Genomic DNA, 72089 nt, shown 5'->3' on the forward strand with positions numbered 1-72089 from the left:
CACCAAAAAATGAGAAACGGACAAAGCATAACACAGATACAATAAAATGTGTGTTTCGAGGCAGCAAAACATCAATTTGTTGTAAATAGCAAGAAAGCCTACCCCAGTCTTTAACATCAAATTATGATTTTCTTGTGTTTGGATAAAAATTATAATTTGATTCTAATCAGCTGATTGAAATCAAATTATTATCTTGTTTTTTAAACACAATAAAATCATAATTTTTGTTTACTGGAAACACCATAATGTGTGATGCTAGGTTGAAATTATCTTATTTGTTGAAATGCCGAATTACAGTTATTCCAATCAAGAACTATCTGATGTTCATTTTACTTATGGCTTAGCTGATGGAAATTCACATGAGGCATGTCACCTCTAAGCAGAAAGGTTTCCCCAATCAATGAATTCCGAGTAAAAAAGTGTTTTGTGAATGTTCACAGGAATTTGAGGGAAGGAGGATCATTAAAATCCACTCAGAAGACCGGACGGGCTCATTTTAAAAATACATTGGATAATCAAGAAAGAGTTTTGACCACCGTGGAAGCAGATCCAAGTATCAGTGTTAGAAAAATATCATGTGAAAAGGGTATTTCAAAAAGTTCAGTGACACGCATTCTATGTGATCAGCAGTTGTACCCTTACCATATCCAAAGGGTGCAATGCCTTAGTGATGAGGACTTTCCAGCATGTCTTAACTTTTGTCAATGGCTATTGCAACAGATCGTATTAGTTCGTCTGTCTCTCTCCAACATTTTGTTTACTGATGAGGCTGAGTTTTCTAAAGAAGGTATTTTCAATTTTCATAACAATCACCTCTGGGCCGATGAAAACTCTCACGGGATATCTCAAAGAAGGCTTCAAGTGCAATTTTCTCTTAATGTTTGGATAGGCATTGTTGGGGACTATATCATAGTACCATGGTTTTTACTCAACCGACTTGATGTTGCATCGAACTTGAACTTTTTAACAGAAGACCTTCCAGGATTGCAAGAAGAATTTCCCCTTAATTTGACAATGAATATGTGGTTCATGCAAGATGGTGCACCACCTCGCTTTTCATTGGATGTGAGGCATCATTTGACCTAGTGTTTGAAAATAAATGGATAGAGCGTGGGGGGCCCATCCCATAACCTGGCAGGTCTCCTGACCTTAATCCCCTAGGGCATGGAGTATGGTTTTTTTTTAATCTTTAGCACTATAATGCCCCTTGTTACAGATCTCTAACATCGGTTATTAGTGGATTTATAACTGCATAAGCTTGATTTTGTCTCCAATGCCTGATGTTACAGTTCTATAACAGTGTTTGTAATGCCATCTAGTGGTTTTTTTATTGACTGCGTTCCTCCAAGCTGCACAACAGCTGTTTGGAATCGGTAATTTTTGCAGATGGAAGTCATGGCTAACAAGGTGACCTTAATCCCCTAGGGCATGGAGTATGGTTTTTTTAATCTTTAGCACTATAATGCCCCTTGTTACATATCTCTAACATCGGGTATTAATGGATTTATAACTGCATAAGCTTGATTTTGTTTCCAATGCCTGATGTTACAGTTCTATAACAGTGTTTGTAATGCCAACTGGTTTTTTTAATCAACTGCGTTTCTCCAAGCCGCACAACAGCTGTTTGAAATCGGTAATTTTTGCAGATGGAAGTCATGGCTAACAAGGTGGGTAAACTTCAACAAGGTGTTACATATTTGTAACATTATGCATTCATTGTTTATGCTTGTTGGCATTTTTATAGAAGCTGGTTGGTTATTACATTTATATCTTGTATAGCATTGCAATTCTAGTTCATTTCTTGTTTTATTTCAGTGATTGAACGATATATAGATAGATATTCTTCAAGATTATGATAATATGTAACAAAAAATAGCATATTTTGCAATATTCCTATATCATTAATTCAATTCTAAACTAATAAAATTCGCAATTATAGCCACATTTTTGTTTCTTTTCAGCTGAATGAACGAGACATAATCAATATTCTTGAAGATATCGACGCAAATATGTCTGAACTTTCTGATCTAGATGAAGAAGAGGAGAATGAAGACTACATTCAAGCTCAGCAAGAGGTTGTTTCTGATGAACAGGTAGGCCTACCCATATTGGAAGACATTGCTCCAGATAAACTTCCTAACAGTAATTATTCTTGCTTGACAAGGAAGAAAGATATCTACAATCCAATTGTCCCAGCTTTTGTGGAAATCTCCAAGGATATTCCAGACCAATTTTCAACCCCTTTGTGAATGAATATTTTAGAAAATTTATAAGTGATGAAATACTTGATATGATTGCTGAAGGAACAAATGTTTATAGTACCAGTACACAGAATAAAGGTATTAGTATCAATACTGGTAGGGCAGAAATTGAAAAAATGTTGGGTTTATATTTGAGAATGGGGTTGTGCCAAATGCCTAGTATCCACTGCTATTGGGAAACAAATTTAGCATACTCTTGAGTTTCTGAAGTATTGCCTACCTAGGAATAGGTTTGAAAAACTTGTGTCATGTCTTCATTTTGTGAATAATCTTACAGTAACGGATGCAGACAAAGTAGATAAACTATGAAAATAAGACCATTTTTGAAGAAAATCAGGAATAGCTGTCTTCTTGAAACTCCAGAAGAAAACAACAGTGCAGATGAGAAGATGATAATTTTTAAGGGTAGAAGTCATCTATGGCAATTCAAGCAAAATAAGCCAACTCCTTGGGGATTCAAAGTGTGGGGCGGAGCAGGATCTAGTGGTTATATATAAATGTCTATCAAGGAGCAGCTGGAAACAAAGCAGGAAAGAGGAGATTGGTAAAGGTGTTGGTTATGAGGTAGTGATGAAACTCACCAATTCTTTGCTTGAAGGGCACAGTTTCAAAGTATTTGCTGACAATTTCTTTACTACTGATATTCTGGTACAGTCATTGTTGGAGAGAAATATTTATTTCTTGGGTATTGTTCATGTGAGCAGACTAAAGGACTGTCCCTTTACCATTACAGTAGGAAATGAAGAAACAAGGACGTGGTTCAGTAGCTTCATTAGTGGAAACCACTAAACAGTTTATTGTGGTTAGATGGTATGACAAGAAAGATCTTCTACAAATGCTACAATTTTTGGACAAAAAATATCATAAATTTTATAAAGACATTTGCAAATAGTACTCAATAAATGCAATAAACTTGATTTCAAGTTCAAAATGTTCATTTTTATCATTTAATAAACCCACAGAAACGTATTTTGCTCCTCCTGAAAAATTTCAGTTTTGGCACTTACCTCCTTTTCAATGTCAGGGCCTCAAATATTTCTTTTCCAACTAGTTTTTAACATCAATAGCTCAACTCTTTTACAGCCAACGTCCGATGAATGGACGTTAGTGGTTCATGCCATAAGACCCGACTTCCAATTCATCCAATGCTCGGGAAATGTTTATGACATCATAACTCCATATGAATTGATTGTCAAAAAGACAAACTATCGATTCCCAGTAGTATCGATTCTCTGTGATATTTAGCCATTGACAACACTGAGTACGGTATTTCTCTACAGCTGTGCACAGAGAAGGAAGTTTTCCTACTCTGTTTTTTTAATAAATCAATGACGTTTTTACTTGCTTTTAAAAATAAAAATGTTTCTGACAGTACAAATATTTTTATTTAGTCCCCTTTTCCAGGTCCAAAGTCAAAATTTAATATTGAAGGCATCTGACACTTTAAAATTAATAACATGAAAATTGCCTGTGATTATGTAAAAACTTCATGGTTTCAACCAATCAAAGTAAATGGTGAAATGATAAATTTCAAAATGGATACAGATGCAGAAATAAATTTGGCACCTTTGCACATTTTGAGAAACTGTAATGTTGATGAGCTGGGCTTGAAAAAGTATTATATTTTGCATGAGTCACATGGTGAATTCAAAATCGTTGCTATCAGAAAATAAAATTTAAATTGTAATGTATATAATGTTGAAATTAATGAAGAGTTTACTGTCATAGATAATGAGAAGTGTATCCTTATTCTGGGTCTTGAGTGTTATGTTGATCTAGGTTTGATTAATAGGTCATAATTTACAATTCGAGTCTAAGGAATAGTTTCTTGAAACAAACAAATATGCATTTACTGGAATAGGTTTTTTCCAACAGAATATAAAATAAAATTGAAAGATGGAGCAGCACCTGTAGTGAGGCCACCACGAACTTTTATCCTTTATCACTTATGCCAAATAAGAAATTGATTTAGAACAAAAAGGAATTATTTCAAAAAATGAAAAGCCCAGTAGTTATGTAAGTAATCTTGTAATTGTTGAAAAACCTGAGAAATATTTGAGATTATGTCTCGACCCTCAAAGTTTAAACAAAGATTTAATGCCAAAGCCATACTTAATTCAATGCTGGAGGAGATAAAAACGGAATTGGCTGGAAAAAGTTGCTACTCAGTATTGGACTGTAGTGCAGGGTTCTACCATGTCAAATTGGACAAATAGTCAGCCGAGATTAGCACATTCAGTTCTCCTTAAGAATGATATTCTTTTAATAGACTGCCATTTGGAATCTTAACAGCTCCTCAGATGCTTCATAAATTAAATTCTGATATTGTTCATCATATTTATTTGATATTGAATGAGTAACTGTGTATTTTTATAACATAGCAGCACCCAATGATGGAGATGCAAGGGCATGTCAGGTCATGCTACAGGTGTACAGACCAGGATTTGAGAAAAATATAAGTTAATAAGTTTAAGCGACTAATGTTCTAAAGTGCTGAAAAACACTTGTGCTGTTAACACTTCATCTGTAGTTCAACTTTAAACCTTACACGGACCAGCAGTTTAGCAGCTCAACTCCAATCACATCCTGGCAAGTGGACATGACTCTACCCGGCACGATGCCTGCAGAACTTTTCACAGCCCAGCATCAGAAAAAGAAGAAGACTCGCATCAGGACACTACTCCAGCTGGTGTAAGTCCTTCCATCAACAGGAAGAACATCCTCTAACAATCAACGTTAGATACTTTATCTAATAATATCAATGACAACAATCACAAAACCAATTCCACATGAACTTATGAGATACCTCATTACAATGGTACTTTTCACAAATTGTATCAATTCATATCTACCCTCGAAGATCTTTCAAATGCCTACTATGCTGAAAAAGTTCACGAAAAAGAAGCTAATCACTGGATTCTTTTCAAAGCTTCTATGTGCAAACTTGAAATACCAGCCGAAGCAGTAGCATTCAACAACAGTTGCTCTTCAGTAAAAGACTTGATAAAATCATTGGAACAAAATTTTGCAGATAACAAATCTGTACCTGAACTCATTGCTGAGTTAACTGTGATGAAATCTTATCAAAGATAGCATCCCATTGAGTTTTTGAATAGAATTAATGAGAAACGTTCAAATGTAATCACTGTACAAAGTATACCATAAGCTAGATGGTGTTACAGGTTTATTGTTAGAAAATTTGATTTGTCAATTGAATGTCACACTTGTGAATACTTTTGTGCATGGTGCTTTTGTCCATCCAACATTAGGTTCACATTCATTTGCAAGTACTACAAGTACAAGACTTAGATGATGCTAGGAACAAGTTGATGAAAGATTGTAGTATTGTATTACAGCAACTATGCTACAAAACCACAGTTGAAACAATGAACAGGATGGATAGTAGGAAACTTTCCAACAACACAACACCATTTAGAAATCCTAAGTTACAGATCAAAATGTGATTTCCAGTAGCTTCCAATACAAGGATACAGTTACTTTAAAAAAAAATACATTCAGTGGCATATAGGTAGACACCCTTTTACGGAACCTGTAAATGACAAGGAAGCTTATGTATGTGCTTCATGAGTCTCTGGAAGGGTGAATACAGTCAGTTGCCAGTTGACATCGAGTAGCACTAGCAATAAGTGGGTACGGTATTTATATTGCAATAGAAACGGTTCTTTCAACAAGCTTTGAATTTGAAAGTTTCGAGAGTTTTTAAGTTAAAGTGCTGTGTGCAATCTATTTTCTAGTTTAGTAATTTAGTTTCATTCTTCTGTGAATATGAACTTTATTAATCTAGTAGAGAGAATTCCGAGTGAGGAACATGTAGTAATTTTTTTTCAAGAGAAGGGCGCAAAGAAGAGAACTGCAAATCAAGAGGAATGGGCTCGAAATATACGAAAACGGCAGAGATTGTGTGGGAAAGCAAAAGACTTCATTGCGGTATGTAACTGTTGCAGTAAGAACTGTTATGCAAAAGTTTCCAACAAAGATCAAAGAATCTTGTATGATACATTTTGGACCTGTGAGGCAAAATCCAACCAAGATGCATTGCTTGCAAGTTTTTTGAGCTCCAGCAGCTCAACGAGGAAAAGTGCATTAGTCGATCCTAAAGTGAACCGAACTAACATTTGGAAGTATGCCATTAAAACTGAAGGAAAAAACATTGATGTGTGCCGAGGATTTATAATATCATTATTACAAGTTTCTGTGAAAAGATTGAGATGTGTTCAGGATAAAGTTATGACAGGACAAAGTTCTGTAAGTATGTTCAAAGTAAAGTTCAAAGTATGACAGAAGAAAAGAGGGGCCATCATGTCAATAGACCGAACAAGCTTCATGAAAACGTATGGGAGTTGGCTATGAAACATTTGAATACCATTCCTCATCGTGGCAGTCAAAATTGTCAACGTAAAACAAACCTTATTTATTTTGATAACCCAGATATTACTGTGAAAGGTTTGTATGAGAGCTTCAAAGGATATTTTCTTGAGCAAACTGGATCCCCTTTGAAGATGGCCTACAAAACCTATTTTAAGTTTTACAGAGGGACAAACTTCACAGTGCAGCAACCCAAAACTGATGTGTGTGATTTTTGCACAACCTGTACAAAAAAATTGGAAGTGAACTCTGGAGATGAATGTATTCTCCAGTATAATCTTCATAAGAAACGTGCTGAGAAGTATTTGAATTTGAAAAGGGACATCATCAAAACCTCGAAAGAGGATGACTCAATACTAGTGGTAGAGTTTGATTATGGGCAGAATCTGCCCTTGCCTAAACTGAATGTGACCAAACAATTCTATTCAAGACTAATTTGGTTATTTATTTTTAACATCCATGTACACAATGGTGACTCTTCATTTATTTACACATTTATTGAATCTCAAGCTAAAAAGGGTAGCAATTCTGTTGTTTCATTCCTTTTTGACTGTATTATGAAAGTTATGGCTAGCTATCCAAATACAAAACAAATAGTCATTTTGTCAGATGCAGCTGGAGGGCAGAATAAAAATATCACAGTGCTTCAGTTTTGTTCTTGGCTGGCTAAGACTCATAATGTGACAGTGACACAAATGTTCCCTGTTAGGGGTCACTCCTTTGGTCAATGTGACCGAAATTTTGGTCTAATTAAATCATTCCTAAAGAAGAAACCTGTCATTGAAACTCCTGAGGTTTACTATGAAGCTATCCGTTATTGCCGTAGAAATCCATCACCTTTTCAACTTGTGCAGGATGTTATTGTTTTTGATTGGCAAAATACTTTTGAAAATTACTTTTTAAAAAAACCTACTGCTAGGAATAATAAGTTTGGAATACAAAAATATGTGATAATCAAGTGTGTTTCGAGTGGAGACTTGGCTTGTTCAACCACATACAATGAAAATGTGCAACCTTTCAAATTTATGAAGACATATTATCCGAATGAGTTTACCCTTGTTCCTGCACCAAGAGCCCCGCTAAATCCCTGCAAAGTGGCAGATGTCAAGTCACTGTTGTCTTTTATCAGTGAGGAAAACAGGACATTTTACATGAGTTTGTTTGAAGAAGGAGAAGATGTTTAATATGTTTAATATTAATAAAATGTTTAAAATTAATGTACAATAATGTTTATCAATATAATACCATGATGATAATATTAATAAGTTTCAATAATTAAACATTTTCAATGCTCAACATGACTAATGTTCTATTGTGTAGATTACCAAAACAAGCTTTTTCTCATAGACTACTCCATGATTTTATTATATCGTAAATCATTATTTATATGATCTGGAAAAATATGAATGTTTATCAGGATCTTTGTAGAACAATAGGAGCTAATACTAAGTGCTTAATAAACATTTATGCTTGAACAGACCATATAAATGATGATCTATGCAAGAAAGGCATGCAAAAATATTGACTATGCAAAAAGGGCCCATGCACCACCTCACATAAACTAAAAATGTATATAAGGCTCTCAACGTTTCTATGAAACAATGGTACTGATATGTTCTTGAAATTCCAAGGAATAAGAAGAAAGACTTCAACTTCGATTTACATAGATGGCAATATCTGTAAGAAGATTGGAAGTTTTCAAACTCGTTTTTCTCAAAACTGTGTACGGCGTATGGGCCCTTATTGCAGCTATCGCCTCATTTTATTTTTACTTTTGACAGTGACTGTACAAAAGTAAACAAACAATTCTCAGCCGCCATTTTTTTCTTCATTCTATCAAAATATTTGTATACATGAGTCATATAATTGATTTAAAATGTATTTTTGAAACGATGAAATAATTTTTAGACATTACTGTATGAGAAACACAAATTAGAATACCTGAAATGACATTTTAAAAGTTAATAACCAACCATCCTAGACTTCATCCATGCTTCAGTTAGCCTACACGTATAGGTTATACCTACTCATACTAGTATAAATAATATTGAAATGTATTTCAGAATTATTTCCATTTAAATTACTTATTTTGAATAGGATTTTTCTATTTTTCTATTATTTTTAAAAGAAATTGGAAAAGAATACCTACCAAATAACTTAATTTATGTTGATTTGAAATTCAGATTGTTGTATCACAGCTTTTTAAATTAGCTGCCATTTCAGGTTTGTATAAAAATAAAAATCTGATCTCAAATATGAAAGTAAATTTTCAAATCAAATTATGAAAAAATATATTTTCTTGATTATTTTGACATAAAATTGATTATTTTATCAAGGAAATGATAATTATTATCGGATCAAATTTAATGGGATGAATTGAGTAACAGCTGTAGACACTCAGTGGCAAAATGGAGAGACTTGGCAACATTTTTCTCCTATCTTTCTTCACTGCCATTATAACGTGTACCTCACTATAGGATAAATATTGATTACAAGCCACCAGACAAGGTAAGATTGAGTTTGACTATTTCATAACCTACATTGAACATATTATTTTTGTAACAATGAAATAACTTATCTCTGTGAGATCAAGTTATATTATGAAACAATATAATTTATTATGTTGTTTCAGGCCCACTGCAAATGCCATTACAAGTGTCTATCATTGTCAAGCAATGATATAAAGAAGCTGTATTCGGAGTTTTCTGATCTACCTTATGGATCTCAAGGGACTTACATGATGAGTCGCATTAATATATCCAAAATATCTAGAAGACGTCATGGAAAATATGAAGAACCTGCTTTGAGTAAACGGCAAGTTTCGGCAACCTATAATGTACCATCCAGTTAGGGGAACTTACAGGTGTGCAATAACACCTTTCGAGCAATATTTGGTATTTCCAAAAAACGAGATAAGAACCTTTTAAACTGTGTTAGAATGAGGGAAATTGTCTATAAAGATGGAGGTGGAAAAAACCCTGCATCTCGTCATATCAAGTACACAGAGTATGAAATTCAGAAAATAAAAAGATCACATACTCTCATTGCAAGGGAAGAAAGCAACTATTCGTGTAATAAAACACATAAAGAATATTTGAGTCCTGATATGAATATTTACAGTTTATACAGTTTATACATAGCCTTTGAGGAAGAATACCCTGATGCTCATGTGGATGGAAAGTATTACCGTCGAGTATTCAAGACGGAATTTCCTAAATTGAGTATTAAACGGCCAAGGACAGATGCATGCCGATTTTATGATAAGTTTAAGACTGCAATAAGGGCATCGAGTGGGGCAGCAATGTTTTCATCAATATCAAAGAGAGACATTCATCACAGGAAAGCAGAAAAGGCATTGAAACTTTTGTCTTCTTTCATGCTGGAAAGTCAATACCCAGCAAGTTCTTTAACAACTATAGCCATAGATATGCAGCGGGTTCTCTTTACGCCTACACTAACCCATTCTAATATGTTTTATTCACGTCAACTATCTAATTACAATCTATGCATACATGTGGGGGACACTGCTAAGAGCTTCATGTGTATATGGCATGAAGGGGTTGCAGGTCGCAAAGGAAATGGAGTTGCTTCTTGTCTGTTTAAAGTTCTATCTAGAGGCTTCACACAGCAGAAAAATTTAGTGATCTGGTGTGACAACTGCGCTGGACAAAATAAAAATTGTATGTTATTGATGATTATTATTTTTCTAGTCGGAAAAGGGTACTTTGACAGCATTGATTTCAAATTCCTTGTTTCTGGACATTCCTACATGCCATGTGACAGGGAGTTTGGCGTGATAGAGAAGAGGAAAAGAGTTTCTTCTTGCATGGTACCAGAAGAGGTGCAAGAAATAGTTCGAACAGCTAAGTTGGAAAATGCATTCAACGTTGTAAATATGGAGCAAGGGTATTTTCTTGATGTAACAAGTGCTAGTGACATCTACTTGAATACAACTTCGTTGCAAATTTCAAATAAATCGTGGATCCAAGTTTCTTCTTCAGAATTACCATTTATAAAAGCTCGAACTACATCCAATGAGTCTCAACTTATTTTACACAGACTATAGTATCACTTACGTTATAAATTCATCCTTATGTATTTCTCTATCACTTCAACATAGTTCCATTTTCATCAGTTGCGGTTGAAACTGGTACAAAAATATCCTGGTTCAAAAATTGAACGTGAAAAATATCTTCAAACAGAGAAAGTTCAATGCATTCTCGTTTATGGAGGAGTTTGAAGTGGACACAAAAATCCCAACCATAAATGAAGAAAAGAATAAAGATCTTCTACAAATGCTACAATTTTTGGACAAAAAATATCATAAATTTTATAGACATTTGCAAATAGTACCGTACTCAATAAATGCAATAAATTTGATTTCAAGTTCAAAATGTTCATTTTTATCATTTAATAAACCCACCGAAACGTATTTTGCTCCTCCTGAAAAATTTCAGTTTTGGCACTTACCTCCTTTTCAATGTCAGGGCCTCAAATATTTCTTTTCCAACTAGTTCTTAACATCAATAGCTCAACTCTTTTACAGCCAACGTCCGATGAATGGACGTTAGTGGTTCATGCCAAAAGACCCGACTTCCAATTCATCCAACGCTCGGGAAATGTTTATGACGTCATAACTCCATATGAATTGATTGTCAAAAAGACAAACTATCGATTCCCAGTAGTATCGATTCTCTGTGATATTTAGCCATTGACAACACTGAGTACGGTATTTCTCTACAGCTGTGCACAGAGAAGGAAGTTTTCCTACACTGTTTTTTTAATAAATCAATGACGTTTTTACTTGCTTTTAAAAATAAAAATGTTTCTGGCAGTACAAATATTTTTATTTAGTCCCCTTTTCCAGGTCCAAAGTGAAAATTTAATATTGATGGCATCTGACACTTTAAAATTAATAACATGAAAATTGCCTGTGATTATGTAAAAACTTCATGGTTTCAACCAATCAAAGTAAATGGTGAAATGATAAATTTCAAAATGGATACAGATGCAGAAATAAATGTGGTACCTTTGCACATTTTGAGAAATTGTAATGTTGATGAGCTGGGCTTGAAAAAGTATGATATTTTGCATGAGTCACATGGTGAATTCAAAATCGTTGCTATCAGAAAATAAAATTTATATTGTAATGTAAATAATGTTGAAATTAATGAAGAGTTTACTGTCATAGATAATGAGAAGTGTATTCTTATTCTGGGTCTTGAGTGTTCTGTTGATCTGGGTTTGATTAATAGGTCATAATTTACAATTCGAGTCTAAGGAAAAGTTTCTTGAAACAAACAAATATGCATTCACTGGAATAGGTTTTTTCCAACAGAATATAAAATAAAATTGAAAGATGGAGCAGCACCTGTAGTGAGGCCTCCACGAACTTTTATCCTTTATCACTCATGCCAAAATAAGAAATTGATTTAGAACAAAAAGGAATTATTTCAAAAAATGAAAAGCCCAGTAGTTATGTAAGTAATCTTGTAATTGTTGAAAAACCTGAGAAATCTTTGAGATTATGTCTCGACCCTCAAAGTTTAAACAAAGATTTAATGCCAGAGCCATACTTAATTCAATGCTAGAGGAGATAAAAACGGAATTGGCTGGAAAAAATTGCTACTCAGTATTGGACTGTAGTGCAGGGTTCTACCATGTCAAATTGGACAAATAGTCAGCCGAGATTAGCACATTCAGTTCTCCTTAAGGATGATATTCTTTTAATAGACTGCCATTTGGAATCTTAACAGCTCCTCAGATGCTTCATAAATTAAATTCTGATATTGTTCATCATATTTATTTGATATTGAATGAGTAACTGTGTATTTTTATGACATGTTAATAGCAGCACCCAATGATGGAGCTGCAAGGGCATGTCAGGTCATGCTACAGGTGTACAGACCAGGATTTGAGAAAAATATAAGTTAATAAGTTTAAGCGACTAATGTTCTAAAGTGCTGAAAAACGTGAGTGTTAACACTTCATCTGTGGTTCAACTTTAAACCTTACACGGACCAGCAGTTCAGCAGCTCAACTCCAATCACATCCTGGCAAGTGGACATGACTCTACCCGGCACGATGCCTGCAGAACTTTCCACAACCCAGCATCAGAAAAAGAAGAAGACTCGCATCAGGACACTACTCCAGCTGGTGTAAGTCCTTCCGTCAACAGGTAGAACATCCTCTAACAATCAACGTTAGATACTTTATCTAATAATATCAATGACAACAATCACAAAACCAATTCCACATGAACTTATAAGATACCTCATTACAATGGTACTTCTCACAAATTGTATCAATTCATATCTACCCTCGAAGATCTTTCAAATGCCTACTATGCTGAAAAAGTTCACGAAAAAGAAGCTAATCACTGGATTCTTCTCAAAGCTTCTATGTGCAAACTTGAAATACCAACCGAAGCAGTAGCATTCAACAACAGTTGCTCTTCAGTAAAAGACTTAATAAAATCATTGGAACAAAATTTTGCAGATAACAAATCTGTACCTGAACTCATTGCTGAGTTAACTGTGATGAAATCTTATCAAAGATAGCATCCCATTGAGTTTTTGAATAGAATTAATGAGAAACGTTCAAATGTAATCACTGTACAAAGTATACCATAAGCTAGATGGTATTACAGGTTTATTGTTAGAAAATTTGATTTGTGAATTGAATGCCACACTTGTGAATACTTTTGTGCATGGTGCTTTTGTCCATCCAACATTAGGTTCACATTCATTTGCAAGTAGTACAAGTACAAGACTTAGATGATGCTGAACAAGTTGATGAAAGATTGTAGTATTGTATTACAGCAACTATGCTACAAAACTACAGTTGAAACAATGAACAGGATGGATAGTAGGAAACTTTCCAACAACACAACACCATTTAGAAATCAATCCTAAGTTACAGATCAAAATGTGATTTCCAGTAGCTTCCAATACAAGGATACAGTTACTTTAAAAAAAAAAAAAATACATTCAGTGGCATATAGGTAGACACCCTTTTACGGAACCTGTTGTGATATGGGAGGAAGAAATGACAGGACCCAAAACAGATCTTGAATCTCCATTAACTTATTTAAAAATAAAAAATATTTTACCGATATATATATATATATATATATATCATTCTCAAATTATTGAGAAATGAGAACCGTATTTCATAAACGATGAAAAAATACTTCTCATTCAAATAATTGAGAAACATTTCAAAGTCATCAATTGCAAAAAAAACGGATGCCACTTCGATACAGATACAGATAAAAAATAAAAAGGATATTAATAATACTCTTAAATATAGATAAAACAGTTAACTATAGCACCTCTGGGGTTCCTCAGGGAAGTAACTTAGGACCGCTCCTTCTTGCTGGTAATCAATGAACTTCCACTTCAGTTGTCATCTAAGTGTCTGATTTTTGCTGATGACATGTTTGCTGGTGACATTTTTGGATGATATTCCGAGAGGTTGGTAGCCAGGATGATAGCTGTCAATTACAGTGGATATTGATCGCATAGTTGCATGGTGTCATGCTAATAGTTGGAAATTAAGGTTCTAAATGTAAGTGTCTACATTTACTACACCTACTCTAGAAAACGATGTCCTTCTGCTTACACGTACAGGATTGGTGAAGCGGTTCTTAACAGAGTCAACACTTGCAAGGACCTGGGAATCATATTTGATAGTTCACTTACTTTCTCCTCTCACATTGAATTTGTGTCTTCCAAGGCTAACAGATTACTGGGGTTGTCTGAGAATTGCAGCTGACTTCAGCAATGTTGTGGCAATACTGAGTGTCTATTATGCCTTGGTAAGAAGCACTTTGGAGTATGGATCCATGGTTTGGAGTCCTCACTCAGACCAAAACATTCGGGTCATTGAAAGGGTACAGAACAGCTGATGAGGTTCTTATACTTCAGAAGGTTTGGTGGGTCGTGTCCCCTGGGTTCCAGACTCAGCAATTGAGGGATCTTTTCCTATTGGAGTCTCTACGTCAGCGTCGAGATAAAACATCTGTCTTGTTTGTTTGGGCATTGTTGGATGGTGCTGTAAATTCTCCTACCTTGCTTGCAATGCTGAATATCAGTGTTCCAGCATTCAATAGGTGGAATGCTAACTTGTTTGCGGCTCCAAGGTGCAGAACGGTGCACCATTTTTCTCACCTTTCATAAGAGTGCAGAGATTGATGAACAAATTGAGTTTGAATGTTCAGCTTGCTGGGTCAGAGAGAGAGGTGAGGAGTGGGTTGCTGAGGTCAATCCCTCGTTGATGGTTGGAGTTTGATTGGAGAAAGTCTTCTGTGACAGTGATCTCTTTGCTTTTTACTACTCCTCAAGTTGTGTGTTTAATTATTTCCTCTTGTTACTATTTTTTCTCTCTCTTCCTAGAATGACTTCTGTTTAATCATAGAGACTTTTTTCATTTCATTTCATTTTCATATTTCCATTTTATTATTTGCTGTGTTTATTTTTTCTGCTATCTAAAATTGTGTTTAAATTTTCTGTTATGTATATTTTTCAGAAATACTTTTCGTAAAAATTCATAAACTTTTCATTTCTTTCAATATTTGTATTAAATATTCATTTTTAATTGTTTTACTTGTATTATGTGTTAAGAGAGCAATTATGGGATATTATCCTTGTGCTCTCATATGTATCTCAAATAAATAATGTTGAAATTAATGAAGAGTTTACTGTCATAGAAAATGAGAAGTGTATTCTTATTCTGGGTCTTGAGTGTTCTGTTGATCTAGTTTGATTAATAGGTCATAATTTACAATTCGAGTCTAAGGAAAAGTTTCTTGAAACAAACAAATATGCATTTACTGGAATAGGTTTTTTCCAACAGAATATAAAATAAAATTGAAAGATGGAGCAGCACCTGTAGTGAGGCCTCCACGAACTTTTATCCTTTATCACTTATGCCAAATAAGAAATTGATTAGAACAAAAAGGAATTATTTCAAAAAATGAAAAGCCCAGTAGTTATGTAAGTAATCTTGTAATTGTTGAAAAGCCTGAGAAATTTTTGAAAGTCATCAATTGCAAAAAAAACGGATGCCACTTCGATACAGATACAGATAAAAAATAAAAAGGATATTAATAATACTCTTAAATATAGATAAAACAGTTAACTTCATTCAATCTGAAAATCTATCAGTATAGGAAAAGTTTTTCTCTGAGCTTGTCGTCCATGCTATATCCATTCATATCATGCTTCGCTTCACTACTCATTCTACAATATTGAAAAATTCAAAATTAGGGTTATTGAGAATTCCAAAATGAGGGTTGCGATTGTCTCCTTCACTAAGCTTAGAAGACTTGTTGGTTGCAGACTAATGATTTACGTGGAACCGACTTTAAAAATAACTATGAATACGTTACCTTTCCAACTAGAATACAATGGACCACCACCTTTCACCAGGTCAATTACCCTCTCCCACTACCATCCCTTAACGACACCAAAATGACAAGGAAGCTTATATATGTGCTTCATGAGTCTCTGGAAGGGGTGAATACAGTCAGTTGCCAGTTGCCATCGAGTAGCACTAGCAATAAGTGGGTACGGTATTTATATTGCAAAAGAAACGGTTCTTTCAACAAGCTTTGAATTTGAAAGTTTCGAGAGTTTTTAAGTTAAAGTGCTGTGTGCAATCTATTTTCTAGTTTAGTAATTTAGTTTCATTCTTCTGTGAATATGAACTTTATTAATCTAGTGGAGAGAATTCCGAGTGAGGAACATGCAGTAATTTTTCTTCAAGAGAAGGGCGTTCTGCATCCACAAAGAAAATATCAACGCGGTCTTCATGACATGAAGTTGAGACTCAGACAGCGCGATCGGTGGACATGTACAAAAGACGGGTGTCAAGAACAAACATCAATTAGAAAAGGAACTTTTTTGGAAGGCACCAAGCTGAACTTCGGAAAAATTGTATTTTTCATCTATTGGGGTTCGAAAGAGATGGCCAGTGTGAAGTTCTGTGAGGATGAACTGGACATTAACCACAACACGAGGGTTAAATGGTGCATTCTTATGAGAGAGGTTTGTACTGTTAACCTTATGCGAAATCCTCTCTAAATAGGTGGTCATGGGTCTACAGTTGAAATTGATGAAAATCTTTTTTCTAGAAGAAAAAATCATGTTGGGCGTGTGTTGCCTCAGCAGTGGGTGTTTGGGGGGCTGTGTTGGGAGACAGGGGAGTGCTTCCTAGTTCCGGTGGCAGATAGAAGTGCGCAAACACTTCTACCGATAATACAACACGTGAGGGCAGGATCCACAATAATTAGTGATGAATGGAGAGCCTATCGTGGTATTCAAGGGCTTCCAGAACAATACAACCACGAAACTGTGAATCACAGCTTACATTTTGTGAACCCACAGACTGGAGCACACACACACGGGATAGAGAGAACTTGGCGGCTAGCAAAGCATCGTAGTAAGATTCAATGCGGTACAAATCGTAATAAGCTGGAATCGTACCTAGCAGAATGCATGTGGCGAAGAAAGTTTGCTGGTCATGTAAAACAGACTCCAGCTTCACAAATTGATCCATTCAATGAACAAAATCACCTTCCCTGCAATTTGATCTATGTGGGGGTCAATGCCAGTGAAACGATTACACATTTGAGTGAGGAGTCAAAAGCAACGTTTCTTTCAACATACAAACATTTTTATATCACAATCGTTTCAGAACTTCAAAGTGTTTACTTTTGAAGATGAGGTGTACTTCCTCCTAGAAGTACTGGAGCCTCAAAATGTGAGAGAACTAAAAACTCCATCACTTTCACCACCATTTAACGCTTCAGTAGCTATTTGAGTGGAGAAAATTAGGCAATTGTTGACCAGGAGTGGAGGGCCCTTAGCCTTATTCCAGATGAGAAATTAAGTCAATCAAACTCATCAAGATTTTGGGAAGAAGTTTTTTCTATGGAGAATGAGGCAGGTACACCAATATTTAAAAATTTGGAAAAATTAATTTTAATACTCCTTTGCCTGCCTAGTTCCAATGCTGCTGTCGAGAGAATTTCCAGCCATTACATCTGATAAAAACGAGTCATAGAAACAAGCTTCTAACAGATTGTTGAAGCCCTCATGCTGACAAAAGAGGGAACAGAAGGTTTGAGCATAAATTTTGAACCTTCCAGTACTCTTTTGAAACAAAATTGAAGTAGATCTGCATTCAAAAAGTATTAAAAACAGTTTTTCCATAATATAGGTAATTTTTTGAAATTTTATTCACACTCTCTGTCTCGGTTTTAACAGATGATGGAAAACTTTATTAGCTGCTGCTCAAAGGAAAAGGACGGATAAATCCTTTTATGCACGTTCAAGGAGTTTTTCCAGAGCTGAGACCCATTTCAAGGAATTTTTGTATCAGGAATCGACTAAAAGATCAATAGTATTAGAGCAAAATGTACTGTACTTCATGTCTAATAGAGTGTATTGAGTTTATTGTAGGTATATGGTATATTGTATAATTATAGTGTTTATTGTATATATTTCTACTCTGTAATATTACATTTTTTCTCACATTTGAATCGAATCTTCAATTCGAGATCTATGGAACTTTATAGTAATGTCAGAGTCATCAATAGACGGACAAACTTTTTGACGGAGATTTATTATCGTAAATGTTTGTTGCATTGTTCCATGGTGTCACCGAGGCAGGGTTAACAAATTACTAGATAAATAGTTATTTAAATAGAATATATATATATAAATTTAAAATAACAGTTTCAAAATAAAGTTTTATTGAGAACAGATGTAGAATGTGAATTCTAAACTTGTAAGTTATAATATTTTGGTGACGTGTCTGTAATGTTGGAGGCGTTGGCTTCGTGACTTGCAACTTAGGTTTTTTCCTGTTCAGCCCTCTTCTAAAAACATGGCTGGCTGTTGTGTGTGTAATTTTGTGCTCTGAATTATTGTCTGTTTAAGTGAATTTATTAATGTTTTAAATTGAGTTTTATACAAGTTTATTGTGTACTAGTTTGTTATTAAATAGCTGTTTGTATTTTCAAGCCAATAGCCACTGTGTTTCAACTGTAAACTAGATAAGTATTTTAGTTCGTAATAACTCTGAAATAATTAGGCTTAAGATATATTTTTCTTTGTGTATTTGTGTAAATTCATCTGAAGATTATAAGTTAATTTGCTCTGAAAACTGGATTTCTCATTCATAGGCAATAGATCCATTCACAGTTTATCAAGAATCTATTTCATTGGAGCCGACAACTATCCTTAGGTTGATAGGTGTTAAATGCTATTCCAACCGTTTAAGGAAAAATTGGTAGCACAGCAACTCTTATAGTGAATATCAATTATATTGTATGTAGTATGTCTTATATTGTGTTTCTCTGCCTTGTTTGATGTTATGATCTCTGCAGTCTTATGTGTTCGCGAATGAGGAACATGCAGTAATTTTTCTTCAAGAGAAGGGCATTCTGCATCCACAAAGAAAATATCAATGCGGTCTTCAGACATGAAGTTGAGACTCAGACAGCGCGATCGGTGGACATGTACAAAAGACGGGTGTCAAGAACAAACATCAATTAGAAAAGGAACTTTTTGGAAGGCACCAAGCTGAACTTCGGAAAAATTGTATTTTTCATCTATGGTGGTCGAAAGAGATGGCCAGTGTGAAGTTCTGTGAGGATGAACTGGACATTAACCACAACATGAGGGTTAAATGATGCATTCTTATGAGAGAGGTTTGTACTGTTAACCTTATGCGAAATCCTCTCTAAATAGGTGGTCCTGGGTCTACAGTTGAAATTGATGAAGTCTTTTTTCTAGAAGAAAAAATCATGTTGGGCGGGTGTTGCCTCAGCAGTGGGTGTTTGGGGGGTGTGTTGGGAGACAGGGGAGTGCTTCCTAGTTCCGGTGGCAGATAGAAGTGCGCAAACACTTCTACTGATAATACAACACGTGAGGGCAGGATCCACAATAATTAGTGATGAATGGAGAGCTATCGTGGTATTCAAGGGCTTCCAGAACAATACAACCACGAAACTGTGAATCACAGCTTACATTTTGTGATCCACAGACTGGAGCACACACACACGGGATGAGAGAGTACTTGGCGGACTAGCAAAGCATCGTAATAAGATTCAATGCGGTACGAATCGTAATAAGCTGGAATCGTACCTAGCAGAATGCATGTAGCGAAGAAAGTTTGCTGGCCATGTAAAACAGACTCCAGCTTCACAAATTGATCCATTCAATGAACAAAATCACCTTCCCTGCAATTTGATCTATGTGGGGGTCAATGCCAGTGAAACGATTACACATTTGAGTGAGGAGTCAAAAGCAACGTTTCTTTCAACTTACAAAATTTTTATATCACATCGTTTCAGAACTTCAAAAGTGTTTTACTTTTGAAGATGAGGTGTACTTCCTCCTAGAAGTACTGGAGCTCAAAATGTGAGAGAACTAAAAACTCCATCACTTCACCACCATTTAAACGCTCAGTAGCTATTTGAGTGGAGAAAATTAGGCAATTGTTGACCAGGAGTGGAGGGCCTTAGCCTATTCCAGATGAGAAATTAAGTCAATCAAACTCATCAGATTTTGGGAAGAAGTTTTTCTTTGGAGAATGAGGCAGGTACACCAATATTTAAAATTTGGAAAAATTAATTTTAATACTCCTTTGCCTGCCTAGGTCCAATGCTGCTGTCGAGAGAATTTCCAGCCAATTACATCTGATAAAACGATTCATAGAAACAAGCTTCTAACAGATTGTTGAAGCCCTCATGCTGACAAAGAGGGAACAGGAGGTTTGAGCATAAATTTTGAACCTTCCAGTACTCTTTTGAAACAAAAATTGAAGTAGATCTGCATTCAAAAAATTAAAAAACCAGTTTTTCCATAATATGGGTAAATTTTGAAATTTATTCACACTCTCTGTCTCGGTTTTAACAGATGATGGAAAACGTGATTAGCTGCTTGTAAAATCTGACAAGCATTTATTGTAACGGTTCCACTTGTTACTCATTCCGCTACTACGTAGACATCATGTCATCATTTTCCATCTGCGCTGTCCGATGACGTCACAGTCACGGTTCTACGGCACTGCCATAATCAAGTTGGTTTTCTATATTATTCGTCGTGTTATTTGTCGTTCAATTTAATATTTGTACTATTCGATTTTTTGGAATTTATTTTGTCTTTAGGCATCTTACTTTCTAGATATTTGCTACTTTTTCACCAAACGTTTGTGAACGTTTTACGTATGTGGCGACATTTCCGCCTTCCTTTTGTTGCTAGCACGTCTAGCTAGCCTCTTGTCTTTCAATGGATCCTAGTCGGTGAGTGCACTTTCGCTCCCGGTCTAAACTTTTCCATCCAAATTCATCTAGTTTACAGAACGTTTTTAAAAAGTGAATTATTCTTTCAAATAATTTCGTTTATTCTATTCTTCAATTGTGATCCAATTATTCATCGATTTCTTCACTTATTACGCTGATAAACTTTTGATCAAGTGCAGTCGGAGAGTGCATTTCGCTCCCGGTCTAAACTTTTCATCCACATTCATCTGATCTACGGAACGTTTTTAAAAAGTGAATTATTCTTTCTATTAATTAGTTTATTCTATTCTTCAATTGTGATTCAATTATTCATCGATTTCTTCACTTATTTATGCTGATAAACTTTGTCAAGATCATAACCTCGTGTGGGCGTCTATCACCATTTTTCTAACAATTGGCTTCACCTCTTGAAACTCAAACTTACAAGTTCATCATCTCTACCATTTGGAAATCAATCTAAAAATTCCACAACTTGAAATTCGGATAATTCGTTTGGAATTCTACATGTTCCTGCTCACATTTCCACTGGGGGATTTGGCCTACTGTTGGATGCTTCCATTCTGTCATCGCATGGCCAGATCACATCGTCGCTTGCTGATGTCCTGTTCTTTTGGTACCGTGGATTCCTTGCCTGTCTGCCTGGCTGCATCTCTTCTTCAAAATTCTATTCAGGTTACGTAAATCGTTTTAATCAACTTTCATTTACGCATGTATTACATAGTTGTTCATAAAATGCTACAGCGTTTCGATAATGAACCACGCTCTCTATTTCTAAGTCAAACAGTTTATGTGCATTTATATAATTTTTGTAGCTATCATTCAACTTTTTCGGCAATTGAAAACAGTCAGTTGCCAGTTGACATCGAGTAGCACTAGCAATAAGTGGGTACGGTATTTATATTGCAATAGAAACGGTTCTTTCAACAAGCTTTGAATTTGAAAGTTTCGAGAGTTTTTAAGTTAAAGTGCTGTGTGCAATCTATTTTCTAGTTTAGTAATTTAGTTTCATTCTTCTGTGAATATGAACTTTATTAATCTAGTAGAGAGAATTCCGAGTGAGGAACATGTAGTAATTTTTTTTCAAGAGAAGGGCGTTCTGCATCCACAAAGAAAATATCAACGCGGTCTTCATGACATGAAGTTGAGACTCAGACAGCGCGATCGGTGGACATGTACAAAAGACGGGTGTCAAGAACAAACATCAATTAGAAAAGGAACTTTTTTGGAAGGCACCAAGCTGAACTTCGGAAAAATTGTAATTTTCATCTATTGGTGGTCGAAAGAGATGTCCAGTGTGAAGTTCTGTGAGGATGAACTGGACATTAACCACAACACGAGGGTTAAATGGTGCATTCTTATGAGAGAGGTTTGTACTGTTAACCTTATGCGAAATCCTCTCTAAATAGGTGGTCCTGGGTCTACAGTTGAAATTGATGAAAGTCTTTTTTCTAGAAGAAAAAATCATGTTGGGCGTGTGTTGCCTCAGCAGTGGGTGTTTGGGGGGCTGTGTTGGGAGACAGGGGAGTGCTTCCTAGTTCCGGTGGCAGATAGAAGTGCGCAAACACTTCTACCGATAATACAACACGTGAGGGCAGGATCCACAATAATTAGTGATGAATGAAGAGCCTATCGTGGTATTCAAGGGCTTCCAGAACAATACAACCACGAAACTGTGAATCACAGCTTACATTTTGTGATCCCACAGACTGGAGCACACACACACGGGATAGAGAGTACTTGGCGGCTAGCAAAGCATTGTAGTAAGATTCAATGCGTTACGAATCGTAATAAGCTGGAATCGTACCTAGCAGAATGCATGTGGCGAATAAAGTTTGCTGGCCATGTAAAACAGACTCCAGCTTCACAAATTGATCCATTCAATGAACAAAATCACCTTCCCTGCAATTTGATCTATGTGGGGGTCAATGCCAGTGAAACGATTACACATTTGAGTGAGGAGTCAAAAGCAACGTTTCTTTCAACTTACAAACATGTTTATATCACAATCGTTTCAGAACTTCAAAAGTGTTTTACTTTTGAAGATGAGGTGTACTTCCTCCTAGAAGTACTGGAGCTCAAAATGTGAGAGAACTAAAAACTCCATCACTTTCACCACCATTTAAACGCGTCAGTAGCTATTTGAGTGGAGAAAATTAGGCAATTGTTGACCAGGAGTGGAGGGCCCTTAGCCTTATTCCAGATGAGAAATTAAGTCAATCAAACTCATCAAGATTTTGGGAAGAAGTTTTTTCTATGGAGAATGAGGCAGGTACACCAATATTTAAAAATTTGGAAAAATTAATTTTAATACTCCTTTGCCTGCCTAGTTCCAATGCTGCTGTCGAGAGAATTTCCAGCCAATTACATCTGATAAAAACGAGTCATAGAAACAAGCTTCTAACAGATTGTTGAAGCCCTCATGCTGACAAAAGAGGGAACAGGAGGTTTGAGCATAAATTTTGAACCTTCCAGTACTCTTTTGAAACAAAAATTGAAGTAGATCTGCATTCAAAAAATATTAAAAAACAGTTTTTCCATAATATAGGTAAATTTTTGAAATTTTATTCACACTCTCTGTCTCGGTTTTAACAGATGATGGAAAACTTGATTAGCTGCTGCTCAAAGGAAAAAGGACGGATAAATCCTTTTATGCACGTTCAAGGAGTTTTTCCAGAGCTGAGACCCATTTCAAAGGAATTTTTGTATCAGGAATCGACTAAAAGATCAATAGTATTAGAGCGAAATGTACTGTACTTCATGTCTAATAGAGTGTATTGAGTTTATTGTAGGTATATGGTATATTGTATAATTATAGTGTTTATTGTATATATTTCTACTCTTATAGTGAATATCAATTATATTGTATGTAGTATGTCTTATATTGTGTTTCTCTGCCTTGTTTGATAGTTATGGTCTGCCAGTCTTATGTGTTCGCGAATGAGGAGAAACAACGAACACATAAGACTGGCAGATCATAACCATCAAACAAGGCAGAGAAACAAGAATTTAATAGTACCAAGGATGAACTCTACATTTGGACAAAGAAACTACATATATTTGGGACCAAAAATTTACAATTCAATATCAAATGACATTGGGGAATAATTCAATAGACACAAGTTCAAGAAAAGTTTATTTTCCTGGTTAGTTGATATTGAAGTAGAAAATCGTGAACATTTTTCGTAAAATCTATATGTTACAAGAATTGAAGTGAAACTGAGAACAGGAAAGCCCAAGTTGCTCCCAGTTTTACAATTGACCTTAAAGTCTTGTAACATATTCTTGTATTCTTGTGTTTTACAAGACTTTGGAGATTTTCTTACAAGAGTTGGTTTGGTCCAGTGAGTAAAGAACGAGAGCAAAGCAGCACCAGCTTCATTCAATTTCTTCATCATTTTTGAGACTGATTCCTTCTTTCGTTTCAATTGTAAGTTTAATATTATTTTACTGCATGGCATCATTCAAATTTAATGCAGATTATTCTTTCTTTCGCGAACTAATCGAGGGTTGAAATAGTTTGAATTAACATATTTGCTCTCAAACCACGTGCAAGCAATAATGGCTACTGGTTGCTCCATTATCTTTGTGCCGGTTTGGGCTCGTGTCATCCGAGTGAATCTCTTTTACTCTATTACTACGGATTCTTCACTAAATTAAACTGATTAAAATGGATAATTCCATCGAAAGTGAACAGTTTTTCAAAAGTGTGCTCAATAAAGTTAATTCTTTGTTAGATGCGAAGTTCCAAGAACTAAAAAGTGATATTTGTGAATCGATACTAGAACTGAAAAACATTTTTCAGTCAATATGTGGTGAATTAGATCAAGTGACTGAAATGTGCAAATTTTTAGAAAAAGAAAATGAACGTCTCTCATCAGAATTAGTTTGTTTGGAAAATTATTCTAGGAGAAACAATTTGCTGTTTTTCAACTTGCGTGATGAGGACAGTGAAGACTGGAATAAAACCGAACTTATTGATAAAGAATTTATCGAGAATGTTATGAAAGTCAAACTGGGAACCTACGATATAGAGAGGGCACACCGCTTGGGGAGAAGGGGACGGGAAACTAGGCCTAAAATCGTGAAATTTAACAACTGGAAAAAGAAGATGGAGGTACTAGGGGCTTTAAATAATCTGAAAGGCATCCCAGTGGGTGTTTCTGAGGACTATGCTGAGTTTACAAGACGCACCAGAGACTAATTAAAACCGTTCTTGAATCAAGCCAAAGTACGCGGTCTGAAGGCTTTCCTTAAATTGGACAAGCTGATTGTCAACGGAAAACCCTATTCCAAACACAAACTGGATCGAGATGGCTTACCGAATCAGAGCGCTCAACAGCGGAGTCAACGGATGAATAGTCCCCCGCCAACGGGTGGGAAAAATCCTGAGAGGCAGAGATTCACAACGAGGAAGTTGTGGACCCCATTACGACAACCTGTTCGAGGAGGAGCTGAGTGTCCGGAAGTAATCAACAATCCCCCAGCGGTAACCAATAACTCTCCAGAGGAGCGAGAATATCTCCAAACAGCATCGGCCGCTTCCAGGTCTCCGGATCCCGGGACCATCGAGAGGTGACGCGCTGACGACCGGAAAACCGACGGAGCTGGAGCAGTGGCTGAGCCAGGGCGCCATCACAAGAAGCAAAGGACGGTAAACGCAGGGCAGCAACCCAGGGAAAAGTGCATAGCAGGAAAAGGCGAACGGTAGGATTGTTAATAATTCATCCCATGGCGAAAAAGGTAATTCACAATTTCTAAATATTATTTTCTGGAATTGCCATGGAATGTTTCTAACATAGGCGCTGAACAATCTGAAATATTTAACAATTGTAATGTAGTAGGAATAAGCGGAACTTGGGCCCACAAAGACATACATTTATCAAATAACTTCTCCGATTATAAATTTATTCAGAAAAATTTTATAAAGGACAATGCTTTTGGTAGAGCTAGGGGTGGGCTCCTGTTTTTGTTTAAAAAAAGGGTTCAATGTCAGATAATAGAGAGTAATGATACATTTATTTTTATTCAAATCAGAACTGTGAGTCCTTCTCTAACAATAATAATAGGACTTGTTTACTTGAGATTAGAAAATATGATTACTGACTTACTGATTACTGACTATTAGAATTAAGACTATCTTGTGATAAAATGGTAAATGGATTAGGTAGAAAACTATTTAATGTAATGCAAAAAAACTTATTCTGTTTGCTGAATGGTAGAACTAGAAATGATTCACCAGGAAACTTTACTTTTGTTAATAGAAATGGTAAAAGCACTATAGACTTGGTTTGGGTGAACATGAACTAATTACAGATAATAAAAGATATAACCGTATCAGACTTCATACTGTCATCCGACCACTTTCCACTTCTGGTTGAAACTAGATTAGGCGTCAGTAGGATTCAGGATGGGGAGGGGGGGTTACAAAACAATTCGAGCAGATTGGTGTGGTTAGCCGAAAAAGAAGACTTGTACAAAATGTCAATGCAGTTGTCAATCCGATTAGATAACCCTTGTCATAATATCAATGATTGTTATGATAACCTAGTAACAGCTGTCAAAGAGGAGGCTGAGAATTTAGGTATGATAAGGATTTCTAACAGTTCTACTAATTTCAAAAACAAAGCATGGTACGATAAGCAGTGCATTGATGCAATGAGAGGCCTCCGGAAAATATACAGAATTATGAGAAATAACAATAATTTTAGTGAGGAAAATTTGAATACATATTTGATGCAAAAGAAATCGTATAAACTGCTATTGAAGAACAAGAAAAATGATCATTTCATTGAAATGAGAGATAAAATTTCAAAAATAGACAATTCAAAGGAGTTTTGGGCAGCTGTCAGATTTTTTAATAGTAGGCCATTCGCACAGAATAACATAAGCGACCAGATGTGGATAGATTTTTTAAAAAGAAAGTACTCGGCTGAATTGATTTCTCAATTGCATGAATTATTCAACTCAAAGATTTGACTCGTTTTATACAGTCCACATCAGAACATTTGAAGCTTGTATTTCGAGCTATTTAAATCTTATGAACCAGTATTTACGTTCCATTCTGGTTCCATATAGAAAATAAGAATCTACTTGAAAATAATCTGATTCAATCATCTAAGCGTAGAAGCATGGTAAAAAACGATAGTGCTAGAGAGTGGCTGGAAATGTTACCTACGCTTCCATCACACTATGCAAGGAAAGACACAAACAAATTGTACCTTGAGCCAATTTGAGAGTCCAAATCTTCATTGTACAGAGAGTATCAAAAGCACTCATTAGAAAATAACAAGCCTTGTGCATCTTTAGCACTATTCTCTGACTTATTTGAAGAAATTAATCTACCAATTTTTTCCCCTCGCAAAGATCAGTGTGACTTGTGCTGCTCCTATAAAGTTGGCAATGTTCCCAAAGAAGTTTGGGATGATCACATTTCAGAAAAAAACCTTGCTCGATCATAAAAAGAGGATGATAAATTGAAATCAATGAATGGAGAGATTTACTGTTTGAATGCTGACGTCCAAGCTGTAAAGATCACCCCGATGCTTAAAGCTAGTGCTTTAAATCATAAAACTAAGTTGAGCAGCCACAACTTTTCAGTGTACATCCCATCCACCCACCAATGTAAATGCTATTGGTTCAACGAATGTGAGGGCAATTCAACTGCAAATACCTTTGCTTCTTGTATTTTTGACTACTTAGAAGAAAGATGCATCAACCCAAAGCTTCCAATTGTTCTGTACACTGATGGATGTACTGCTCAAAATAGGAACCATGTTCTTTCAAACGCTCTACTCTTATTCTCTGTGAAACATCACATTGAAATCGTCCAGAACTTTTTGATAAAAGGCTACACCCAGATGGAGGGAGATTCCGTACATGCGAGAATAAAAAATGAGTTGAAAAATATAGACATCAACTCACCCTACGAGTTTGTTAGGCTTACAAAAGAAGCAAGGGGTAATCCATTCTCGTACAATGTAAAATACCTGAAATTTGACTTTTTAAAGATTTTTCAAAATTGGATTATTATTCATCTATCCTACCAGGAGGTAAGGAGACCCAATCGTAACAGATATCCATATATTGAAATATAATCCATCTGGTATTATACAGTACAAGTTGAAATTTAATGACGAGTACAAGGATCTCCCAAGAAGACCGTCAAAAGTGCAAATAGATGTTCATTTGAAAAACCTTCATGAAAGAAGACTTCCTATCCAACGTTCAAAGTGGATACACCTTCAAGAACTTAAGTCTGTAGTTCCAGAAGATTTTCATAATTTTTATGACAGCCTCCCATATGCTTGAAAGTATTACTTCAAATACAATTTACTTTATAATAAATTGTGTTATTATCTTGCACTTTTACAACAGTACTTATGATTTTGATGTACTGTTGTAAAAATGCAAGATAATAACACAATTTATTATAAATATTATCAACAGTTCAAGCAGGATGAAGACAAAAGAAGAAAATAATTTACTTTACTCTTTGAGTAGTTTGTGATATTATCCATAATGATTAGAAGAACTAGCTATAAAGGTCCCCATTCATGACAGAACATATCCACAGAACATATCCGAATCCACAGAACATATCCGAATCCACAGAACATATCCACAGAACATATCCGAATCCACAGAACATATCCGAATCCACAGAACATATCCACAGAACATATCCGAATCCACAGAACATATCCGAATCCACAGAACGTTGGTGAGAATCAGCCAATTGGAGGATAATTTCTGTGGATTTGGCTCCGTTGACTCCGTCGTGAATGGGGTCCTTAAAGGATATCTAGTTTTTAAATAAATCTAAGATTATGACAATTCTAGTTCTTTTATTAAACGATTTATTTGTTTCAATTTGCAATGATAGATATATGAAAATCCAATATCACTTATATGGATAATCCTGAAGACTTCTGCATTTTTCAATTTAAAAATTTTATGAGGCTTTATTCACTTTTGTGTTCGAATAAATAAATCTAGTGATATTGTAATTCTGTGTTTTCATAGTCTAATACCTTGCATGTCGGATATGAATGAATTCCAATACCTTGTATCTCAGATTCCTAGTTCTAATAACTTGTGTAACTAATAACTATGTTAAGCTGGGTTTTCGTTTGTGCGTAAATGCTGTCGTCGACCACGACAGGGGGAGGGGATCTCACATTGGGTAGATTTCATCAATTTATCCAAATAACCTAAAAGATTATGTTCAATTATGTTTTAATGGGGGAGGTTGAGTTCATACTTTTTTATACATTAGAGTCTCGATTAACCGAGTCTCGGTCAACCGAGGTTCCGTGTTAACCGAGCCTTGGATCGGCCAAGGTCAATCTAGGTCTATTTTTGGCCCACCTGTACACTTGCGCTCCTGGCTGTACATGCGACCTTGACTGAGTCACGCACTCCCTCCCCACCCCCAATCACCGTTGCACCAGTTGGCTGCCGCATCAGTTAGTCGTCTGCTTGTCATTGCATCGTCAACATGTGAATAAGTGAGTTTAGTGCGAATTGCGATACGATGAGCATGAAACGGAAACGAGTTGTCCTTTCATTAGAGGACAAATTGTGTGCTCTCAAGCGTTTAGACAAAGGTGAATCCTTGAAAAAAGTGGATAGTGATTTGGGTGTTGGTGAAGTGACCGTGGGCGATTGGAGGCGCAAACGGGAGCAGCTGGAAAAATGGGTGTCTCAGCGAACTCAATCAACAAGTGACAAGCAAGTTGCGACCAAGAGGAAGACTATGAAAGATAGTGAGTACGAACAAACTTCAGAAGCGCTGTTCATATGGCTTCAGCAGATGAGAGGTACGGGTAGCCCGTTATCAGGACCAATTTTACAAGCCAAAGCTTTGGAATTTTACTGTCGCTTTCAAGATGGAAAAGAAGACTTCACAGCAAGCATCGGCTGGCTAGACTGGTGGAAGAAGCGATACGGGGTTAGGCAGTTAAACATTAAAGGAGAACTATTGTCTGCTAATACAAGCTCAGTTGATCCTTTTGTAAAATCCTTAGATGAGTTGATCAAGGAACAAAACTTAAGCCCCCAGCAAATATACAACTGCGATGAAACCAGGCGCGGATCCACGGGGGGGGGGAAAGGGGAAATTTCCCCCCCCCCAAATTTCGGCTTAAGCACTATATAGAATTGATTTTTCAACCATTTAAGTGAATATAAATATCTGTACACTAAAACTGAAAAATCATATTCTTTCATATTCAACCTGTAGAGAGAATTGAAAATATTCAATATAAAATATAAATATTCCTATTCAATACTCTCTGACTATGAATACATCAATAAACTCTTGTTTGAAGTGCATGAGTATTGTTTCTATAGTTTTTTTAAGACAATTCATCAAAGATGATAATAGTCTAGGCTGACGTCAGGCTGCTAGGTCAGCAATTCTTGTCCACACACTTGTGATGCTCTTTTTTTTAGTTAGTAAGAATCTCATTGAAATCGTCACACATCTTTGAAACTAGAACCAGAAAAACAAAGCTCTATTACATTAGAAACTAAATAATCCATAGAAAGCTCAAATTCGATGATAGAAGAAAAAATCAAGATGATCCAATCTCAGCACAGTGAGTAGAGTATCATGGAATTTTGAAAAATTCAAATATCTTAAATTTTATCATTTTTGGATCTTTCTACTGGATATAGAGATCAAAGCGCTCAGTTCCTAGAAAAATACCGGCGTCAACTCCTTTGACGGTCCGAGCGGCGAGCTCCTGCCACTCGGACTATCAAAGGAAGCCGACTTGTTTGATCGTAGGCTTGTTATAATTTTATAATTGTTTCTATGAACTAATTATTTGGTCCAGGCTGTGGTTGGTCCGGTAGTCGCCTTTGTGCGATCATTATTTCGTTTTCAACTATGAGAATTGTTAGCTATTCCAAGTAGCACAATTCTCAGAAATTTTATAAATCTGGATGGCAAGCATTTCTTGACTGGTTGGAAATCGTTGAAAGCATTTTAGTTCAGTACTAACAGTCGGTATGGAAACATTATTGGAGTCACATCGACGCAGTCATGTACCAGAACAGCTTGTGATTAAGGAACTGAGGAAATCGCTACATCTCTAGAAAAATATTTTCAACACTTCACAATGGTGAGTATTAAAATGCATTCTATTATGAGAGTATGGGTATGGCATTATTTATGCTAAATAATGATATTATTGGTACATCTCTATTTTTCCCAATTTATTGTAGACTAGAAAAAAGATTGATCTAAATTCAATTTAAACCACCGCCAATAAGACATGAATAGATAAAGGGTGTGATTTTATACGTCATGAATTATAATTATTATCGAAGAGAAAATCTACTCACAAATGCTGATTACAGAGAATATTTTATTCAACTGACGTGGAATGACAATATAACATAGCTCATCAGTGCAATAACTAACATAGTTAATGTTTCATTAGATAGGACAGTTGACTTCCACTCATTCTGATTAGATTAACAATAACTGTACAAAAATATAATTAATATTTTTACGTTAAATTCCAGGACGCTTAGCCTACGTCTTGTTGAGAGTCTTGCGAGAAGTAACAGTCACTTGATTTTTTATTATTTATTTTATTATTTGAATTCAGTCTGTGTTTCTGTTTTTACAGCTAGAGCTGATTAATTTGAAAAAAAAATTCTTATGCTCTATAGGCTAACTTATTATTTACTGTAAACTTCAAAACACCACCTTGTTCATTTTTCAGATAAACAAACTTGTTTTTTTTCTGTTTAACAGTTTATATTTTCCACATTACAGGTGTGTCATGGAAATGTGAAATGAAAGTGCTTTTCATGACTTGTAACTTATAATTTTTTTTCATTCCCAGGCTCAACGATCCAACCAAAGTCTGATTTCTGCCTTCTTTGGTCAGGCTGCGAAGAAACGCAGAACCGATCAGGAAGAGAGGATTGCTGTAGATGCTACCGAGCCCGCTACTGATTCTCCATCGTTTGCAGATGATACAGTCGAACCTCATCAGGCAAGTGATGACAAAACTTTAGAGAATATTGCTCAGTGCTCATCGGCATCAGCAACTAGTAATCCAGATGCTGAACTCCACCACTTGCAGCACGACTCTTACACCACATCATCTACGGAATCAATGAGGTCAGATGCATGCCCTAATTCCTCATTAAATGACATTGGACATTATATTGGTAAAACCATCGATGAACATACTAAAATGAAATTATTGGAGCAACCGTGGGTCCCACCAGAAAATTACTCTTTTCCTCACTCAAAACGATCTGTATCAGGAAAATCAATAAAAAATTTTCTTAGGCCAAGTCATTTACAGGCACATAAGGATTGGCTCGTACTTTCCGATGTAAAACAAGGGCTGTTCTGTAAATACTGTCCGTGGTTCACTAATCGTAATGAGGGGGGCTACTGCAAGAATGTTGCTCTAAAAACTCTTGTAACCGAACCTTTGAGAAATTTCAAAAAATTAACAGGATCTGATGGACACTTGGAAGTCCACTGCAATACCCAATATCATAAAGATGCCGTGACAGCAGGGAAAAACTTTCTAAGAGTATACCACTGCCCGAAAATGGAAGTAAATAACCTCATCAATGAAGAACGGCTCTCTCAATCCCAGAAAAATCGTCAGAAACTTCTTTCTATAGTTAAAACTGTCATTTTGCTTGGTAGGCAGAATATTCCTATGAGGGGGCACAGAGACGATGGGCCACTCAATTTAGAGATGAGTGATACAGTCTCTAATGAGGGTAACTTTAAAGCTTTGATTAAATTTAGAATAATTGATGCTGGGGATAAAGTTTTGGAGGATCACATCAATACATCATCATCAAGATCCACTTACATCAGCAAATCTACTCAGAATAATATCATAGAGTGCTGCAAAGCAGAAATTACTGATGTTATTCTGAGTAGAATTGCGAAAGCTGAGCTTTATTCGATTATGTTTGATGAAACCAGTGATATTTCACAGAGAGCACAGGTGAGTATTGTACTGCGTTATGTGCACTTTGAAAAGGAGTTTGAAATAAGAGAGGACTTCATCACATTTATTGATGCATTTGAAGACATGAAAGAAGCTGATGAAGATAATCTGGGCGACGAAAGAAGTAATAGTGAGGTCGAAATGAGAAGGCATTAGTGGTAAGAACCTGGGTGCAATTGAGAAAAATTGACGATTTAAAACTTCCTTTTGATAAGTGTATAGGGATTGGAACTGATGGCTGTAGCGTTATGCTGTCTGATAATGGGGCTGTCAAGGAGATACAAAAAGTTGCTAAAAATGCTATAACAACACCCTGCTATAACCATAAGTTGAACAATAGCATTTCAAAATGCTCCAATATAAAACTCATAGAGAATTCAGTGAGTGTTTTAAAAGAGGTGATCGCTTTCTTCTCATTTCCAAAAAGAAATACAGCATTGAAAAATTTTCTTGGGAAGAAAATGACTCACCTATGTGAAACCAGGTGGACTGAGAGGCATGATGGAGTTCTTCAGTTCACAACCAGTTTACCTGATATCCTGGCTTGCCTACATAAAATTTCTGAGTGGAAGGATAAAAAAACCTCAGGCAAAGCATCCTTATTGATAACCGCCTTATGTGACAGTAAACTAATAATTGGTTTATTTTGCCTTAGTGATATCTTGAGTTTATCTCTGCCATTGAGTAGAATACTACAAAAAGAAACACTGGACCTTTGTAAGTCAGCCGAACTTCTAAATAGCCTTCTAGAGCTGTTGAATGAGAGAAGGCAAAACAGTATTGAGTACTTCAATTGTGTCTACATGCAAGCCCAAGAAATCGCCAGGAAATTGGACGTTGAACTGAAAATCCCAAGATTATGTGGGCGTCAAACTCAACGGTCCAATCATCCATCAGCAACAACAGAAGAGTACTTTAGACTCACAGTGTATGTTCCAGTACTGGATAATATAATTCAGGATCTAAAGACAAGATTCACATCTGATGTCCTTAACGTATTCCACCTCCCCCTACTGCTTCCAGAGGGAATTGTAAATACTAGTGTGCAAGATATGCAAAAATCAATTGATCCTATTATGAATAGATTTGGTTCAATAATGAAAGATAATCGTGACCTGTCTTCCCTGAAGCTTAATGCAGAAATGGCTCATTGGAGAAACAAATGGCAGAGATATAATAAGGAAGGGTTGCCATTACCAACAAACGCTTTGAATGTCTTGAGAGAATGCGAAAAAGACATCTACCCAACGATCCATTTTCTATTGAGAGTTTTGTGTACTTTACCTGTAAGTAACGCAAGCTCAGAAAGATCTTTCTCAACTCTGCGGCTCTTAAAAACTTGGTTGAGGAGTACAATGTCGGAGAACCGTCTAGTAGGATTGGCCCTACTTTACATACTTTACATTCACCCGGATATAGTTATAGATCCTGAAAAAATTGTTGAGAGGTTTGCCAAATCAGGGACCCATAGAATAATTTTATAATTTTGCCTATCCTTGTAAATAAACAATTAATAGAAACTTTGCTACGGTAGTCAAGAATTCTTTTTATTATATTACTGATTGCTTTCCTTATCACAATTACATAAATAATAACAGTTGTTATCATTAGCCTACAGTTTAGTCCTGATTATTGATTTTTTTTCTATTATAGGCCTAATAATTATTATTAGAAATGATTGCTTCTATTAAATTACAATCTGTAAATAGAAATTCACATAGAACAATCAATTTTCATTCAAATGAAGAGAATTATTGTAAATATGATGGCAGTATTAAACCTTTCGCAGCATCACAAGTATGGTACTGTATATAGTCCTAGAGATTGTCTTCAAGAGAACAGTATTCACTTTAATTATATTATTATTGATAATAGTGTAGGAATATATTATAATAATTGTGTTTAACGTCGTCATATAGCATGATTATGCAATAATGAATTTTATGTGTTTATGAATTTTCAATATTTATATAATTCTTTAATAGACTTTTGTAAAAAAAATTCAACCTTCAGAATGCTTATTGAATGAAAGAATAATATTGAAATTAAGTAATCACTATGCCATATGTTATGTCTAAATATTCAAATAGCGTATAAAAATGCATTGTTTTTATAAGAATGTTATGCTATAATTTATATTGTATTGTGAATTGACAAGGTAGTATCGGATAATAGTTCCTTCATTATTGAATAGTACTAATAATCCTACCTTCACTGGAAAAATTGGATTAATTTCTTCGCAATATAAGCCTGAATTGAATTTCCTACATGCATCTAGATTTTTAAACGGAATAGTTCATAGAATGTCATTGAACTAGAACTGATTATATATATTGTAAAATTATAATTACTGTATACCTATTGTAAATAATAGCCCATTTAATAGATGCATATACTATCTGCTGCTTGACTAAAGCAAGTCTGCAAAACTTAATGTTCCTGTTTGAATAATAATCCTATTTCCGCTTCTAAGTTCCTAGATTGAAGACTCACTATCAAAGCTTGTAATTTAATTCAGGTAATCGGCTTGCGTTTTGTCAAATAATAACATATATCACAAATGAATTGTCTTAGCCTATCATGAATACTATGTTTTTTTATTTTGATTTTGAAAGAAGAGTTTGTTATAGTAGCCTACTGATTCCGTTGAATTAATAAAATGTTGCATATATTTTTGTCTTCTTTTCTCCTGTTACATAATGTCCATAACGAAATTGAACTGTGAAATTCTGTTGTAATTTATTATTAGTTAATTATTGTTTGTTATCATGTCACAAATCAGGAAATACCGGAGATAGTCATTATATATGAATATAAATATGTGGTAAAATATATAGTGGAAAATGACTATATATAGTCATATATTTTTAGTATTTTAAAGTACCTAAGGAATTTCCCCCCCCAAAATCCGATGCTGGATCCGCCCCTAGATGAAACGGGTTTAAACTTTAAAATGTTGCCCATTAAAACCTTAGCAGCTAGGCAGGAACAATCAGCTCTGGGATACAAGAAAAGCAAGGAAAGGGTTACTGTTCTACTCTGTGCAAATCAGTCAGGTGACAACAAACTAAGATTGTTGCTTATTGGGAAAGTAAAAAAGCCTAGGGCTTTTAAAAACTTGAACATGGACATTCTTCCAGTAAAATACGAAAACCAGAAAAATGCCTGGATGGACTCTTCAATTTTTAAAAGATGGTTTTTCAATGAGTTTGTCCCCAGTGTGAAAAAGTTTTCAGATGAAAACAATCCCCCCCATCAAGCTCTCTTGCTATTGGACAATGCACCAACTCACCCAGACGAAAGTGTATTGGTCAGTGGTGACATAAGAGCCATTTTCTTACCACCAAATGTAATGTCTCTATTGCAGCCACTAGATCAAGGAGTCATTGAAAATCTTAAAAGGCACTACAGACAAAAACTACTAAAACAGTTGCTGTTAAATTTGGATAATGAAGTGACAGTTGTCCAAAGTTTGAAAAAAATTAACCTCAAAGATGTAATTTTTTGGTTGGATGAATCGTGGAAGAACGTAAAACAATCAACTTTACAGAAAAGCTGGAAAAACATTTCCCTCAACAATGGCTCTGAACCCTCTGAAGATGACGAAGATGAGTTGCTATTAATTCACCTTTTGAATCGAATGCCAGTTGCCGAACCCTTGACAGATGATGACGTCAACCAGTGGTTGAATGACGATGAAGACTATGAGCTGTCTGATGAGGCCATTGTTTATTTGGTAGAAAACCCCGAGAACAACAATGATGATGACAATGAATCAGCTGGCCAAGATTCAGACGACAAAATCAGCCACACAGAGGGTCTGAGTGCGATCGAGAAGGCTCTGCTGTACGTCGAACAACAAGACTACACTACTCCAGCAGACATCGCAATGTTGCGGCGACTGCGCAGTTTGGCAGCTAAGAAGCGAAGCAGTTCGATTACACAAAGAACTGTCAAAGATTTTTTCAAACCTTTGTAACTTTTTAATACTTTAAAGTATGTACTACTATTATCTGGTTGTGTGGTTTTGAATATAGTTCATGTTGGTGTACATCACATGGTACATATTTTTATTTGATTTCCTTAACCCCTTATTTAGATTAGGCCCTCCGTGTTAACCGAGTATTTGACTATCCGAGGTTGTAGCAGTCCCGATTAACTCGGTTAATCGGGACTCTAGTGTACTTTTAAATGACAATATGTTGATATAATTAGAAATGTTTTGATTATTCTTGAATAATAAACACAAATAACATAGTCGAGAACTTAATATGAGCCAGTTAAAATCAAAGTATTCTGGATGTATTGATTGAATGTAGAGAACAAACAAATTTATTATGCTCCACAGTGCTAAGAAATTACATTTTTTACCTACCTCCTGAAAAATCACACTGATTTCCAGGGGCTCCTCGTTGGATCAGGTGGAGGTGGAGTGTTCCAGATTCATTCAGAAGAGGCGAAGCTGTGGTTTACTGCTAATAGACTGAAGCTCAATGAGGAAAAGACAAATGTACTGATGTGCACATTGAAGAGGCAAGCAGCTGAAGTGGAGCCAGTCAAATTGCTGGGCTTCTGAATAGATGGAAAACTTAGCTGGAATTACCATGTGAATCCGGTATGTGAGATGCTGTCTAGAGTGATCTACCTCCTGAGAAAGTTGAGACATGTGGTTGACCGAAGATACTTGGTGATGGCATACCATGCACTGTTTGAGAGTCACCTGATGTATGGGATGCTGCTGTGGGATCATGCTCCGGCTGTACAGAATATCCTACTTCTGCAAAAGAGAGCATTGAGGTTAATGTCGTTTTCAGGCTATAGAGATCATTGTCGTCCCATGTTCAGGAGTTTTGGTGTTCTCACCATCTACAGCCAATACATACTGAGCTCGCTGTTGTATGTCAAGAAAAATCAAGACAAACCACTCAAGTGGAGTGACATACACAGCCACAACACTCGACATGCTGCCAAACTGGAATTACCTCAATGCAGACCTCCAGCAGTTTTCCTGCTCAGGCCATTCGACTTTTCAACACACTGCCGAGGGAGGTGCAAGACATGCGATATGTAGAGTTCTGTGCTGCAGTAAGAAATGGGCTGCTAGATAGGCCTCTGTATTCCCTACAGGAGTGGGATGAGGTACCTCTTTTTGGGGTTGCTGCTCCTCCACTACACAAATAACCATTTCGTGGTTATTATCTCTTTTGAAATGACACTGCCGATCTGGAAACCCTAGTCCTGGGCAACGGCCTCAAATATCAAGTATTGTCAATTTACAGATACGAGGTATTAATTATAATTAGACTGGAGCCCTCGTCTACAATGATAACAGCTGATAGACAAATTTGAAAATAGTGAACTAGAATAACACAAAATGGCGATTTTGCAATGCATCACAGGATGGTGTTTTGGGTTTTATAATACATAATTATTTGATTTCACTATGGATTTGAATTGAAGCGGCAGAAGATGTGAACTTCTTGCCAACCTAACAAGAAACTAGACCTACCCAAGTAGCACAGAACCTAGGCCCAACATTGAAAATTAGTTGGCGTTGGTGGGGATTGGTTGGTTGGGGTGCCAACCAAAAGCCATTTTTGGCCCGACCAATAATTGCAATCAATGGGCCATCTAATCTGTTTTCTTTGGGGCCAACCTTTAATTGCATTCATTCGGCCAACAGATGTGGTTATATTTTGGGCCAACCAAAAATTGCATTAACATCACTGTGCATGTTATCATTATGCTTGCATCTATTTTATTATATTATAATGAAATGTGTTTTGCTAAGACCACCACAATTACTACTAATTATTATAGGCAAGCTAGTCGACTACTACCGTATGTAATATATAACTTGGTAGGTACTATTTATTATAATAAATAATATTTAATATAAATATACCGGTATATCATAAATTATATATATATATATAATAAATTATTTTCTGGGGTCTCACCTCGTCAGCACTCGTCATAATCAACCAATTATTGCTAACTTGCTAAGAAGTAATAGTATGAATAAGGATAAAATAGTCGATGCTTTAATTAATCGAAGCTCAAACATCAATTCCATATAACTATCGATAGGCATCTATCTCACCAGCAAACAACATTTTTTGTTATAAAAGCGATGTCTTGAACACCAAAAGTCTGAACCTCAAACTTCTAAAAAATATTTTTGATACCTCGATTTTTTATATCTAAATAGAAGATTAATGTTTTTCAAAGTAGGCTCACCTTAATGGTAATTGGAAATACAGTATTGATATAAATATTGATAATATCGGCTTCAGAATATCGATACTCGATATTCGGCCACTCATCGGCTGATGCCTTGTGGCTTGCTCGTTGGTTGGCTGTAGTTGCCTTTGCCTGTCTGCCATTTTGGATTGCTGTGTAGTATTTGCTGATCGTTGTGCGTTCATTGTGGATTGGTGAGTAAAACAACTTTATATTCTTGATTAATCACTATATTTATGATAAACTATAAAAGCAATATCGTTTTCCATGTTATTATCAAGTTTATTTTGATTTTAATGCAATCAAAATGATCTTGAATTCTTATTGGGATAGGCTAGAAGCATGCTCCACTTTGTTTTTACTGGATTATACCTTACAATCATGCCATTTTTTATAAAATTTTGTTCCTTAAAAAATAAGTAATTTGCCTCCTGTAAAAAACATCTATCATTTATATCAATTAAGTCAGAAGTTTTAAAATTGCATTTCTCATCTTTTCATAGATGTATAATATGGTTCTTAATAATTATATATTCTCTATTCAGATTGTTCCAGCAAGTTCACACTTGGTGGACTTTAAAAATTCCTACGTTTACACTGATCTTTTGAATTCAACTAATTCACACTATTATTTTAATATTAGCCTACCTCGATCAAACTGTAGAGGAATGATAAGTTACAAGTTTTAGGCTACTTTTAATGTGCTATTTCTATGATCAAAACCCCAATCATAACTTCTTTTATGCTAGGTTAGTTTTGTTCTAGTTTAGCTTAAGTTATTATTATATTCTCAGCATAAATGCGCAGTTACTCTTGGAGTTGTGACTAGACAGGTTAGGCTAGCTTCTGAAAATAGGTTTTGTAAGTTTATTATTAGGCTATAGGCTATTTAACTTGATTAAAATTAGAACTAGATAACCTAATAAGGTCAATTTATTTTCTAACTAAATTGTGGGAAAACGACCACCACTTGATATTTATTGTCCTAGTATAACAAAAAGTTGAAATGAATTCAAGGTTTATTTTTTAATTTATTCAATTATTGGCATAAAAATAACTTAGAAAATTTATTATAAGATTTATCTTAAGATGGTATCATACTTCACTGTTAACTTATATGCCATCTAGATGCTACTAGTACGGTAACTTAACTCATTTCTACTTAGCACAAAGCTGCAAAGCGTTTGGCTCTAGCTAGACATTTTAATGCCATGTTTTGTAAGTCCATGATGAGACTAAATTCTTTGTATTTAAAAAAATAGTAGGTAAGCTTACACATCTTGACTATAAGCTTAATCCAGTGAAATCCGATTTTTAAAACTCTTTTCAAGTCATAATGTTGGTTAAGGGAAACATGTGCCAACATATTTTTTCAGTTAACTTTGATTTGGCACTTATCAAATAGATAACACTGCAACTCAATTCTAATATCTTTCATTATAATGATTGTTCCAATCACCAGATTACAAGATAACAAGTTATTTACAGGTCCCAGCTTATCCGAATTCAAAATGTTTTTGTTCTAGGGACTATTATTCGAAGCAGCTATGTTATTTGCTGTGATTGAGTTTGAGAAAAACTCAGGTGAAGGATTAGCTATTATTCGTGAAGAGTGGATGACTCTGAGAAAAAAAGAGTGCTTTTGGCCTCCTTATAAGAATTCGATTGCATTCAATAAATGCCTGTTAAATTCAAAAGATACACATGAAGAAACTTGGCCCCTCTATGAGATGAAGAGAGTTTTTTATAGAACAGGTCAGTAATGTAGATGAATAATTTGAGACTAAAGGCTATGCAAACACAATACAAATTTAATTTTGCTTTCTAATATGTTTTTAATTACCTATAAACAATTTCAGATTTGAGATAATCAAGATGGTTCAATATTTAAACAATCTCAAGCTTTGATATGTTAATTTTATTCTTCCTTCTTATCATAACATTATAACATATTTCATTTACAATATATTATGTTGGAATAATTCCTACATAAGTGATCAATTTTCAAATATTGTTCATCAAGTAACTATATAACTTATAAAAAATATTATTAATCCATTCACTTTTAATTAGATCCCATGTAATTGAAAATGTAAATACTTTTTTCAGATGATATTCGGAAAGCTAGAGAGAAGTTGAGGAAAGCAGAATCAGATTCTGAAGTTCTCACTGAATTTGATGAAGGTGGAAAAGAAAAGCAAAAAAGAAGACCGGTAAAGAAAATACTATTCAGTAGTGACAGTGAAGATGAAGCTCCGGTTACAAAACAAATTGAATATCCAGAACCACCTTCAGAACTACTTGTTGATGTAGAAGCTCAACACATCCTGACAACGAATGGTGAGTTGAGTAGATGTTTGTGTTATACGGAATGTTTCCACAAGTACTGACCCCAGTATCACTACGGTGCTCTCAAGTGAAAACTAACGAAAATGTTTTTGGAAAAAGGCAAATTCTCTTTAGTTATCCTGTACTCCCTCAATTGATTTTTCATTATTTCTCATTTTTTATGATTGGATTTCTCAAAATAAGTTATCATGCTTCTCAGACTTTCCTCTCTACATTTTTAGAATGATGAAAATATGTAATATATATTTAATAGTAGTTAATAATTATTTCCCCCAAATATTTCAATTATTAGGGTACATTGTATTTCCTTACAGAATCATTCATAGCAGGGGATTCAGATTTGGAGAAGCCGATTGAAGAGTCATGCCTGGTCTCTTCAGAACACACTGCTGGCCACAACATATCATTTACTCCTCAGGGTACAAACAGTGGGCATTCAGTTACTTCAAGTTCATCTAAAGGTACACTATTCATTATTCAATCTTGGATCAACTTTTTATGTAGAGTACTGAGTAGAGAGTTATATAGCTATCCTAGAGTACCTAAACTGTAATTCTAGGATAGTTTTAGTGAGCTTGTGTTTCTCAACTTTTGGTTTTGGTATTATGCCAGTAGTGAGCTGTTCTATAGTGACTTATTCTCTTATTTCAATAAACCAAAAATACATGGAGATTTAAAACCACAAACTAGCAGGTAACAGATGGGGGCCTAGCCCATTGCGTCATTGTGTTGCTGGGAATAAGTTATTTGTTCTTCAGTGTAGAACACTGCAGTCACTTGAATAATGATAATCTATTGATGATTTCTGTAAAATTGGAGTGCCATAAGAAATTCTGTTCAACAGATATCTTGCTTAAAGATAGAAACAATGACAAGAACAAGGAGAACTGGGTGGTCAATGATTCCTTGATAGAGAGACTTGAATATCATTTACTACAATGGGGTATGTGCATCCGCGCTCTTAATAGCAGTAGAAATCACAGTAGAAAATTTAATATCATTGTTTTTTTTTAGGGCTCGATGTTCTTGCAGGCCATTTGGCAAGAATAAATAGAAGATTGGATGATATTGAAAAGAATCAGAGTGAAATTTTAGCAAGGTTGTGTCCAACAAAGCCTGCTATGAACATTATTCCTCCTGATATAAAACTCCCCTGCAAAACATTGGACGAGATTAGTGACTTGGAAGATTGGTTGCTGGACGACACTAATAAACAATCTTTGGTGAGTAGGCCTAAACTACCAAGTAAAGCTCAAAACCAGTGATAAAATTAATAGATTCTATTATTGGTATAAGATTTTAGACCACCATCAAATAAGCATGAGATATTTGAACAATTTCCAGGGGTTCTATAGAAAAACTATGTTAATTTGAAAAGCTGTACACAAATAAGATAGGCCTACCTAGTTTTAATTTTCAACATAGAAGGTTTGCTTCTAATAAAGTGATGAGATCATTTTTTGAAATCCAGTTATTTCTTTTTTAGTAGCTCTTCATTTTTCAAGTTTAATAAGAATAATTTTCAATCTTTTATGCAATCAATTAGCACAAAAAATCGTACAGGCGTTCTTGTCATCGACAAAATCTCATTTAACAACTAAAATCTCCTCATGCAGTGACTAAAAATATTTTCCACCAATAAATTAATTGTGTTTTCTTGAGATGACCCAACTTCAACGAGGTTTCTGAGACCCTTCAACAAAGCATGGGTGTCCTGCTAGTGTCTGCTATTATTATGACATATTTTTTTGTTAATCCAGATCAAATCCTCATATTTCCTTTTTCTCAACCTAATTATTTGTCAATTGAATGAGTGAGTAATATAGCTGTCTTATTATTTCCATAACAGATAACAAATTTGAGTCTTCTGGGTGGGAAAAAAGTTGGAAGAGTTGTGCGCAATATACTTGAAAAGATTTTCACCAATGATGTTGCCGAACTTTTCAATTGGACAGGCAGACACAGCAAACGCTGTTTGAAAGATTTGGCTGTGATGAAACTCATACCTGGTAAGTATATTGCAATAGCTACAGGATGTCTTGTAACTCTCTGACACTACTTCTAGGTATTGCTGCATTAAGATTTGTAGATTCACCAGGTTGGGCAGTCACCATAAGAGCCCAGCAGTCCACTTTTTCCGAGATTATGACATCAAGTGGAATCCACTCTACTATACCTATATATTCAAGATACAACATTTATCTAGGAATCAGTTCCAACAGATGATGTTTGGAAATAAAAAAATACCGTTAACAATATTATAAATCTAAATAATTGAAATGATCATAAAAACAGTAATATGATGATAGACAGTTTAATAATTGAAAATTTACAGCTACATTGATTGCTTTGATAAAAATGTTACTGTTCATTTACTCTTTCAAATCCTGATTTATCAGGTTTATGTTGGTTGCAAAACTTAGCAGGTTTTATATCTGGAATTCAATTCTCAAACCAATCTAGCAATCTAAAATGCTAGTTTATATCCAGATTATCAAGTTATATCACTTTAAATTTGAAACAGCTTGTTTTTCAGCATATTGTGTAAAATATTCAAATAACTACTGTAGTTTCCAACTTCCAAGTGGTTTTAACAGATATATTGTAGTCATTTTAACATTGAACCTGGCCTTTTTGATATCTGAATAAATCAACAACAAACTTTAACTTTGTAAATCTATATATGCAGAATATGTCCCAGATAACTTCTAATTTGATAAACTTATATTTTATCTAATGATTTGTTTTCAGGTGCTGTAAGGAAACAAAAAAACTTATCAAGTGCTACGGATGATGAAATAAATACCAACATTGCAAATTGGTTCAGATTTTCGAAGGATAGAAATGGAGGACGAGAGCAAAGACGAAAGGACAAGCCAAGACAAGATCACCAGGACCAGCAGAGACAGTAAAAAATACCATGGTTTATCAAAAAGAACTAATAACAGAAAGTTAGCAAAAGAAAAACAAAAAATCAAACAACAGTTACTTGAATTGTGCACTCCTGTTGCAAATTGTGTTCAATCTGAAAATAGCACTCATGAATCCCATGATAACTCACTTGATATCTCAAATCAATTTGATAATTTATCAGGAAGTAAAGAAAGTTTTCCTTACAGTTCCAGTTCTGATAGTAGTATAAGTAGTAGTTTCAGTGATGTTTCAAATTATTCTGACAATAAGGACACTAATCATTATTAAACGAAAATCCAAAGTAAATTCTGTAAACCAGACTTCTGCTTCTGCAAATATTGACGACAGGGTGAACATATAGATGGAAATTTGATAACAGCTTCTATCCAAAAATTATTACATCATGCAGGACTTGCAAATAATTTTTAGATAGTAGCTCTCATTGAATTTCGTTCCAGCCGTTCATCCTGTTGTCAATATTTGCAGTAGCAGAAGTCTTCGGGGTGGTTTACAGCATTTAACTTTGAATTATCGTTTACTAATAATTATTTATTCATTAGCATTTGAACAAATGCAATTTCTCATTTTTTCCATCTGTAATTTATCAAATGTAATTGTAATGTAAATGCAGTTGTAATGTAATTTTTCAAATAGAACAATGTGTCATGTGATACATAATCAATATTAAGAAATATTCTAATAAGTTTGGTTTCCTGGTATTGCCGCATGTTTGGAAATAATACTTCATTTAACCCTAGAAATCCCAAAACAAAATTAATCCGTTCGAGGTTGAAAAATCCTTAGAAAAGGGATAAATCCCTAGAAGTGACATCACTGTCCAGGACTTGAAGAAATAACCATGTGGGAAATTCTCAATATTTTACTGTTGCATTGTTGTCATTATAGCAGAACAGCTGATTGAAGCGGGCTAATTCAAATGAATAGGTTCTCCAAACTATTTAGTAACAATATTATTTTGTGAAAATACATTTCGATTTATTTTTAGGCCTATTCAAAGCAAAACCTATCCTTTTGAAACATGAATGAATAAACATTTCATTTTATGTTATGCTATACCTATAATTGATAATTAATTAATCGTTATTTAGTCAACTCGGTTGATCATTAATCCAAACGATGATTTTGGAATAAAAATTTTAGTAGGATATTGAGTTGGAAAACGTATTTGTTTTGAAAAAAAACTGGAATAATAATCTATTATTGTTATATTTTTATTATCAATATTCTGAGTATTATATTGATTAATAACATTCACATTAGAAGATGAAAAACTCCAAGGCAATCCTTGTATTATTTTTCTTGAACATTTTTTAGGTTATGTCACAGTTGTGAAATAAGGTTAGATTTTTAAACACTTTTATTCTAGTTTCTCTGACAAACTTCTAACGTGCCATGGTTTCTCGATTATATCTCGGCTCACAGGCCACATAGAGCCTTTTGGTTTTCACTAGCTGATTGGTACCATCTGACACTACAGTTTAAGTAAAATTTTGATTGAAGGATTCAAGGAGGAAATCAAAATGGTGCTCACAAAGACACAAGAACAAAGAAAATCTGAGAAGGAGAAGGAGCAACGACGAAAATAGGCAGCAATTGAGACCGCTGAGCAAAAGGAGAAGCGACAGAAACAAAGTCGAGCCCGATTCAAAAAAATTGTTTTAAATCAAGCATCCCCTGCTAGAAGTGCAAGATTAGATGGCCAAAAGAAACCCGACACAGTAAAGAGGAGAGAAGAGGAAGAGGATGCACAAATTGAATGATTGCTGGCAGAGAAACAGAAGAGACTGGTAAACAAGGCAAAGAAGATGGAATTCAAAAAAGTAGCACTACGCAACCTTGATAGAAATATTTCCGAAATGCTCTTCCTTGCTGAAGAAACTCCAGAACAAAGAGTAGCCCGTCAGCAAGCCAATCTAGTACAACATGCAGCATCTTGCCTCGCTCAAGATCAAAAAGTTTGAAAAGGATATTAATGTCTATGCTGATCAATGGTGCGAAATCTGCCATAAAACTTGTTATCCAAACCAAATGAAGCCGTTCAAGATGCCATCACCAGCTCCAATCCATCTCTCAGATGAATTGCAAATCAAGTCATCCCTGAACGTCTGTCACACATACCACAGACATCTCAGCTACAAGAAAAAGCATGAGAGGAAAGACGATTTTCCACCGAAAGCATACTAGAACAACTTGTATCCTGATGAAATTCCAGATGAATTTAAGCAGCTGACAACTGCGGAAATCGGATTGCTGACAAGAATTGAGCCATACATGGAAATTATAAAGTATGGTGGTAACCCTTTCCAGAAGGGTTGTTGTTGTAGTAACCAAAAATGCTTCAACACAAAAGCATTGTAACCATTGAGAATTTCCTCATCTTTGAAGATATTAAAAAGAATGACTCAAACTAGAGGTTTCATTATTACTCCTGTCACAGATATGACTTCAGGCTGACAGAAGAATAACATTATTTGATATTCTATTTTTTCAGGGAATTGGAGCTCAAACTAAGAAAATATTATTCATTGGTATGAGGAATACGTTTTGTTCTTCTTGCGCAAATCCCAAAAAGAAAAATGCCAAACATGTATGTTACAAAAACTATACGGGGCCAAGTACTGGAATGGAGAGCAGCATTGTTGTTGAAGGTTTTCGGAGAAGTGAGGAAGACTATGGGCTGATCTACAAAAATTACATTGGAGATAGTGACTCAAGCGTGTATGCTAAGATTCAAGAGGGGTGTTCTTATGGTAGATACGTTCAGAAGATTGAGTGCGCCAACCACGTGACTTGTGCTCTGAATGACAACCTTTACAAGGTGGCAGAAAATATGCAGTTTCCACTCTTTCCTCGGAAACTCTTGAGCAAGCCTGCTCCAGGTGAGACAGTTAAGACGATTGCAAAGAATTGTGAAGGGGGTTAGAACAGCCATAAAAGAAGCAGGTGTAAATAAAAACGCTCAAGACATGGTGAATCTCAGGGCTACACTGAAAAATGCTCCTGATCATGTTTTTGGGAATCACAACAAATGTGGAACATTCTGTAAAAGGAAGGAATTGAACGAGGAAAATGTTCTCCCAGAAATTGATGTAGTTGTTATGAGCAAGATTAGAACACTGATCGGAAATGTGGAGTCAAAAGCAGAGAGTTTCGTTTTCAACGAAACAACTAATATTGCTGAAAGGTACATGGGATGTGTGGCAAAATTCACAGGCGGCAAAAGAGTCAATTTTTCAACAGGTACGTACTTTCAACTCCATTCACTCCATTCTATTTTTTAGATTATAGTTTCCATTTTGTTAAAGGAAATCAGTGGAAGGAATAAACACATAACGCTTAATTAAAAAAGACTTGTTCACTTCCGTGCTAATTTATTACATACTAGGCGAAATTATGAAAATTCTTCTAGTTATTTAATTAAAAATTTCACTTTTTGTTGAATCCTTTGATGGTGACCGTATATGGCATCAAGTTTCTCTTGTAAGTTACGCTTCTCCTTATTCATAGATATTATTCTCCAAAAGAGGGATTGAAAATACTTTGAAGGTTTATATGTGTAAAAGCATTTGTTTCTTTGCAAGGTATTTCTCCGAAACGTGTACAAACTATTCGAGAATCACTGGCTGCTACAGGTGAAACTCCAGTTGATGGACGAGGTAAACATAGTAATAGGCCCAAAAAAATCACGGATGAAACCACAAAGTCTGTGATTTTTTGAAATCGATAAAAGGACAAAAATCACATTATTTGTTGAACGATTCTAGTGTCAAATACCTTCCAGAAGAACTTAATATTTCAAAACTTCATTCAATGTTCATCAAAACTAATCCTGCAAACATCCTTTCTTATGAGTCATTTCATCAGATCTTTGAAACAAAATTCAATATAAAATTCTGTTATCCCCGGAAAGATACATGTAGTCATTGTGATGTACTGAAAGTAGAAATTTCAGCACTAACTAACAAGTTAGCTGTTGCAGATAACAATGATCAGTCTACTTCCCGTGAGTTGAAAAACAAGCAATCTGAACAAGAGATACATTTGCGCAAAGCTGACATGTTCTATGAATTGAAAAGAAGATATAGAAAACTCTCTATGAAGACTAAAACTACTGAAGCAATAGCAATGGATTTTCAAAAAAATTTACCTACACCGAATATAACGACAAATGATGTATACTATAGACGTCAATTGAACTTCATATCATTCAACATTCATATTCTGTCATCATCCTAGTCCAATTTCAATTTTGAATTCACTAATTTGATTGACTGACTGTGTATTCAGTTTTCTTGTTTTGTTGCTCCCGCAACAGTGTATTTCGAAGTCAGATATTTCTAGTGATGCTTCAAGTTACTTACTAGGCTTTACCGTTTAAGGTCCCTTACCTTTGTTAAAAAGTAACCCCTGAATATAGTGTGACATTTCTACTTGAATCTGTAGTATTCCTTTCAAATACCAATTTCATTATTTCTATCAGCAGTACCGCATTCAACCAGTCGGCTGCATACTATTGTAACTTACCTTGACCGTACTGGACCAGTCGGTAGTATTTTTTACCTTTTCTCATATATCATTTTTATTAAGCCGTCGGTCCGTATTTGGGTAACGGCCGATCGGTCTAGGGTTTATTGTATGAATCTTTTCAATAGTAAATCATATTTCTTATTCTATGTAAGACTTCTTGGGGAAAGGATAAATAAGATAAACACAGTTGTTTTTGGAAACATTTTATTTATTTGTTCTTACAAACTGTCCGCACACCAGAGCAAGAAACTTGAATTTACAACTCAAGTTTTATTCCTCAAAAGCCACACTCACTGTCTTTCGTCTATACCTCAAGTCCATTGAGGCCCTTGAGCTACACATTCCTAGTTCATTCAATGACAGATTCTCCAATTTGTGGGGTACTCATCTAGTGAACTCCTGCAGAACGCAGCACCTCCATTATCAAATTCAGTAATGCTCTTCAACGCAGCCTTCGGCAAAGGCCGAATTGCCTTTATATTAAAAGGGTCTGCCTACCTAGCCTGGCTGGTTAAAAGCAACATTGAAGCTCCTCCCGCAGTCAAAGATCACATAGATGACATTCTCAAGTCTGGGTGCCTTCTCTCCTTTTCGGAAACTGGCTTAGGTTTAATTCACTGGTTGATTGAAACCTCTACTGCCCACAAAAAGAGTCCCGGTGACATGTTGCTTTATTTCTGTACAGATGAATTTTTGCCCGCGATCGCAGAGATCCGGAACTTCCTTGTTCTGACGGCCCCGTCCATGTAGACATGGCCATGGCAAGAGTTTTTTGCTCTGGAGCTCTTTATCAACTGTCCACTTGGAAATAACTCACAATCGCTCTTGCTTCATCCTCCAGAAATGCAGGGGAGAACAACAAAATGTGGGACTACCCACAGCTTCAAGATTTCAAAGGAAAGCCCTTCCATAAAACGGGTGTCACCTATGGACTGGCTGTCCATGAAGAACTGGCTGGACAACGACACACGACAGGAAAGTCCAATGAATACCGACCAGTCATTGAAAGGTACAAAGATAAACTAAACTGATCCTCCACGGCAGGTCACCAGCTTCCTCCATCTTCATCCGGAGCCCCTGTGGGCACAACCTTCTGACAAGCAACCTCCATCCAGTAGCAAATATCATAGTAGATTAGAAAAACAAGGATACAAGATGTCAGGAAAGAAGATCGAACCTCCGGCTGATTACCCTAACTTAGTTAACAAAATCAATCAAGGGCTCCTTAACACCTTGATATATCGTGATGGAGATCTCCTTCCTAAATCTTCACCAGAAGACAATTCATATCCTCAGGATGCAAAAGACAACCCCGCAAAGAATACAAGAAACAGCACTTTGCAGAAAACCCCAAAAAAGCCACCTGCCAGACCTTCCTCATCACAACAACCGCCAGAAAAGCAGTCAATTCCAGTTTCCATTCCGCAGTTCTCCATAGGAAAATATCCTGACAGAGAAAGTCTTTTAACTATCCCTTGGGAGATGGGAGGTCAGGGACGGCAGACAACGGTCCGCTGTGCCCTGGGGAAAAGGAAGAATAGGAGGTCAGGGACGGCAGACAACGGTCCGCTGTGCCCTAGGAAAATGGGAGGTCAGGGACGGCAGACAACGGTCCGCTGTGCCCTAGGAAGATGGGAGGTCAGGGACGGCAGACAACGGTCCGCTGTGCCCTGGGGAAAAGGAAGAATAGGAGGTCAGGGACGGCAGACAACGGTCCGCTGTGCCCTAGGGAGATGGGAGGTCAGGGACGGCAGACAACGGTCCGCTGTGCCCTGGGGAAAAGGAAGAATAGGAGGTCAGGGACGGCAGACAACGGTCCGCTGTGCCCTAGGGAGATGGGAGGTCAGGGACGGCAGACAACGGTCCGCTGTGCCCTAGGGAGATGGGAGGTCAGGGACGTACGGCAGCCAACGGGCCGCTGTACAAGGAGCAGGAAGGTTGTGAGCGGAATGCTGTGGTCTGGGGCTCGTCCGGCCTTTTTATACTCCCCCAAAGTGGAGGGGATGGAGTTGAGCTGCCGCCAGAGGCGGTGGAAATCGACTTGATGCGCGGAAGATGGTGCGCCATCGGTACCTCCCTTATCTCCGCGGTCGGCTAGCATTGCTGATAGCCGAGCGTCTTTCAATAATATTATTAATTATTTAACAATATTTTCCGTCACAATTTTACTTTGTGACACCCCACTCCTACTTGGGGGGGGGGGGGGTCGGAGCCCTCTATGGCACCACCTTAAAAGGTGTGAGCCATCTAGGCATCACCTTAAGAGGTGTACACCTCTCAGGCATCACCTTTAGAGGTGTATGACACTCGCTATGAGCTTCATCTATACCTGGTCCACAGGTACATATTTACATCGTCCATTCGATAATCGGACTTTTATGCGTGGCTTTCCGGCCCGTTTGCGCTTGCCTGATGTTGTGTTGCGGTGGCACATCACTGGATCCATATTTCGAGAGGGGCCTGGTCTGGGTTCCTGGGACGGTGGGACTACTTCATTGGTAGTTGAAGACTGCGTTTGCTCTTCCACATCCATTTCAGTTGAGGAGGGTATTGACTCCTCCACATCCATGACAGTAGGGGGTGGTATTGACTCTTCCACATCCCTCTCGGATTCACCACTTGTGTTGGTGGCTGGGGCATGAGTCGTGGCCTGGCGTTCAGAGTCAGTCATCTCATTCCTGTGATCCATCACTATGTTGCCCCAGGATGCTTGCCTTGGAACATATGACAACTCTGCTTTGCTATCAATCAAAGCATTGAGTTCAACTCCATTCAAACCAACCTGCATGAATATCCTTTTGTCGTGATCCTTGTTGTCCTGAGATTCGGATTGTACAGCTGATATTGTTGGGACTTTTGTTGTCCTACTCCCCGATAAGGGTGATCGCAACATAATTGGCTGTCTTGAAGGATTCAATTGGGGAGGATCCCACTCCACCTCTCTTGTGAATGTGTGAATATTCACTCTGTTTTTACGCATAAATTCCATGCCTAATAGCAGATCTTGTTCAAGTCCTTCCATTATAGATGCCACTAGTGGAACTGTGATTTGTTCTATGGTCACATTAGTAGTCACTTTCCCATTTAACGGGGTTGACCGTCCATCAGCTAATATCGCGCGGTGACGTGCTGGTTCTTTCCGTATCATCCCTTTTTTCCGGATGACTTCATAGACCTCGTTACTTATATAATTAGCTTCAGCGCCAGTATCTAGCAATGCCCGACACTTTTTACCGCCGATTGTCACGGTGATGAATAGTCTGTTGTCCCTTGATGACTCTTCAATCACAGGAATCCTTTGTGCCATTCGCATCACTGCTGTCTTGTTTGGAATCTTATTCTCCTTTTGCTCATCACAGGTACATTCCAGTGCTCTCTTTCCGCACCTTTTACATGGCAGGATTTCGGGACAGTTTGATCTCCAGTGCCCCGGTCTCTTGTATTGCCCACACATGGGTTCAGACTCACTAAGAGATGGTCTGTTACTAGTAGGGGTTATAACTGTCTCAACCTTGAGCCTTGTAATCTTTTTCGTGTCCTCAATCATGTGAACTCTCGAATTCTGTCTATTCTGTTTCTCCTCTGCTTTTATTTGTTCATACTCCCTCGCGAATTTTTCCAATTCGTTGATACTAAGAACATCTGATTGCCGAATATACAATTTGTACCGTGGGAGGAGATTCTTATACACTCTCTGTAATTTATTCTCGTCTGTAAAACCTCCTCGACGCCTCATGAGTGTCAGTACATCTTCGAGAAATTCGTCAAACGATTCACCTTCCCTTTGCTTCCTTGCCTGAATTAGATTCTCGAGGTCCTCCTCATAGGTAAGTGGGTAGTAGCGTGATCTGAAATCTGTCACAAAATTGTCCCATGATTTCCACTGGTCACGACGATTACGCATCCATAGAGTAGCTTTACCAACCAGTAATTCAGGCAGCGCGACTAGTAGCTGGTTGCCAGTGAGCCCATAGGCTTGTTGTAGCTCGTCTAGCCTTTCCAAGAAGCTGGGAGCATCTGATTGGCCGTCGAATGACAGTCTCCAGCTTCTTACCTTGTCACATACCGCCCCTGGGTCCATGAGGGGGTTTGTGTGAATATTGGTTCTAACCTCAGTATGGGTACCTGTCACCAAGTGTTTAGTTTCCCCACTGCTTCCGCTCATTATGCCGGGTCTTGAGCTGGGATAACGTACTGCCATCTTCTTATGTTGTTCTACTAACAACTTTCTCAACTCAGCAAGTGTTCCAGATGACACTATGCCCCAATCTTGTAGAAGATTGAATGCCTCATCCTTTTTCAATCTATAGATCCAGGAAACTCTGGGGTCGGCTATCACCTCGGGGTTTATGTCCTCAACCGACTGATCCTCTGTCAGCTCCTGGTGTTGAGCATCTGAATCAGACTCTCCCTGTTCACTCATGATTCTTACTTCGTTGCCTCGTGCCCCACGTTGGGCGCCAATCTATCACGTACACCCTGAGTAGCTTCAGAGGTGGGTGATTGATACCCAGGTGTTGCTCCTGGATGACTTCGCTCAGTCGTAATGTGGGCGGGGAAAGGAGGCAAGTCGAAGTTCCTCTTCCTTCTTCTTTGATCCTTAGCTGGCGTGAACAGCACCTCCTGGTGCTTCTGACGGCGTGAAGGTCGCTCTCTTCTCTGATGACACCACTTTGATGTAATTTTGTATCGGCCTTACGGCCTCGGTTCCGCTCCAGTGGAGTAGGAAAAGGAAGGACAGAAAGGATAGGGACGGCAGACAACGGTCCGCTGTGCCTGGGGAAAAGGAAGAATAGGAGGTCAGGACGGCAGACAACGGTCCGCTGTGCCCTGGGGAGAAGGAAGAATAGGGACGGCAGACAACGGTCCGCTGTGCCCTGGGGAGAAGGAAGAATAGGGACGGCAGACAACGGTCCGCTGTGCCCTGGGGAGAAGGAAGAATAGGGACGGCAGACAACGGTCCGCTGTGCTAATTTATTACATACTAGGCGAAATTATGAAAATTCTTCTAGTTATTTAATTAAAAATTTCACTTTTTGTTGAATCATTTGATGGTGACAGTATATGGCATCAAGTTTCTCTTGTAAGTTACGCTTCTCCTTATTCATAGATATTATTCTCCAAAAGAGGGATTGAAAATACTTTGAAGGTTTATATGTGTAAAAGCATTTGTTTCTTTGCAAGGTATTTCTCCGAAACGTGTACAAACTATTCGAGAATCACTGGCTGCTACAGGTGAAACTCCAGTTGATGGACGAGGTAAACATAGTAATAGGCCCAAAAAAATCACGGATGAAACCACAAAGTCTGTGATTTTTTGAAATCGATAAAAGGACGAAAATCACATTATTTGTTGAACGATTCTAGTGCCAAATACCTTCCAGAAGAACTTAATATTTCAAAACTTCATTCAATGTTCATCAAAACTAATCCTGCAAACATCCTTTCTTATGAGTCATTTCATCAGATCTTTGAAACAAAATTCAATATAAAATTCGGTTATCCCCGGAAAGATACATGTAGTCATTGTGATGTACTGAAAGTAGAGATTTCAGCACTAACTAACAAGTTAGCTGTTGCAGATAACAATGATCAGTCTACTTCCCGTGAGTTGAAAAACAAGCAATCTGAACAAGAGATACATTTGCGCAAAGCTGACATGTTCTATGAATTGAAAAGAAGATATAGAAAACTCTCTATGAAGACTAAAACTACTGAAGCAATAGCAATGGATTTTCAAAAAAATTTACCTACACCGAATATAACGACAAATGATGTATACTATAGACGTCAATTGAACTTCATATCATTCAACATTCATATTCTGTCATCATCCTAGTCCAATTTCAATTTTGAATTCACTAATTTGATTGACTGACTGTGTATTCAGTTTTCTTGTTTTGTTGCTCCCGCAACAGTGTATTTCGAAGTCAGATATTTCTAGTGATGCTTCAAGTTACTTACTAGGCTTTACCGTTTAAGGTCCCTTACCTTTGTTAAAAAGTAACCCCTGAATATAGTGTGACATTTCTACTTGAATCTGTAGTATTCCTTTCAAATACCAATTTCATTATTTCTATCAGCAGTACCGCATTCAACCAGTCGGCTGCATACTATTGTAACTTACCTTGAGCGTACTGGACCAGTCGGTAGTATTTTTTACCTTTTCTCATATATCATTTTTATTAAGCCGTCCGTCCGTATTTGGGTAACGGCCGATCGGTCTAGGGTTTATTGTATGAATCTTTTCAATAGTAAATCATATTTCTTATTCTATGTGTGACTTCTTGGGGAAAGGATAAATAAGATAAACACAGTTGTTTTTGGAAACATTTTATTTATTTGTTCTTACAAACTGTCCACACACCAGAGCAAGAAACTTGAATTTACAACTCAAGTTTTATTCCTCAAAAGCCACACTCACTGTCTTTCGTCTATACCTCAAGTCCATTGAGGCCCTTGAGCTACACATTCCTAGTTCATTCAATGACAGATTCTCCAATTTGTGGGGTACTCATCTAGTGAACTCCTGCAGAACGCAGCACCTCCATTATCAAATTCAGTAATGCTCTTCAACGCAGCCTTCGGCAAAGGCCGAATTGCCTTTATATTAGAAGGGTCTGCCTACCTAGCCTGGCTGGTTAAAAGCAACATTGAAGCTCCTCCCGCAGTCAAAGATCACATAGATGACATTCTCAAGTCTGGGTGCCTTCTCTCCTTTTCGGAAACTGGCTTAGGTTTAATTCACTGGTTGATTGAAACCTCTACTGCCCACAAAAAGAGTCCCGGTGACATGTTGCTTTATTTCTGTACAGATGAATTTTTGCCCGCGATCGCAGAGATCCGGAACTTCCTTGTTCTGACGGCCCCGTCCATGTAGACATGGCCATGGCAAGAGTTTTTTGCTCTGGAGCTCTTTATCAACTGTCCACTTGGAAATAACTCACAATCGCTCTTGCTTCATCCTCCAGAAATGCAGGGGAGAACAACAAAATGTGGGACTACCCACAGCTTCAAGATTTCAAAAGAAAGCCCTTCCATAAAACGGGTGTCACCTATGGACTGGCTGTCCATGAAGAACTGGCTAGACAACGACACACGACATGAAAGTCCAATAAATACCGACCAGTCATTGAAAGGTACAAAGATAAACTAAACTGATCCTCCGCGGCAGGTCACCAGCTTCCTCCATCTTCATCCGGAGCCCCTGTGGGCACAACCTTCTGACAAGCAACCTCCATCCAGTAGCAAATATCATAGTAGATTAGAAAAAACAAGGATACAAGATGTCAGGAAAGAAGATCGAACCTCCGGCTGATTACCCTAACTTAGTTAACAAAATCAATCAAGGGCTCCTTAACACCTTGATATATCGTGATGGAGATCTCCTTCCTAAATCTTCACCAGAAGACAATTCATATCCTCAGGATGCAAAAGACAACCCCGCAAAGAATACAAGAAACAGCACTTTGCAGAAAACCCCAAAAAAGCCACCTGCCAGACCTTCCTCATCACAACAACCGCCAGAAAAGCAGTCAATTCCAGTTTCCATTCCGCAGTTCTCCATAGGAAAATATCCTGACAGAGAAAGTCTTTTAACTATCCCTGATCACAGTCTTGATCTCTTGACACAGTCTGTCACTTATCATCGCTCATATACAGAAAACAGAACCTTTTTCAAGGAGTGGAACAAGAACTGTACAACAATATCAACCTCCGTCCTTCACTCAATTTTGAGACAAGGACCGTCTTCAAGGAATATTCAAGATTGGCAAATTTATGGAGTCTCATTTGCCTTTGCCCTGGTTGGAGCCGCAATGCAGGCACGGGCAGCTAACAGAGACGCTCTTCATGTATTGATGAGCTCTCTGTCTGATTTAGTCTCTTAATATGCACAACTTCAAGGTGATAACGTCAAGGATCTTCAATTCAATGTTACAAATGGTTCAAAGAGAATTCGATGCTCGACAAACCTACGATAGATAGATAGATAGATAGATAGATAGATTTTATTTTACGATAAGCATTGTTGGAGAGGTATAAGCCCTGAAAGAGCAAAACATTGGATAAAAACATGTTATTTCAACAATTACTTCAAGAGCGAATATCTCGGGAATTGTTGGGAATATCACAGAATTCCACTGAACAAAAAGTGTAGAGAATTTATCAAGCGTCATTTTTGAATAATTATTTCAGTCGGTTGAACGCATTTTTCTCTAGATATGAGCGTGGAAGCAAAACGCTGCAAAATGCAACTTTTAAACCACCCTCATCCCCTTAGCACATGAGTTAGGAATGGGGATATGATATGTTCTCTTCCTAACTAGTCTCAACAAAGCTGCAAAGTCAAAAATTTTATTTAAAAGATTCCCTCCAAATTCCTTTGTCAATTGGTCTATTGTTGCAAAAATGGAGATTTCACACTCAACACTAAAGCTGCTGCAAAAGGTGTAGAGAAATTTGTAAAAGTGTGAAATTATACATCAAATTGAAGAGAATTTGATGCTCTATAAGTTCATAATCAACATGGATTCTCCCCATTGATTTTTAAAAAGTTATAAGAGCAAAAATAGAAAAAAATTGGTGGCAAACGTGTTTTTTTCCAAAAATGTCACACCTTCAAGATATCTCGAAAACTAGTGGAGATATGAGGCGCTAAGAACCATAGTGACCTAAGCGCCAAAATTCAAAAAGTGAGATTTTATACTCTATGGATTGATCTAGCCTTGTTCTATTATTCCAAAGAAGCTCAAGCAATAGAGTAGTGAGGGAAATTTAATATTAATATGAATTTGTTATGGCACACCTGTAGAAGTCTTCAGTTTCCAATGCCAGAGTGACTCAACTGCCATTGTCCATGATATTTTTGCCATAAAAGCTGTAAGGGTGATTGTGAAGTTTGATTTGAGATTCAAAATGGATAAATTAGTGAACCCATGAACTTTGAAAAGTGCATCAAAAAAGAAGAATCTGGAGGTAAGTCTGCAAACATTGTTAAAATAACACTATCTTTTACTGTCACTCATTTTAGAGGTTAGTTGGGACATCGACTTTTGAAGTTGATCACCATCAAAATATCAACATTTTTCAAAAAAGGAATACCTTAATAATATATATATTATAATATATATATAATATTATATATAGTCAATAATATATATGCTTCTTCAAGGAAGCATATTATAATAATAAAAGTGTGATGTTTTTGACTATAGAATCAACAAAATTTTGCTTATTACAGCTTTCAATTTGAAAATATGAAAGTTTAATTTGGTTGGGCACTTGAAAAACCAATGAATACATAATTTAGAATGATTCTATACTGGTTAAATTGTTCAAATAGCATAATAAATGCCAAAATATGTCAAACTGCCACTTGAGTCCCTTTGGCATCCACTTTTGTTCAGTCACTGGTGCTTAGACTTGTTTTGGTGGTTAGACTGTTCTGGCATAATGTTCAATTTTATTCAATCACTGGTGCTTAGACTTGATTTGGTGGTTAGACTGTTCCGGCATAATGTTCAATTTTATTCAATCAATGGTGCTTAGACTTGTTTTGGTGGTTAGACTGTTCTGGCATAATGTTCAATTTTATTCAATCACTGGTGCTTAGACTTGTTTTGGTGATTAGACTGTTCTGGCATAATGTTCAATTTTATTCAATCACTGGTGCTTAGACTTGATTTGGTGGTTAGACTGTTCCGGCATAATGTTCAATTTTATTCAATCAATGGTGCTTAGACTTGTTTTGGTGGTTAGACTGTTCTGGCATAATGTTCAATTTTATTCAATCACTGGTGCTTAGACTTGTTTTGGTGATTAGACTGTTCTGGCATAATGTTCAATTTTATTCAATCACTGGTGCTTAGACTTGATTTGGTGGTTAGACTGTTCCGGCATAATGTTCAATTTTATTCAATCAATGGTGCTTAGACTTGATTTGGTGGTTAGACTGTTCCGGCATAATGTTCAATTTTATTCAATCAATGGTGCTTAGACTTGATTTGGTGGTTAGACTGTTCTGGCATAATGTTCAATTTTATTCAATCAATGGTGCTTAGACTTGTTTTGGTGGTTAGACTGTTCTGGCATAATGTTCAATTTTATTCAATCACTGGTGCTTAGACTTGTTTTGGTGGTTAGACTGTTCTGGCATAATGTTCAATTTTATTCAATCACTGGTGCTTAGACTTGATTTGGTGGTTAGACTGTTCCGGCATAATGTTCAATTTTATTCAATCAATGGTGCTTAGACTTGATTTGGTGGTTAGACTGTTCTGGCATAATGTTCAATTTTATTCAATCACTGGTGCTTAGACTTGTTTTGGTGGTTAGACTGTTCTAGCATAATGTTCAATTTTATTCAATCACTGGTGCTTAGACTTGATTTGGTGGTTAGACTGTTCCGGCATAATGTTCAATTTTATTCAATCAATGGTGCTTAGACTTGATTTGGTGGTTAGACTGTTCTGGCATAATGTTCAATTTTATTCAATCACTGGTGCTTAGACTTGTTTTGGTGGTTAGACTGTTCTGGCATAATGTTCAATTTTATTCAATCACTGGTGCTTAGACTTGATTTGGTGGTTAGACTGTTCTGGCATAATGTTCAATTTTATTCAATCACTGGTGCTTAGACTTGATTTGGTGGTTAGACTGTTCCGGCATAATGTTCAATTTTATTCAATCAATGGTGCTTAGACTTGATTTTGTGGTTAGACTGTTCTGGCATAATGTTCAATTTTATTCAATCACTGGTGCTTAGACTTGTTTTGGTGGTTACACTGTTCTGGCATAATGTTCAATTTTATTCAATCACTGGTGCTTAGACTTGTTTTGGTGGTTAAACTGTTCTGGCATGATAGAACAATACATGAAATCTAACCACTAAAACAAGCTCATTATTTTCAGGTTTTAATTGTCCAGATTCACCTAGACCTACAAGACCTGCTATGACTAAACCTGCTATGACTGAACCTGCTATTACTAAACCTGCTGATAAGAAATTTGATGAATTAACAAATTATCTCAGTGAATCAAGAAGTGCTTCGAATGGGACTGCTATAAGTGACTGTTATGATGAATTCATGCCTGTTATGACTGTTATGTTTGTTTTCATGACTGTTGTGACTGTTATGTTTGTTTATTGTTCTTAGTGAACCCAAATGTGCTTTGACTAAGACTGCTATAAGTGACCGTTATGATGAATATACAAATGTCAATGAGTCTACTGTAAAAATGAACAAGTCTACTGTAACAAGCCATGATGAATCGTCTGTAATTTATGATCTATTGCCTGCAAGTGAACCTGATGTAATGGTTCTTAGTGAACCCAAATGTGCTTTGACTAAGACTGCTATAAGTGACCGTTATGATGAATATACAAATGTCAATGAGTCTACTGTAAAAATGAACAAGTCTACTGTAACAAGCCATGATGAATCGTCTGTAATTTATGATCTATTGCCTGCAAGTGAACCTGATGTAATGGTTCTTAGTGAACCCAAATGTGCTTTGACTGAGACTGCTATAAGTGACTGTTATGATGAATTCACAAATGCCAATGAGTCTACTGTACAAATGAACGAGTCTACTGTAACAAGCCATGATGAACCGTCTGTCATTTATGATCTATTGCCTCCAAGTGCTATGGCTGAATCTGATGTAGGCCTAATGGGTTTTGATCTACTATCATAATTTATGATCTATTGTCTCCAAGTGCTATGACTGGAACTGATGTAATGCATCATGATGGATCAACAAATCTTGTAACTGAACCTATTGAATTAAATAATAATAATGAGTCTAAAATCAACATGTCTGAACCTAATGGAATTATGAATGACAATGAATCTGCTGATACAAAGAAAATCAGTAGGAAAAGGAAGAGAGATGAAAATAATTGGAAGAAAAATGTGAGGAAGAGGCTGAGAAACTCTGGCGAAGAATATGATTCAGTGGAAGGGAAATTTGTTGAGGAAAAGGAGATTAGATTTTTTGAATGTAAATGCTGTTTTGACTGTAAAAATCACTTTAACTATGCAAAGCGAGAGGAGATTCATAAATATTTTTATGAGCTGAAAGAATGGAAACACCAGACAATGTTCATCCAGTCTAAAATAAAAATAAATGAAGTCAAGAGGAAGCGCACAAAAAATAATATAAGTAAAATAATTTTTTCTCGCCACTACTTCTTCACTGAAAACAACGGGAATGATAGAGAAGTCTGTAAGAATGTTTTCAAACACACATTGAGAATATCTGACCAGAGAATTGCAACTGCAATAAAAAAAATACTCCTGATGATCTGCGAGGGAGACATGTACCCCATAATAAGACACCTACATCTACAAAAGATCATCTTAGAAAATTGATTGAAAAATTCCCAGCTTATCAATCCCATTACTCACGAAATAAGAACCCACATAGACTCTACTTATCACCCTCACTGAACATAACGATCATGTACAAGCTATATCTAGATCACTGCAAAAATGATCCTCCACAGAATGAGCCTTGCAGTCTTTCTATTTTCAGAGAGGTCTTCAATCATGATTTTAACCTTCATTTCCACCCACCACTGAAGGATACTTGTAAAAAATGTAATATTTATAACAACCAAATTCAAAATACGAACAATGAAGTACAAAAGCTAGAATTGAGAGAAGCTCTAAAGCTACATCATGACGAAGCAGAAAGAGCAAGAAAATCTATTAGAGATGACACAAACTCCAGCAAAGAATGTGATGAAACTATTTAAATTTGTTTTGATTTAATGAAAACCCTTCCAACTCCAGATTTAGATGTTGGTATTTGCTTCTATAAAAGGCAGATGTGGACTTACTTACTTGGCATTCACAACATGACAAATGGTCAAGTATTTAACTATTTATGGAATGTAGCCATTGCTTCAAGAGGTCCAGAAGAAATAGCCTCATGCCTTCCGCATTTCTTCAAAAATCATTGCCATAACAAAAAAAATATCATCATGTACAGTGATCAATGTGGGGGGCAGAATAAAAACATAAAAATGTTTAGTTTTATGAATTTTGTGGTGAACAGTGACAATTTTGAAATTGACAAACAGATTGACCACAAGTTTTTGGTCTCAGGTCATTCATTTCTGGCTTGTGATCAAGACTTTGGCCTCATTGAAAAGGAAAAAATATCATAAAAACATCTACATTCCTTCGGACTGGGTGAAAGTTGCTGAAAGTGCTTCCATGAAAAGCACAGTGGAAACTTCTTTTCTTGTCAAGAATTATTGAAAAGAGTGACAAACAGGAAAAAAGCATGAGATGGAGAAGCTGTGAAATGGAGGGACATTATACATATCCAAATGAAAAGAGGACATGATCTGCACATGTTTTACAACTGCTCACTCGAAATTATGATGGAATTAATTTTTCTGAAGTTAATTTGATGAAGAGGAAAGCTGAGAGATACTTCCCCAACCAACTCACCCTGTTATATCCAAATGGACGTCAAATTGACCCAAAAAAACTCAAAGACATCAATGACTTGATGCAGTTTATTCCACCTATCGCCCAGGAATTCTACAAGAGTCTACAACCTTCAATTAATGATATAGAGGAAAGAATATACACTTCAAGCAGTGAAGAAGACTGAGGCCAGCTTTATATGCTGCTTATCCAGCTTGAGTAGCAGCTGAATGTATAGAATTAGTATTTTTAAGTAGTACCTATACCATGATTGACTTTGTTCCATTAATGTTCAGACTGAGATTATTGGCTGCACACCAATCCTCTTTAGTTCAGTTATTTCCAAGAATAAAATTTCACTACTTATTGTAAGACATAAATATACTTGCTTAAAGAACTACCACCTTTTTCAAACATTTATTATATTTTGGCAAATCGTTCATGTAAATAATAAATGCATTTATTACAATGAAAAGTATACATACTTTTTTATTCTTAAATCATCCATTATTTCCTGTATTAGCCTTAAGACATTAAGACATGTGTAATGGCTTTTAATAATAATTGTTGAGTTCAAACTATCAATACCTTATCTAAACAAATATAACTATTGCTTATTTGATCAATATTGTATTGAGAATGGCTTCCACCTTAAAATGTGAAAATTTGATTGTGTTTTTTTCTTATTTTCTTATTATTATAGACAAAAATACTCTGAGGAATATTAATTTATGCTAAGCTATTCTACTTTCTTAAAAAAACATATTAAGATCATCAATGGGCATTTTGCACAAATTTCAACTGATTTATTGTTTTTAGTAGCATGCTTATTTTATAGCTTCCCAATCTGATTTTGTCATATTTCGGCTACCCTGGATATACTTATTAGTACAATCAATACAAAATAAATTGGTTTATTGATTTTTTTATTGTTTTTTATTTTAACCAGTCCTACCTTGAAGCATGGATAACTTAATATCAATCAGTATATAGTAGGAATAGCCAATGAATAACCACTCTAAAGCAGTCTAAGCACCACTATTGTCTAACATAAAATGTGCCAGAGAAGTCTAAGCGCCAGTGAACTGATTTTAGCATAATAGAACCATTATTTCCAACTTATGTGCTATATCATAAATTCAGGGTTACACCTTGGTTAAACCTTTAAAAATATCTGATTTTTCATAATTAAAAAGATAAAATTACTTGGGTTATGGTGCCATAGTATTCTAACCACCAAGTATTTTGTGCTTATCTGTCACCAATATGTGCCAGACACAATGCCAAAGTATGTTAAGTGCCATTTTTATTTTTAGTTTATTAAATACTTGAGATAGAAGAAGACGTGGCTGATGTTATAATCAATTCACAGTAAAAATCTGATAAGTCCAGTGTGAAAACTGTGAATTTGGCAGCATTTTGAAGGTGAGCTGAAACTTGTACCGCCATTTTCTCGGTTTCAACTTTCTGGCGCTTAGGTCACTATGGTTCTTAGCGCCTCATATAAAAAAAAGTTGTAGAATGAATATTATAGAAAATTATATAAGTTTTAATTTGTTATATGACAGTCAAGTCCTTAGGATACATAGTTTTTGAGTTTTATGCGAGAAACCAAAAAATGGTACCTTTAAACCACCCCCACCCCCTTAGAACAGGGGGTACGGGTGGGGACTTTTGATATGTTTACCTCCTAACTACCCTAAACAGAACTGCGGGGTCAAAAATTGTCTTCCCAACTTTTCCCCCTATACCCTTTTTTGAGCATTCATTGTCTGGACTACATTGACAACAAATCGAAACACAATTGAAATCAATGTATCAATAAGTAACTTTTTAAAGCTGTGTCAACTTTAGGCTTAAATATCTCAAAATCATGTTTATGTGACTTACACCACTTTGATTTTAACCGGCTCATTTCAAGTCCTCGACTATGTTAACGCTCTGACTCGGAAATCCAATTTTCTGATTCCAGAGTTTAAAGCCAGTTAAAGTCTAGAACTTAGCTAAATCCCGAGCTCGAGAACCGGCCCTTGAAGTTTTTTCTGAAACTGATTAGTTTTCCTTTAGTATAATTATGTAAACACTTAATTATTGAAACTGGTTTAGTGCTGTTTGTTTATTCATTGTTTTTAAATATGCATATTTTATCAGTAGGCTGAACTATTGAAAACTATATCCTAAAAAAATACATTTAAAATAAAACTGTTATGAGCGGCTTCAAACCCCTACTTTCCCTACAATTCTTCATGGATTCTGTTATAGGCCTAATTATAATTCATTCTAGAATGCAGGGCATGGATTGACCTATCCTGTGATTTGCAATTCAATCTCCTGCAGCTCTCAATAGGCTACTATCTCTCAATTTTATACTCTGTTTATCCTATTTGGATTTTGTGTGCTGTTTAGATGATCACTGTGTAAATTGAGGAATAGACAATAATTCAGAAAAAAAACAAATATTATTCCTTTCATTATTATGAACTTGAACATGAGTTTTATCATGTTGCATTTGATAAGTAATGGGAAAAATGAATGATAAATAATAATTTATAATCTCATAATAAACACACTACCACATGTATGCATCCAATATTTCCAACATGTGTGGTAGGTGTGGTTGTGATACAGGCAGAAAATAATAATAATAATAATAATAATGATTATAATAGTGGCCACCCATGACCTATACTATAATTTTGTTTATTTTCAGAAATGGTGCGAACATCAAATCGGCAGACCTGGTCGCAAGAGGGAATGAAAGAGGTAATAGCAGCACTCCTTGAAGGGACGATGGGCTATAAAACAGCAGCTGAGACATTCAATGTCCCTCGATCCACCTTGATTGACCGAGTCAAGAAGGCCCGCCAAAATGAGATGACTGCAGAAGCTGCTGCCAACAAAAGATTGGGGCGGTATGATACAGTTTTTTCTCAAGCACAAGAAGAGGAACTTGTACAGCATATTCTAGATATTGAAGAAAGATTATATTTGGTCTAACCATAGCTGATCTTCGTAGACTTGCATTTGAATTTGCTAAAAAAACCACACCAATCATAGCTTCAACAGGGAGAAGAAGATGGCAGGCAAAGACTGTTATTATGGCTTTGTTCAAAGACACTTCGAAATAGCTCTCAGATAGCCTGAGGCCAAACGGTTTAATCGATCTGCAGTTGGGAAATTCCACGATCTGCTTGAGTCCATTTATAAGGCGTATAAAATCCTTACAGAAGACATAAATATAATGTAGATGAAACTGGTATTTTGACAGTTGCTAACAAACCATCAAAAATGTTGGCCTTGCGGGGGAAAAACAGGTAGGAAGTTTGTCCTCAGCAGAACGTAGTGTACTTCTAAAAATAGAAACCTGTATTAGTGCTTCAGGAAAGTTTATGCCATTAATGTTTGTGTTTCCAAGAAAAATGGAGAAATGAGGCTACTCCTGGATCTTGTTACAATGAATCTGGGTGGATCAACAAACATTCATTTCTTATCTGATTGAAAAAATTCATAGATTTTGCCAATCCCAGACCTGACAAGTCAGTCTTATTGATTTTAAATGGACATGAATCACACACAAAAAGCTTGGAGCTTGGAGTTACCTAGGCAGAACTATGTTATTCTACTTTGCTTTCCACCAAACACTACTCATGGACTCCAACCACTTGACATGTTCAAAATCAACCAACCATCCAGCGAAATAATACATTATTATTCACAATTTTTGCTTCTGAATATCATTGTGATTGGTCAGTTTCTCATCAGCCAGTACATTTGAGCCCATGAAAGGAAAAGTAGCATAAGTCATATTTTTTTCAATAATGGTGTTATCACTGTTACAGATTCCTAAACCTTCATTCTGTTTGAAGGAAACGTGAACCAAGTCAAAACAACAGTGTCAATACTTGATACAGATGGCTGTGAAAAAAATTAAGAAATGAAACAGCTGATTCTTGACAAGCAAAAGTGGCTCAAGTCTGACTTACTTCACTTTTCCTTCAATTTGGTTGGTACAACTTTGTTTCCGTCCGATTTTGTTGGTGTTTTGAAGGATTGAATGCTACATTTCGATTACTTTTTCGAAACAACAGCAGCACTGATGACACTTCGGATGATGAACCACCACTTTGAATAATAGGCCTATTATCAATCAAAATAAATCTCGGAAACGCAAGAGGCAGGTCAATAAGAAAACACAACGCAAGTTGAGCCGGAACACAGGTCAGCAATACTTCACTTCTAAAAGGAAAAAAGTTAAAAAGATACATTTTTAAACAAGCCCTGTGAATTTAGATTAAAATGCAGTGAAGAAATTACAGAAGAGCAAAGAAAATGTATATTTGAGAGTTTTCATGGGATGGGGAGTTTTCAAGCTCAAAATGCTTATCTTACTGGTTTGTGTCAGCGATCTTCTCCAAAAGTACATAGAGTTAGAGATGGCAGTCGAGGTTTAAAAAGTTCAACTGTTAAGTATTATCTGCAGCTGCCAGAAAAGAACATTAATGTTTGCAACGAGTATTTCAAACAAACATTCATGGTTTCAGATGGAAGGATTTTCAGGGCTCTGAAGAAAGTTCGGGATGGTAAAGAGCCAGGAAATGATATGAGGGGGAAACAACCTTCAAAGAACAAAATTGAAGAATCTCGATTGGATATTGTTCGGAAACACATTGAATCCTTCCCTTCAAATGAGTCCCATTATACAAGAGCCCATAATCCCAACAAAAAATACCTTTCAGAAAGTCTCAACATTATACAAATGTATACTTTATACAAGGAGCAGTGTTTTGTCATAAATGCTAAACCAGTGAGTAAATCAATTTATCGTCGAGTGTTTAATTATGATTTTAATCTAAGTTTTCACCCTCCTCGTAAGGACACTTGTGTAAAATGCGACATTTTCAAGATGAAATTAGAAGTATGCAGAGATACAGAAGAGAAAAAACTCTGGTAATGAGCCATGAGTTGCATCTTCGTAGAGCAGATCTTGCTAGGCAAAAAATTAAAGATTGTAAGGAGGAATGCCAGACAAATCCTACAATGTATGCTTTCTCCTTTGATCTGCAAAAAGCTTTGCCATTCCCGATTTTTACTTGTTCTACCGCTTACTACAAACGGAACATGTACGTCTATAATTTAGGTTTATGATCTATCCACAGATTCTGGATATATGTATGTCTGGAATGAAGTCATCGCTTCAAGAGGCTCCCAGGAAGTTGCTTCATGTATGATTGAACATTTGAAAAACAGAACATCAACCAATCAGATTGATCATGTTGTGATGTTCAGTGATAGTTGTGGCGGGCAAAATCGCAATATAAAAATGTCTCTTGCAATAATGCAACACATTCAACGTTCGGAGAGCACAATAAAGACCTTTGACCACAAATTTATGGTCAGTGGCCACTCTTTCCTCCCCAATGATGCGGACTTTGGTGTTGTGGAACGCTTCGCCAAGGGAAAAACAATCTATGTCCCTGAGGAATGGTATAACACCATCATTCAATCAAAAAGAAAAAACCATTCATAGTAAAAGTTATGGACCAGTCAGAGATATTCTCTACAAGCTCACTGGAAAAGTCTATAACAAGAAGGAAAATAAATGAACATAATGAGAAAGTTTGTTGGTTCAAAATACAGTGGCTAAGGTATGTCAAGGAGGAACCTTTCAAGATATTCTACAAAGAATCCCTGAATGATGACTTGCCCTTTCTCACATTGGACATAACACCATCAAAGAGAGGTAAACGTATAGCAAACCTGAGTAGTGTACTTAAGGGGCCACTTTATAGCTGACCACGAAGCCTCACAGTTTCGAAGAAGAGAGATATGATGGACTTGCTCCAGTTCATCCCACCTGTTCACCATGAATTTTTCAACTCCTTATCTGATGGAAGTCATAATGATGACAACCCAATAGTAAATCGAGAGTCAGAGGAAGAAGATGCTTAAAATAATAATATAAACATAAGAAAACCCTGAAATGATTTTGATTTTCCCTTTTTTATGTAGGCAAGTGTTTTTTATATTTTTTCTATGATATTATTCAATATTTTCAAAAAATCTTGATAAAAAATTCAGGTTTAAAATGAAGTATTGCTCTTATTTACTTAATGAAGTATTTCATTCATATTTTTTTTAAGCAAAAGTGGCATAAGTCAACATTTTACCTAATTTTGTTAATTTAATTAAGTTATTTTTTTTCCAATTGCAATGGAAATAGACCTTAACAGACAGGCCAATATTTTCTCTACTTGAAGATATGAACAAAAAAGATTTTTTTCTGTCCCAGATTTATGGTATCATTTCTAATGAATGTCTTAATTTCTCAAAACTAAGTAAAAGTGACTTATGCAACTTTTCCTTTCAGAGGCTCATTTATTCTCTTTGGTATTCAATGAGTGCTGCAACTGTGATACAAAATCAACAGTTGAATATACATTGAAGGAATAATCCTTCTAAATATGTTTTTTGATTATAAGAATGCAATAATTTTAAAATAAAATAGACTGATACCCATGGCGGACAGCAGATGATGAGTGACGGCCATCCTAAGTTGGTATGTTGAGTGAAGTCACAGCCATCCAGAGTAAATTAGGTTGACAGCAGTCAGTGTCATCCATTGGCTTTTTGACGATAGAAGTTGAAAGCTTTGTAGAATTGACACAGGCAGGCTTGAGATTTGAGATTGATTGCAGCCATCGATAATGTTTAACCCAATGTCGGCCTATATCTGACTCCATGAGAATGTGGCCTCAGGTCACATCCTAGTAGAAGTGCTTTCAGGTCTAAAGGCCGACAAAAATCTGTAAGGGAGAAATATGTACATTTGCTTCAACTCAGACTAAGGTTTTTGATGTAGATGTAATGGAATAATTTGTATAATATAATTAGTTACAACTATGCCATAAGTTAGTACGAGAATAAAAACAAATTTCTATAGGCAGCGTCAAAATCCTCGGTTGCGAATCCAGTTTTACATAGACTCAATTATTTTCTATGATCGTCCACAATCTTGATAAATTATCGAATCATCTTTAGATGATCAAAAATGCATTTTTGTTTTTAAATAGTCACAATTTAATATGTAAAGTACCAGAAATTGAAGGTGAAATTAGTTAAGGCCTATAAGACCCGGTTTCAAGGACACGTTTTCAATATTAATGAATCATTAAATCTATAGGTTTACTAGTCCATTAGATAATTCGTGTCCTAGAAAACGGGCCTATTTGAAATAAAATTAATTTTAGCAACTCATTAGTTTAGCTGAGTAGTGATCTAGTGATGGTGAAATTATCTACAGAGTTATAAAAAGTCATGAAGTGAACGCATTGTTTGTGTATTACAATAATCAATTGAAGTTATAAAATCATTACGGCTTTATTATTAAAATACAAACCTGATGATACAACAGAATATATTTCCTATATTCCAATTCATTTTCATGTTGCCTATTCTTCCAATTTACTTTGATTAATTGTGTTTTAATAAGAGCTGTGAATTAAAGGTGGAGCTGGCAATTTTGCTTTTACACTAGAAATTTCAGATCCGCGCATTAACAATAGATGTTTTCTTCTTTGAGTTTTCAGCAAGAGTTCAGCTAATAATAAGCAATTAGTAATATAATCTCCTTCCACTAAAAAGAATGTCAAAATCTACTCACAATCTCCAACCAACAAAATTGAAGTTTTCCAGATGTGTATTCGCTCTTAAATAGGGTGATGAGCCACCTGCCTCCCGCCTTGTTGGCCAAATCCTCTCTCATCAGCTTCACGCTCTTCTTGAAAAGAGCGAGAAGCCGCTCCCTTGGTTCCATCACTCTTCATTTGCTTGTATTGTATAACCTGAGAAAAACAATAGTTATCATGATAATAATATAATACTACTATCAAAAACAAAAATAAATGTACTGAAAAGCTTGCAAAACCAACGTTTTCTTGCAGGCTAAAGCCTTGTGTATACCAATGCGATTCGAATAACAGCACCGGCAATATTTCAACCATTTAACAGTCATCAGTCCAATGCTATTAAAACAATGACTTAATTTTCAATATTCCAATATAAATTGTTATTTTGAGTAAGGAATGTTCATTCAGACTGAATCATACTATAATAATTATTTCCAAACCTGAGGATACAACAGAATGACTATACTTCCAATTCACTATTGATTAAATCTGTTTTGTTGGGCTGTTCAAGCTCCGGAATTTTAATTTGGCTCTAAATTGCAGAAGTAAATCTTTTCTTGATGAGGAAGAGAGGAAAAGCATTCATAATCAATACATTAAGGAAAAGATGATCTACAGGCAGGAGGTGGACCTTGAGAAACGGGAGGCAAACATTAGTTCAATCAATCAGGCCAATAATAAATGTAAGGCTGCTTGGGACCTTGTAAGAAGTATTTCAGGACCTAGCAAGCAAAGTTTGAAGCCCAGAGTAAATCAGTGATTCATCAGGGTGAGCCCTGATAAATTCAATAATTTCCTGATACAGGAGGTGGGAAAAATTGTCAGTGCCCTACCAGAAATAGACAGATCACAGGTAGCTGCTGGCAGATTCTTTCAGCAACCCAGAGATGGGACCGAAGTAATGAAGGAATGGGAACCAGTAACACCAGAGGACATTATTCAAATGGTGAGTCACTTCAGAAATAAAAAGAATGCAGATATCTATGGTATGTCAGTTGACCTGTTGAAATCTATTATTGATGTCATTGCCCACCCTCTTAGTGTGGTGTTGAATGCATACCTTGGCAAAGGATATATCCCCACAGCCCTAAAACTGGCTATAACAGTGCCTATCTTCAAAAAAGGGGTGATCCTATAGCCCTGAAAAGCTACAGACCAATTTTAATTATTCACGCACTGGCCAAGATCTTTGAAGCCTTTATGAAGATTCAACTAATGGACTACTTTTTGAGAGCTATAACCTATTTTCAAGTGTGCAGCATGGATTTTGGCGCGGTAAATCAACAGTCACAGCTTTTTCCAAGCTGGTAGGTGACATCCTAGATGTGCTGGTAGATGACATCCTAGATGTTCTTTTGAAGAGGGGGACTCAGTGGCACTGGCTCTGGCAGACCTGAATGTGTCCCGCATGATATTCTGCTGGAAAAACTTGCAACATATGGAGTCGAAGGTCGGGTCCTTGCCACCCTTGGATCCTACCTGACTGACAGAAGGCAGATCCTTTTGCTGGAGGGAGTTATTGTTTATTGTTTTTGAAGGGACAGATTCAAGGATCCAAAGGTTCAAAGAACCCCACAAATCAACCGAAGCTTATTGTGTTCCCAAGTAGTATGTTAGTTAGGCGAACCAATTACAAGAACCAGGAGTTTTTCCCTATACTAATATCCCATTCATCACCTGGTTGCTTGTTGTAATCCAGTGTAATATGCTTGGCAGTCTCTTCAGAATGATTAGTCCTCGTGACCTTCATGAGTTCCACTCCTGGCCTTCATTGAGTGATGGTCTTCCTACCACTGAGGAAGGGGTGGCCAAGTTCTTCAAGGGCGCACGGCCACCCTTGACTCAGCCTCTTGACCTACATTTGTGCCTGGAGTTTTACCCATCTCTGGTCTCTTGGGTTTTTGTTTTTGCCCCTCCAAAACTCTGCAAGGTCAAAAGCTTCACCTCTC

The 72089-nt window shown here is 36.2% G+C and overlaps 4 protein-coding genes and 1 long non-coding RNA gene across 6 annotated transcripts in view; 4 read left to right on the plus strand and 1 right to left on the minus strand.

Annotated features, from left to right (window-relative positions):
- The first annotated feature begins 29234 nt into the window (after positions 1-29234).
- Positions 29235-37234, plus strand: LOC120352700 (jerky protein homolog-like). The gene is made up of 2 exons (XM_039434539.1): positions 29235-29911; positions 35936-37234. Exon 2 carries the CDS (start codon positions 36085-36087, stop codon positions 36937-36939), a length of 855 nt encoding a protein of 284 aa, XP_039290473.1. The 5' UTR covers positions 29235-29911; positions 35936-36084; the 3' UTR covers positions 36940-37234.
- On the plus strand, positions 30190-33116 carry LOC111054019. The gene is made up of 2 exons (XM_039435121.1): positions 30190-31088; positions 31821-33116. The coding sequence occupies exons 1-2, from the start codon at positions 31086-31088 to the stop codon at positions 33114-33116; spliced, it is 1299 nt and encodes a 432-aa protein (XP_039291055.1). The 5' UTR covers positions 30190-31085.
- LOC120352836 (52 kDa repressor of the inhibitor of the protein kinase-like) lies at positions 33361-34444 on the plus strand. The gene has a single exon (XM_039435123.1). The coding sequence runs from the start codon at positions 33422-33424 to the stop codon at positions 34442-34444; it is 1023 nt and encodes a 340-aa protein (XP_039291057.1). The 5' UTR covers positions 33361-33421.
- Positions 37235-40729: 3495 nt separating the features above from the next.
- Positions 40730-44555, plus strand: LOC120352701. The gene is made up of 5 exons (XM_039434540.1): positions 40730-40958; positions 41313-41543; positions 41867-42013; positions 42567-42775; positions 44304-44555. The coding sequence occupies exons 1-5, from the start codon at positions 40751-40753 to the stop codon at positions 44310-44312; spliced, it is 804 nt and encodes a 267-aa protein (XP_039290474.1). The 5' UTR covers positions 40730-40750; the 3' UTR covers positions 44313-44555.
- A 23658-nt stretch (positions 44556-68213) lies between these two features.
- Positions 68214-72089, minus strand: part of LOC120352704 — a 27162-nt gene continuing 23286 nt past the window's right edge. For both annotated transcript variants that reach the window (XR_005572037.1, XR_005572038.1), the window contains exons 3-4: positions 70116-70296; positions 68214-69258 (exon numbers count right to left, since the gene is read on the minus strand). This is a non-coding gene — a long non-coding RNA (uncharacterized LOC120352704). The remainder of the gene's footprint in view (positions 69259-70115; positions 70297-72089) is intronic.

This window comes from Nilaparvata lugens, chromosome 8 (assembly GCF_014356525.2).
Source record: "Nilaparvata lugens isolate BPH chromosome 8, ASM1435652v1, whole genome shotgun sequence".
Classification (NCBI taxonomy): domain Eukaryota; kingdom Metazoa; phylum Arthropoda; class Insecta; order Hemiptera; family Delphacidae; genus Nilaparvata; species Nilaparvata lugens.

Coding starts and splice junctions, on each gene's coding strand:
- LOC120352836 (XM_039435123.1), top strand. CDS start 33,422: ATGACTCACCTATGTGAAACCAGGTGGACTGAGAGGCATGATGGAGTT.
- LOC120352700 (XM_039434539.1), top strand. CDS start 36,085: ATGGACATTCTTCCAGTAAAATACGAAAACCAGAAAAATGCCTGGATG.
- LOC120352701 (XM_039434540.1), top strand. CDS start 40,751: ATGTTATTTGCTGTGATTGAGTTTGAGAAAAACTCAGGTGAAGGATTA. Junction 40,959..41,312: donor GAGAGTTTTTTATAGAACAG/GTCAGTAATGTA, acceptor TACTTTTTTCAG/ATGATATTCGGAAAGCTAGA. Junction 41,544..41,866: donor ACACATCCTGACAACGAATG/GTGAGTTGAGTA, acceptor ATTTCCTTACAG/AATCATTCATAGCAGGGGAT.